The sequence below is a fragment of the Oryx dammah genome, unplaced genomic scaffold (assembly GCF_014754425.2).
Source record: "Oryx dammah isolate SB20612 unplaced genomic scaffold, SCBI_Odam_1.1 HiC_scaffold_23, whole genome shotgun sequence".
In the NCBI taxonomy this organism is placed as follows: Eukaryota; Metazoa; Chordata; class Mammalia; order Artiodactyla; family Bovidae; genus Oryx; species Oryx dammah.
In genome coordinates this window covers 88,538,240-88,599,187 of record NW_024070207.1, presented here as the reverse complement: position 1 = coordinate 88,599,187, position 60,948 = coordinate 88,538,240, and the positions used below count along the sequence as shown (strand labels likewise).

At 40.3% G+C, this 60,948-nt stretch overlaps 1 long non-coding RNA gene and 1 pseudogene across 1 annotated transcript; both read left to right on the top strand.

Annotated features, from left to right (window-relative positions):
* Positions 1-4,904: 4,904 nt before the first annotated feature.
* LOC120882230 lies at positions 4,905-19,432 on the top strand. The gene is made up of 3 exons (XR_005725452.1): positions 4,905-4,915; positions 11,528-11,534; positions 19,120-19,432. It is a non-coding gene; the product is annotated as an uncharacterized LOC120882230 (long non-coding RNA).
* A 5,341-nt stretch (positions 19,433-24,773) lies between these two features.
* LOC120882223 lies at positions 24,774-27,849 on the top strand (annotated as a pseudogene).
* Positions 27,850-60,948: the final 33,099 nt, after the last annotated feature.

The window sequence follows — 60,948 nt, the reverse complement described above, 5'->3', positions numbered from 1 at the left end:
GCTGCCGAGGATTTTGGGCCTCTGGATGCATGCAGGGATCTGGGCCTTTGGACCGCCACCTGGCGCTGGATTCGGTCCTTGCTACTGGAGCCATCCACCTGGGCCTACGCGCTGATGTTGAAGACTCTTGAGAGTCCCTTGGACTACAAGGAGATAAAGCCAGTCAATCCTAAAGGAAATCAGTCCAGAATGTTCATTGGAAGGACTGATGCTGAAGCTCCAATACTTTGGCTACCTGATGCAAAGAACTGACTCACTGGAAAAAACCCTGATGCTGGGAAAGACTGAGGGCAGGAGGAGAAGGGGACGACAGAGGATGAGATGGTTGGATGGCATCACTGACTCAATGCACATGAGTTTGAGCAAGCTCCAGGAGTTGGTGATAGACAGGGAAACCTGGCGTGCTGCAGTCCATGGGGTTGCAAAGTTGGACACGACTGAGTAACTGAACTGAAACGAAGAGCTCAATTATTGGCAGACAATGAGCTACAACTGATTTACTTCGTTGAGAGTCCAGCCTCTGAAATCAAAGTCCTCTGCAGGTTTCACTCATTCAATATAAGAAGTGAGTGCCTACTATGTACTTATTCTATGTGTTGGATATAAAAGAGTTCCCTGATTGTGTGGAGCTATACTCTAGCAGAGGAGAGAGAGAGTAAGCAACAAACTTGATAAGTAAATTAAGGGTATGTTAGTTAGAAAGGCATAAGTGCTATGTGGGGGGGAAAAAAGTGTTACCTTTAAGTCTTTTGCATCCTGCTCAGGCCCTAGTCTGGCTAAGGCTCTCTGCCCTGGTTGGGGAGGGTTCTTTTTCCATTCCAGTTTGAGCAGCTAATAATGAAATGGAAGCTGAGATGGACACAGCACAAGCTTTATTCAGTGGCTAAAGAATGGAGAAGCAGGAACTAAACTCACAGAGCAACTTCTCCTTGCCCACCTGCAGCAGGGAGTTAATTTTAAACAGTGAAGGCAAAAGGGGGAGGAGTGAGGCTAAAGATGGGGACGCATATGCATTAGTCTACTGGCGAAAAGGTGGTGCTTTTTCCAAGGGGTGTGGTATTACCCCCTTTTATCCTTTTATTATTTATTTTTTGGTCTTTAATCTCTGGTCATGGCCAGCGGTAAGTGTTATCTAATATGCTAATATAATAAAATCAGCATATACTGAGACCCAGGGTCTTTTGGAGGTCTCAAGAGTTAGCATCTCGGTCCCAGCTGGTTTGTAGTTTCCTTTCTAATCTCTGGGCCCTTTAACAGTAAGATTTCAGTTAATTCCTGCTAAAGGTGGGGGTTGGCATGTTTTGAGCAAAGTTGGAGCAGCCTTGGCAACAAAAGGATCCCTCGCGTTTACTGTGTGACTTTGGCTAGGTTTCTAAGCCCTTCTGTTGTTGTTTTCTCCCTATAAAATGAACAGAAGGGTAGTATCAAAGTACATACAGGGCAACTATGAAGACAAATGTGAAAAACAGTGCCAGGCATTTAGCAGACACTGAGTAAACAGTCGCTGAATTAATCAGTTAATGAAGCAACCACTCGCTGACGCCCGGAACCCGCCCTTCTCCCACCACCGAGGCCCGGTCACTCAACACCGCCCCCACCCCAGGGGCGGGAGCTCTTTATCCATGGCCCCTCCTCCGACCTTCCTAAGTGGCAGATCCCCAACTTCGCCTCCCCTTAATCCACCACCAAGAACGCGAGATCTCTGGGCGGGTAGCACCAAGCAACACCAACTTCCACCTCCCTGGGGTCAGCAGAGCACTTCCGTTCCCCATTGCCCGAGGAGCCTGAGTGCTGCGCACGCGCAGCAGAGGGTTGAAGGGGCGAAGGGCAACACAGACAATGGGTAACATTGTACCTTTGGGGACACTGCTTCTGACGTGGCTCCCTCTGAGGTTAAATGGAGAGACAAGAGTGCGACTATTTTCCGCGACAAGTAGTACAAAAGTCTGGGGAGACGTCTCGGGTGGCGGGAGGCGAGCGGGCTCCGTGCGGACTGTCATTGCGACCCCGTTCCACCACCTCCAAGTCCCGCTCCTCCAGTCCTCCTGCGCCGCTGGGCCTCCTTGTGGCTATGCTCTCTGGAGAGTTCCCGCCACTCCATTCCCCAAAGCCATGCTCTCTTTCTCAGAATAAGAAAACCCGCACTGGTCCCCAGCAGCACATGGTTGCGGCCATTTTGGGGGCGGGGCCGGCCCATTAAAGAGGAGTTATGGTCCCAGGTCAATGGCACCCCACTCCAGTACTCTGGCCTGGAAAATCTCACGGACAGAGGAGCCTGGAAGGCTGCAGTCCATGGGGTCGTGAAGATTCGGACACGACTGAGCGACTTCACTTCCACTTTTTACTTTAGTGCATTGGAGAAGGGAAATGGCAACCCATTCCAGTGTTCTTGCCTGGAGAATCCCAGGGACTGGGGAGCCTGATGGGCTGCCGTCTATGGGGTCGCACAGAGTCAGACACGACTGAAGCGACTTAGCAGCAGCAGCAGCAGCAGCAGCATGGTCCCAGGTCAGTGGTCAGTCCAGAATTGGCCTAGAGGAGGGGCTGGGCAAGGTTATACTTTAAAAGGTTACAGTCTGTTTAGTTATTATAAAATATTGACTGTATTCTCTGTGTTGTACAATATGTCCTTGCAGGTTATTTTATACATAATAATGTGTACCTCTTAATCTTCTACCCCTATATTGCACCTTTACCCCCTTCCCTCTCCCCACTGGTAACCACTAGTATATTCTCTATATCTGTGAGTCTGCTTCTTTTTTGTCATATGCACTAATTTGTTGTATTTTTTAGATTCCACGTGTAAGTGATATATGGTATTTATCTTTGTCTTACATTTTATTTAGCACAATAGCCTTTAAGTCCATCCATGTTGTCACAGAGGGCAAAATTTCATTTTTTATGGTTGAGTAGCTTTCCTGTGTGTTTGTGTGTGTTCGTGTGTGCATGTGTGCACGTATTTGTGTAGTCACATCTTTATAATTCATCTGTTGATGGGAATTTAGGTTGCTTCCATATCTTGACTATTGTTAAATAATGCTGCTATGAATATTGGGGTCCATGTATCTTTTTGAATTCCTGTTTGTTTTTTCACATATGTAGCCAGGAATGGAATTATTGGGTCACATGAGAGTTGTATTTTTAGTTTTTTGAGAAAACTCTGTACTGTTTTTCACAGTGATTGTAGCAGTTTACATTCCTACCAGTGGCGTACAAGGTTTCTCTTTTCTACACACCGTTCCCATCATTTGCTTGTGTTCTCACTCTCTTTCCTGATTTTTTGGCTACACCATGTGGCTTGTGGGATTTTAGTTCCCTGACAAGGGATTGAACCCACACCCTCAGCAGTGAAAGTGCATTACAGATGTATTATTTACCACTGAGCTACCAGGGAAGGGCAAAATGTATTAAATATGTAACCCTTAAAATTAATCTGGTTTTAAATACTCAAACAGTGCCTTAATAGTCTTCTCATTGCAGAAATTTCATTGCAGCCTTAGTAGAGAGGGGTTCAGTTCAGTTCAGTTCAGTCACTCAGTCGTGTCCGAGTCTTTGCGACCCCATGAATCACAGCACGCCAGGCCTCCCTGTCCATCACCAACTCCCGGAGTTCACTCAAACTCACATCCGTCGAGTCAGTGATGCCATCCAGCCATCTAATCCTCTGTCATCCCCTTTTCCTCCTGGCCCCAATCCCTCCCAGCATCAGAGTCTTTTCCAATGAGTCAACTCTTTGCATGAGGTGGACAAAGTACTGGAGTTTCAGCTTTAGCATCATTCCTTCCAAAGAACACTCAAGACTGATCTCATTTAGAATGGACTGGTTGGATCTCCTTGCAGTCCAAGGGACTCTCAAGAGTCTTCTCCAACACCACAGTTCAGAAGCATCAATTCATCAGCGCTCAGCTTTCTTCACAGTCCAGCTCTCACAGCCATACATGACTATTGGAAAAACCATAGCCTTGACAAGATAGACCTTTGTTGGCAAAGTATTGTCTCTGCTTTTGAATATGCTATCTAGGTTGCTCATAACCTTCCTTCCAAGGAGTAAGCGTCTTTTAATTTCATGGCTGCAATCACCATCTGCAATGAGTTTGGAGCCCAAAAAATAAAGTCTGCCACTGTTTCCACTGTTTCCCCATCTATTTGCCATGAAGTGATGGGACCAGATGCCATGATCTTCGTTTTCTGAATGTTGAGCTTTAAGCCAACTTTTTCACTCTCCTCTTTCACTTTCATCAAGAGGCTTTTTAGTTCCTCTTCACTTTCTGCCATAAGGGTGGTGTCATCTGCATATCTGAGGTTACTGATATTTCTCCCGGCAATCTTGATTCCAGCTTGTGCTTCTTCCAGCCCAGCATTTCTCATGATGTACTCTGCATATAAGTTAAATAAGCAGGGTGATAATATACAGCCTTGACGTACTCCTTTTCCTATTTGAAACCAGTCTGTTGTTCCATGTCCAATTCTAACTGTTGCTTCCTGACCTGCATATAGGTTTCTCAAGAGGCAGGTCAGGTGGTCTGGTATTTCCATCTTTCAGAATTTTCCACAGTTTATTGTGATCCACACAGTCAAACGCTTTGGCATAGTCAAGAAAGCAGAAATAGATGTTTTTCTGGAACTCTCTTGCTTTTTCCATGTTTCAGCAGATGTTGGCAATTTGATCTCTGGTTCCTCTGCCTTTTCTAAAATGAGCTTGAACATCAGGAAGTTGATGGTTCATGTATTGCTGAAGCCTGGCTTGGATAATTTTGAGCATTACTTTACTAGCATGTACTACTGCTAAGTCGCTTCAGTTGTGTCTGACTCTGTGTGACCCCATAGACAGCAGCCCACCAGGCTCCCCCGTCCCTGGGATTCTCCAGGCAAGAACACTGGAGTGGGTTGCCATGTCCTTCTCCAATGTATGAAAGTGAAAAGTGAAAGTGAAGTTGCTCAGTCGTGTCCGACCCTCAGCGACCCCATGGACTGCAGCCTACCAGGCTCCTCAGTCCATGGGATTTTCCAGGCCAGAGTACTGGAGTGGGGTGCCATTGAGATGAGTGCAATTGTGCGGTAGTTTGAGCATTCTTTGGCATTGCCTTTCTTTGGGATTGGAATGAAAACTGACCTTTTCCAGTCCTGTGGCCACTGCTGAGTTTTCCAAATATGCTGGCATATTGAGTGCAGCACTTTCACAGCATCATCTTCCAGGATTTGAAACAGCTCACCTGGAATTCCATCACCTCCACTAGCTTTGTTCATAGTGATGCTTTCTAAGGCCCACTTGACTTCACATTCCAGGATGTCTGGCTCTAGATCAGTGATCACACCATCGTGATTATCTGGTTCATGAAGATGTTTTTTGTACAGTTCTTCTGTGTATTCTTGCCACCTCTTCTTAATATCTTCTGCTTCAGTTAGTTCCCTACCATTTTTGTCCTTTCCTCAGCCCATCTTTGCATGAAATGTTCACTTGGTATCTCTAATTTTCTTGAAGAGATCTCTAGTCTTTCCCATTCTGTTGCTTTCCTCTATTTCTTTGCACTGATCGCTGAAGAAGGCTTTCTTATTTCTTCTTGCTATTCTTTGGAACTCTGCATTCAATGCTTATATCTTTCCTTTTCTCCTTTGCTTTTCACTTCTCTTCTTTTCACAGCTATTTGTAAGGCCTCCCCAGACAGCCATTTTGCTCTTTTGTATTTCTTTTCCATGGGGATGGTCTTGATCCCTGTCTCCTGTACAATGTCACAAACCTCAGTCCATAGTTCATCAGGCACTCTATCTATCAGATCTAGTCCCTTAAATCTATTTTTCACTTCCACTGTATAATTTGGCATGGTCTAATTCAGGGTCATAACTGTTCAGAGAGGTTTTTAGCTGAAAATAAAAGTAGCAAAACTCATCATCTTTAAAAAAATTTCTAAGTGGACTGTCCCCACGTTCCTGCTGTGTTAATACTTGCCATGGGTGTCCTATTTTCTTGGCTAGAATCAGAAGGCTAGACAGCCTGGTGGATGCAGAGAACAGCATCCTGGGACACACAGCAGGACAGAGAGGGGTGGTGAGTGAATTTGTAGAAGAAAAGGGGAATATTTGGCACAGACATGAGGGGATAAAATTTTGGTTAGTTGAGTTGTTAAGCTTTGGAACCGAATGTATTGGTGAGTTGTATTAAGTCTTTACGGAGTTGGAAAAGCCCTTCATTGTTATCCCTAGTTAAAGCAAAGGTGCCAGGCCTTGAACCACACATCTCCCAGTTGTTGGATGTGGAGGTAGGGCATGACTTTACATTAGATGACTTTTTTGAGCCAAGGGCAATTCCTGAGAGAGACTCAGCTGAGAGTTATTGGCTGCTAAATCTCTAAGCTGCTGAGAGAATGAGTAACTTAGTCCTGAAGAGGGAGACATCTGAGAGGCACACTACTCCATGCACTACAATTTATTACATTTCTTATCAAGGCCATGTGATGCTTCTGAGATGGAAGGAGCAGATGATGTTTGGAAGTAATGAAACTGGAGCTTGAATGAGGGAAAGGGATGATAGAAAAGGAAGGCAAGGATAATTAAAAGCTAAACAAGCGATTGGTTCTTCATTTTTAATTAATTAATTTTTAAATATTTTACTTTATTTTACTTTACAATACTGTATTGGTTTTGCCATACATCAACATGAATCCACCACGGGTATACATGAGTTCCCAATCCTGAACCCCCCTCCCACCTTCCTCCTGATACCATCTCTCTGGGTCATCCCAGTGCACCAGCCCCAAGCATCCTGTATCCTGCATCAAAACTAGACTGGCAATTCATTTCTTACATGATATTATACATGTTTCAATGCCATTCTCCCAAATCATCCCACCCTCGCCCTCTCCCACAGAGTCCAAAAGTCTGTTCTATACATCTGTGTCTCTTTTGCTGTCATGCATACAGGGTTATCGTTACCATCTTTCTAAATTCCATGTTTATGTGTTAGTATACTGTATTGGTGTTTTTCTTTCTGGCTTACTTCACTCTGTATAATTGGCTCCAGTTTCATCCACCTCATTAGAACTGATTCAAATGTATTCTTTTTAATGGCTGAGTAATACTCCATTGTGTATATGTACCACAGCTTTCTTATCCATTCATCTGCTGATGGATATCTCGGTTGCTTTCATGTCCTGGCTATTATCAACAGTGCTGCGATGAACATTGGGGTACACGTGTCTCTTTCAATTCTGGTTCTTTAAATTTCCAGTGATTGATGAGATCTTTTCCTTACAGTGGCCTCCTATGAATGAAAATGGTGTGACTTCATATCCTCCACTGGAGTACATGGGTTTTACTGGAGCCCAGATAGACAGACAAGAAGACAAGCCTGTCAAATGAATCTGAAGGAGAAACATTTTCCTAGGCAGATTTTGTTTTGTTCTCATCAGTCTGTATCATATCATTGTCAAATGTCTATTTCGACTAACAACAGTTAAGCCCTGGTCAAAAGGATGAATTCCTAGTTTGCTAAGGATTTTTATCACAAATGACTGTCAAATAATTTTCAAATTTTCTTTGTTATCAGTTGATCTTGTCAGGTCATTTTTTTCCCTTTAAGTTGTTAATATGATACATTACATTGATAGATTTTCAAATATCAAACCTTCCTTTTATCCTTGGAATAAACCCACACAGTCATGGTAAATTATTTTTCTTACATATATTGATGGATTTGTTAATACTATGTTAGGGATTTTTGCATCCCTTGCTCATGAGAGATATTGGTGTATACTTTTCTTTATTTCTAGTTAATTTAGTTGCCTGGGTTAGATCACTCAAGTCTTACATTTCCTTTCTAGGAGTTTCCAGTGTCCTTATGTCTAATCTCAAAGAGACTGCATGTCTCTGGCCCAGTTCCAAAGCTCTTATATCAACACAATTTACTTTAAATAAAGTTAACCTTGGAACTTCCCTGCTTTTCTGGTGGTTAAGAATCCACGTTCCAATGCAGGGGATATGGATTTGATCCCTGATTGGAGAAATAAGATCCCAAATGCTGTGATTGGCAAGTAGAGAGCCCATATACTCTAGAGCTTGTGCATCGTAGCAAGAAAAGCCCACATGCCACAACTAGAGAAGTCCTCATGCTCTGCTATTAGAGATACCCTACAGACCACAATTAAGTCCCAATGCAGCCAAAATCAATAAGTAAATAAAAGGTTAACCTGCTTAAACCAATAATAAACCAATTGAATAAATAAACCAACCTAACATAAACCAATTGAAATAGGATAGAGTCCAGAAATAAATTTTCACATTTATGGTCAATTGATTGTCAATAAGGATACCAAGTCAAGTCAATGGGGAAAGTAAAGTATTCCCAACAAATGGTGTTGAGAAAACTGGATATCCACATGCAAAAGAATGAAATTGGAATCATATAAACAGAAATTAACTCAAAGTGGATCAAAGACCTAAGTATAAGTGCTAAAACTATAAAATTCTCAGAGGAAAACATAAGGGGAAACCTTCCTGACATTGGATTTGGCACTTATTTTGGGATGTGATGTCAAAAGCACAGGCAACAAAAGAAAAAATAGATTAATTGGACTACATCATTTTCTTTTTTAAACTTTGTGCATCAAAGGACACTATTGGCAGAGAAAAAAGGCAATCCACAGAATGAAAGAAAATCTTTGCAAATCATATATCTGATTAGGGAATAATATCCATAATATATACAAACTCCTACAGCTCAACAACAACAAAAACCAAACAGCCCAATTAAAAAGTGGGCAAGGAACTTGAATAGACATTTCTCTAAAGAGAGCATAAAGATTATTGAGATTTTCATGTCAACAAACACATGAATAAAATGCTCAATATCACTAATCAGGTTAATGCAAATCAAAACCACAATGAGATAACCACTTCTACTCATTACAATGGCTGTCATTATAAAAATAGACAAAATAAGTGTTGGCCAAGGACATGGAGAAACAAGAACCCTTGTCCATTGCTAGTGGGAATATAAAGTGATGCAGATGTTGTGGAAAACATTACTGATATTTCTCAAAAAACAAGCATAGAATTACCAATATGATCCAGCAATCCCACTTCTGGGTATCTACATAAAAGAATTGAAAGCAGGGACTCACACAAACAGTTTTTTTATACACTATTGTTCATAACAGTGTTATTCACAATAGCCAAAAGGTAGAAACAACCCAAATGTCCATCTGTGGATGAATAGATAAACAAAATGGTATATATACAAAGTGGAACATTATTCAGCATTAAAAAGGAATGAACCTTGAGAATATTATAAGTGGAATAAACCAGACACAAAAGAATGAATACTGTATGATTCCACTTACATGAGGTACATAGAATAGTCAAATTCATAGAGACAGAAATTTGAAAGGTGGCCTCCAGGGCTGGGTAGGGGGTGAAGATGAGAAATTATTGTCTAAGGGGTACTTAGTTACAGTTTGAGAAGATGAAAAAATTCTTGAGATGGATGATAGTGATTGTTGTATAACAATGTGTGTGTACTTAATACCACTGAACAGCACACTTTAAAAGAGTTGAAATGGTAATTTTTATGTTCTGTATATTTTACCACATTAAAAAATGTTAAGCTGGAAATAGTGTGGAGAGAAAGTTGAGACAAAACGTTCTGCCAGGAGGAAATGGCCAGGCTCCATATTTGACACAATGAAATCTGGACCACAACCATCCTAATGCAGAGAGAAGCTCTCTGGGCCTAATGCATTAGGCTCAGAAGTTCTATGTTGGCAGATTTTCATTCACTTTCTCAATTTGCAAACATTTGCAGGTTGGCATTTAGACATGCAATATTTGTTCACTGCTGTCTAGTTAAGAAGTAGTCTAAAGTGAACCCACATGATTGTGTGTGCATCCTGGACTGTATCTACTTTTTATTAAAACACCTGACTTAAAATTCTCAGTGTCATTGTTACAGTAGCAAATTTTTTAAAAACAGCTCTATTGAGATATAATTTGCACAGTATAAAATTCACCTAATTTAAGTGTATTGTACTTCTTTTTCAATCAGTGCACCATTTGTTTATTTTTTTGTCTAACTGCCCTGGCTAAAACATCTAGTACAATGTGGCATGCAAGTGGCTAGAACAAACATCCTTGTCTTGCTCCTTCTTAAGACTTTCCAGTTTTTCACCATTAATATGATGTTAGCTATGGATTTTTAATTGATAGCTTTTATTAGTTTGAGTAAGATTCCTTTTATTCATAGTGTATTGAGTGGTTTTACCATGAAAGGATGTTGGCTAATGTCAATGTTCATCTACATCTGTGGAGATAACCATCTGGTTGAGGGCCTTTATTTGGTTGATGTGTTGTGTTACACTGATTGATTTATTGGCTTTTATTTGTTAAATCACAACCTTACATTTCTGCATTTCATAAATTCTACTTGGTCATGACATGTAATCCTTCTTACATATTGCTAGATTTGGTTTGTTAGCATTTTGTTTTAGAATTTTTTTTGTGTGTGTGTATTTATAAATGATAATTGATCTGGAGTTTTCTTGTCTGGTTTTGGCATCATAAAATAAGTTGGGACATGTACCTTCTATTTTTTGAAGTTTGTGAGATATTAATTCTGTAAATGTTTGGTAAAATTCACCAAAGAAGCCACCTGGTCCTGGGCTTTTCTTTGTGAGAAGCTTTTTGAAAATTACTAATTCAATATAATTATGTTTTATAGATCCGTTCACATTTTCTTTTAATATTTCTTCTTGAGAAAGTTTCAGAAATTTGTGTCTTTCTAAGAATATGTCCGTTTTATACTGGTTATCTAATTTTTGTTGCTGTTGGTATATAATTGTTAAAGTATTCCTCTAAAACCCTCTTTATTTCTGTAAGGTCAGTAGTAAAGTCCTCTCTTTCATTTCGATTCAATAATTTGAGTTTGCTCCCCTTTTTTCAGCCTAAAGATTTGTCAATTTTGTTGATCATCTCAACAAACTTTTAGTTCTTTTGATTTTCTACAGTGTTTTTCTAGTTTCTGTTTTATCTATTTCCTCATTAATATTTATTATTTCCTTTCTCCTGTTTGCTTTGCATTTTTATATGCTCTTTCTCTAGTTTCTTAGAGTAGAAGGTTGTTGGTTTGACATTTCTCTAGAGACTTCTGTGACCCATGTGTTATTTATAAGTGTGTAGTTTAATCTTCAAGCACTTGGGAATTTTCCAGCTATATCTGTTATTGGTTTCTAGTTTAAATCCATTATAATCAGAAAGCATACCTTGTATGATATATATTCTCCCAATCATGTTAAAGTGTGTCTGTACCCAGTATGTATTCTGTCTTGGTGAATGTTCCATGTGCGTTTGAGAACTCATGAAGTGTATTCTGCCGTTGTTGGATAAAGTATTCTCTACATGTCAGATTCAGATCCAAGATTAGATTGATGGTGCCTTTCATTTCAACCATATCCTTACTGGTCATCTTCTGGCTGGACCTGTCAGTTATTGATACAGGAATGTTGCAGTTGACGACATATTTCAGTTCAGTTCAGTTCAGTCACTCAGTCGTGTCCGACACTTTGCGACCCCATGAATCGCAGCACGCCAGGCCTCCCTGTCCATCACCAACTCCCGGAGTTCACTCAGACTCACGTCCATTGAGTCAGTGATGCCATCCGGCCATCTCATCCTCTGTCGTCCCCTTCTCCTCCTGCCCCAAATCCCTCCCAGCATCAGAGTCTTTTCCAATGAGTCAACTCTTCACATAAGGTGGCCAAAGTTCTGGAATTTCAGCTTCAGCATCAGTCCTTCCAGTGAACACCCAGGACTAATCTCTTTTAGAATGGACTGGTTGGATTTCCTTGCAGTCCAAGAGACTCTCAAGAGTCTTCTCCAACACCACAGTTCAAAAGCATCAATTCTTTGGCGTTCAGCCTTCTTCACAGTCCAACTCTCACATCCACACATGCCTACTGGAAAAACCATAGCCTTGACTAGATGGACCTTAGTCGGCAAAGTAATGTCTCTGCTTTTGAATATGCTGTCTAGGTTGCTCATAACTTTTCTTCCAAGCACTAAGCGTCTTTTAATTTCATGGCTGCAATCACCATCTGCAGTGATTTTGGAGCCCCCCAAAATAAAGTCTGATACTGTTTCCACTGTTTCCCCATCTATTTCCCATGGAGTGATGGGACCGGATGCCATGATCTTCGTTTTCTGAATGTTGAGCTTTAAGCCAAACTTTTCACTCTCCTCTTTTACTTTCATCAAGAGGCTTTTTAGTTCGTCTTCACTTTCTGCCATAAAGGTGGTGTCATCTGCATATCTGAGGTTATTGATATTTCTCCTAGCAATCTTGATTCCAGCTTGTGTCTCTTCCAGTCCAGCGTTTCTCATGATGTACTCTGCATATAAGTTAAATAAGCAGGGTTACAATATACAGCCTTGATGTACTCCTTTTCCTATTTGAAACCAGTCTGTTGTTCCATGTCCAGTTCTAATTGTTGCTTCCTGGCCTGCATACAGATTTCTCTAGAGGCAGGTTAGGTGGTCTGGTATTCCCGTCTCTTTCAGAATTTTCCACAGTTTATTGTGATCCACACAGTCAAAGGCTTTGGCATAGTCAATAAAGCAGAAATAGATGTTTTCTTGGAACTCTCTTGCTTTTTCCATGATCCAGCAGATGTCAGCAATTTGATCTCTGGTTCCTCTGCCTTTTCTAAAACCAGCTTGAACATCAGGGTGTTCATGGTGCATGTATTGCTGAGGCCTGCCTTGAAGAATTTTGAGGATTACTTTACTAGCGTGTGAAATGAGTGCAATTGTGTGGTAGTTTGAGCATTCTTTGGCATTGCCTTTCTTTGGGATTGGAATGAAAACTGACCTTTTCCAGTCCTGTGGCCACTGCTGAGTTTTCCAAATTTGCTGGCATATTGAGTGCAGCACTTTCACAGCATCATATTTCATGATTTGAAATAGCTCTACTGGAATTCCATCACCTCCCCTATCTTTGTTCATAGTGATGCTTTCCAAGGCCCACTTGACTTCACATTGCAGGATGTCTGGCTCTAGATGACTGATCACACCATGATTATCCGGGTTGTGAAGATCCTTTTTGTACAGTTCTTCTGTGTATTCTTGTCATCTCTTCTTAATATCTTCTGCTTCTGTGAGGTCCATACCATTTCTGTCCTTTATCGAGCCCATCTTTACATGAAATGTTCCCTTGGTATCTCTAATTTTCTTGAAGAGATCTCTAGTCTTTCTCATTCTGTTGTTTTCCTCTTTATTTGCATTGATCGCTGAGGAAGGCTTTCTTATCTCTTCTTGCTATTCTTTGGAACTCTGCATTCAGATGCTTATATCTTTCCTTTTCTCCTTTGCTTTTCACTTCTCTTCTTTTCACAACTATTTGTAAGGCTTCCCCAGACAGCCATTTTGCTTTTTTGCATTTCTTTTCCATGGGGATGGTCTTGATCCCTGTCTCCTCTACAATGTCACGAACCTCATTCCATACTTCATCAGGCACTCTATCTATCAGATCTAGGCCCTTAAATCTATTTCTCACTTAAGGGATTTGATTGAGGTCATACCTGAATGGTCTAGCGGTTTTCCCTGTTTTCTTCAATTTCAGTCTGAATTTGGTAATAAGGAGTTCATGATCTGAGCCACAGTCAGCTCCTGGTCTTGTTTTTGTTGACTGTATAACGCTTCCCCATCTTTGGCTGCAAAGAATATAATCAATCTGATTTCAGTGTTGACCATCTGGTGATGCCCATGTGTAGAGTCTTCTCTTGTGTTGTTGGAAGGGGGTGTTTGCTATGACCAGTACATTTTCTTGGCAAAACTCTATTAGTCTTTGCCCTGCTTCATTCCACATTCCAAGGCCAAATTTGCCTGTTATTCCAGGTGTTTCTTGACTTCCTACTTTTGCATTCCAGTCCCCTATAATGAAAAAGACATCTTTTTTGGGTGTTAGTTCTAAAAGGCCTTGTATGTCTTCATAGAACTGTTCAACTTCAGCTTCTTCAGCATTACTGGTTGGACATAGACTTGGATTACTGTGATATTGAATGGTTTGCCTAGGAAATGAACAGAGGTCATTCTGTCGTTTTTGAGATTGCATCCAAGTACTGCATTTCAGACTCTTCTATTGACCATAATGGCTACTCCATTCCTTCTAAGGGATTCTTGCCCGCAGTAGTAGATATAATGGTCATCTGAGTTAAATTCACCCATTCCCATCCATTTTAGTTCACTGATTCCTAGAATGTTGACGTTCACTCTTGCCATCTCCTGTTTGACCACTTCCAATTTACCTTGATTCATGGACCTGACATTCCAGGTTCCTATGCAATATTGCTCTTTACAGCATCGGACCTTGCTTCTATCACCAGTCACATCCACAACTGGGTATTGTTTTTGCTTTGGTTCCAACCCTTCATTCTTTCTGGAGTTATTTCTCCACTGACCTCTAGTAGCATATTGGGCACCTACTAACCTGGGGAATTCCTCTTTCAGTATCCTATCATTTTGCCTTTTCATACTGTTCATGGGGTTCTCAAGGCCAGAATACTAGTGGTTTGCCATTCCCTTCTCCAGTGGACCACAATCTGTCAGACCTCTCCACCAAGATCATTTAAAAAATCAATATGGAGTAGCTGTCATCCAGGCATCCAAAATGGAGACAGGTGGTCATTGTGGATGTGGTTTCAGACATTTTCCTGAATCACTGAGAACTTGAATTTTCTCAGTTGTATCAAATTCAAGGATATCACCAGCCATTCTCAAAATAATATCTGCTAGCAGCTGCTAGCTGCAACCTTATAGCTTCAGAATCACTCAGATCTTTGTAACTATGTAATCATTTCAAACCCCAACCAATCCTTGCTTAACAAATACCCTTACTTCTTTCCAACTCCAGACCCAGTTGTTGGCCAAAAATTTATGTAACCTTGCAGATTTTTGCCTTTATAAACGTCCCCCATTTTGTAGTCTGGCAGTTCAGTTCAGTTTAGTTCCTCAGTCGTGTCCAACTCTTTGCGACCCCATGAATCACAGCACGCCAGGCCTCCCTGTCTATCATCAACTCCCGGAGTTCACTCAGACTCACATCCATTAAATCAGTGATGCCATCCAGCCATCTCATCCTCTGTCATCCTCTTCTCCTCCTACCCCCAATCCCTCCCAGCATCAGAGTCTTTTCCAATGAGTCAACTCTTCGCATGACGTGACCAAAGTACTGGAGGCCAAAGTTCTGCCAGTAGTCTGGCAGAACACAACCCAAATGCTTCTTGGAGCTGTGTCTCGAAGGCTGCAGTCCTAACAAACCCGAAATGAAAGCTGTTTTTTTTCTTTTTTTCTTTTTTGGCTTTAACCACGTCTATGGTCTCATAATTCTTGGTTAACATTAACACAGTCTTCCAACTATAATAGCATATTTGTCTACTTCTCCTTGAAGTTCTATCACTTTGCCTTAGGTATTTTGATGCTGTGTTTTTAGGTGCATACCTATTAAGCATTGTTATGTCTTCTTTTCTGATATTCACTTTGTATAAAATTAATTTTAACTACTTCAGATTTCTTTTATGTTAACATGGTATATATTTCTCCATCTCTTTGTTTTTTAGAAATAGTTTTAGTATGGTAAAATATATATAACATGTACCATTTTAACCATTTAAAAGTGCACAAATAAGTAACCTTTAGTACATTCACAATGTTGTGCAAACATCACCGCTATCTACTTTCAGAACATTTTCATCATCCCAAAAGGAAACCCCTTACATATTAATCAGTCATGCCCTATTCTACCTTTTCCCCAGCCCCTGGCAACTATTAATCTGCTTTCTGTCTCTAGAGATTTGCCTATTCTGAATATTTCATATAAGTGGAATCATAATATATGTGGCACTTTGTGCCTGATTCCTTTCACTTAGCATGTTTTCAAGGTTCATCTATGTTGTACATTTAATCTGTACTCCATTCCTTATTATGATTGAATAATATTCAATTGCTTGAATATGCCACCTTTTGTTTATCCATTTATCAGGTAACAGACATTTGGCTTATTTCTTCCTTTTGACTATTGTGAATAGTGCTACTATGAATTTTCATGTAAAAGTTTTTATTTTAACATCTATTTTTAAATCGTTGGGGTATGTACCTGTCTTAGTCTCCTCAGGCTGCCACAATGGCTTAAACAATAGAAATTTATTTTCTCACAGTGCTGGAGGCTGAAAGTCTGAGATCAAGGTGCCAGCACAGTTGGTTTCTGGTAAAGCTTTCTTCTGAGCTTGGAGATAGCTGTCTTTTTGCTATATCTTCACATGGCCTTGCCTCAGTGCATGAAAGTGGAGAGAGAAAAAGTGAGCTCTTTCTATCTCTTCTTCAGTTCAGTTCAGTTCAGTCACTCAGTCGTGTCTGACTCTTTGCAACCCCATGAATCACAGCATGCCAGGCCTCCCTGTCCATCACCAACTCCCGGAGTTAACTCAGATTCACATCCATCGAGTCAGTGATGCCATCCAGCCATCTCATCCTCTGTCATCCCCTTCTCCTCCTGCCCCCAACCCCTCCTAGCATCAAAGTCTTTTCCAATGAGTCAACTCTTTGCATGAGGTGGCCAAAGTATTGGAGTTTCAGCTTTAGCATCATTCTTTCCAAAGAAATCCCAGGGTTGATCTCCTTTAGAATGGACTGGTTGGGTCTCCTAGCAGTCCAAGGGACTCTCAAGAGTCTTCTCCAACACTACATTTCAAAAGCATTAATTCTTCAGTGCTCAGCCTTCTTCTCAGTCCAACTCTCACATCCATGCATGACTACTGGAAAAACCATAGCCTTGACTAGATGGACCTTAGTCGGCAAAGTAATGTCTCTGCTTTTGAATATGCTATCTAGGTTGGTCATAACTTGTCTTCCAAATCCTTACAGACCAGGTACCCGCCTTTATGACCTCATTTAATCACTTCTTTAAAGGCCTCATTGCCAAATAAGGCTGCATTAGAGGTTAGAATTTCAACATATGAATGGGGGTATACATTATTCAGTCCATAACAATATTCAACAGAATTGCTGGGTTATGTGATAATTCTGTTTAACTTACCAAGGAACCATCACACTGTTTTCCACAGTAGTTGCACCATTTTACATTCCACAGTGTCTGAGGGTTCCAATTTCTCTACATCTACACCAACACTTGCTATTTTCTGTTGTTTCTGTTTTATATTAGCCATCCTAGTAGATGGTATTTATTTACATTTCCCTTCAGCAATACGTGAACCGTGAACTTCCTGATGTTCAAGCTGGTTTTAGAAAAGGCAGAGGAACCAGAGATCAAATTGCCAGCATCCGCTGGATCATGGAAAAAGCAAGCGAGTTCCAAGAAAACATCTATTTCTGCTTTATTGACTATTCCAAAGCCTTTGACTATGTGGATCACAATAAACTGTGGAAAATTCTGAAAGAGATGGGAATACCAGACCACCTGACCTGCCTCTTGAGAAACCTGTATGCAGGTCAGGAAGCAACAGTTAGAACTGGACATGGAACAACAGACTGGTATGTCAAGGCTGTATATTGTCACACTGTTTATTTAACTTCTATGCAGAGTACATCATGAGAAACACTTGACTGGAAGAAACACAAGCTGGAATCAAGATTGCCAGGAGAAATATCAATAACCTCAGATAGGCAGATGACACCACCCTTATGGCAGAAAGTGAAGAGGAGCTAAAAAGCCTCTTGATGAAAGTGAAAGAGGAGAGTGAAAAAGTTGGCTTAAAGCTCAACATTCAGAAAACGAAGATCATGGCATCCGATCCCATCACTTCATGGGAAATAGATGGGGAAACAGTGGAAACAGTGTCAGACTTTATTTTGGGGGGCTCCAAAATCACTGCAGATGGTGACTGAAATGAAATTAAAAGACGCTTACTGCTTGAAAGAAAACTTATGAGAAACCTAGATAGCATATTCAAAAGCAGAGACATTAGTTTGCCAACTAAGGTCCGTCTAGTCAAGGCTATGGTTTTTCCAGTAGTCATGTATGGATGTGAGAGTTGGACCATGAAGAAAGCTGAGCGCTGAAGAACTGATGCTTTTGAACTGTGGTGTTAGAGAAGACTCTTGAGAGTCTCTTGGACTGCAAGGAGATCTAACCAGTCCATTGTAGGGAACAAGGTATAAGGAAGGTTGAGAAGTGCTTGCAAACAAGACTCTCAACCAGGGCTGAACATTATTGCAAACGGGATGTTCAGTCAAGAATCCTTTGTTTGTTCCCATGGGAAAAGAACATTTCTTGCACACAAGGATGTTTCTCTGATTCCTCAAAAGGAACAGACCCAGGGACAAAACGGATTCTAAGTTGATAAGGAAGTTCCCCAAAACAAAGTCTTAGCTGCAGTAAATAAGTCAAGGTAAAGGTTATCTCGCCCTGCGCCTGTGCACTGTATAGTCTCTGAATCATAGTGCTTGGCAACTTGCCCTGTAGGTTGTTGTGCAAGGGATATAAAATAAAGCAGCTGTAAAAAAACAAGTGTTAAAATATAAAGATTCAAACCACTCTGCAGTGTTGGTGTTTCATTCCATCGGCAGCATCTGGCGCCCAACGTGGGGCACGATGGAACCGAAAGGGTAAGCACCCCGGGGCAAAACGCTGGAAGGGGGACTTTTGGGAAATAGAAAAAGAGAAAAAAAGAAAATAAATATCCGAAAGGGTGAGCATCCCGGAAACGCTGAAAGGGGGACTTTCGAGAAAAAGAGAAAAGAAAATAAATATCCGAAAGGGTGAGCACCCCGGAGCGAAATGCTGAAAGGGGGACTTTCGAGAAAAAGAAAAAATTATGGGGAATTCCCCGTCTTTAAAGTCACAATATATGGAGCTGGTTAAGGGGCTCCTGTATTCTATAGGAATTAAAACGTCTACTCGCCACTTGAGTGAGTTGTTCTGTCTTATAGAGCAGCATTGCTATTGGTTTCAATATCAAACAGAAGTACAGCTGAATTTGAAGGATTGCTTTTTTACTGTTCCTTTGCAATTGGAGGATAGAAATAAATTTGCTTTTACTATTCCAGTGTATAATCATGGGCAGTGTCAGGTAACCTTACTATATGGACAGGAAACTTTACTTTAAATATTAATGATCCTAGAGGGCCATTTCAAGTTCATTTGCATATTAACAAACCTTACTCTGCTATAGCATGTGTAAAATTTCCTTATTCTTTACTGTATGTGCAATGGATTTGGAATGAAATTTTGGGAGTTATATCATGTTCTGATTGTAACTTGACTCAATTTATAAATCGTTCCTGGTGAGAAAATGTTGAAAACAAGATGGTCCATTCCATTAATTACTCTTTGGTCATTGTGAAAGCACGGACTGAACTTTGGTTGCCTGTTAATCTTACTCGATCTTGGTCGGACTCTTTTGCTGTCACTCATCTTGTGAATGCTGTACAAACTCTTTTCATCGATCTCGAAGAATGCTCGGCGTTGTCATCGCGTCAATTCTCGCCGTGGCTTCAGGAACAGCAACAGCAACTGTAGCAGGTCTTGCTTTGCATCAGGACAAACAGACTGCTGATTTTGTCAGGGAGTGGCATAAAGATGCTCATTTATTGTGGCAACAACAGCATGATTTGGACGCTCAATTGGTTACTGATGTATTGAATTTACAACACGCTGTTTCCTGGTTAGGAGATCAAGTGACTGTGTTAGCTGCAAAGAGTGTGTTAAAATGTGATTGGAACTCATCTCACCTATGTGTAACCCCTGTTCCCTTTAATATGAGTGAGGGTTGGGAAAAAGTGAAAAGGTCTTTAGTGGGACACTAAAGAATTTAACTGCTGAAATTATGGAATTGGAACAAACTATATTGTCAACTTTTAGTAAGACGCTGCCTGATATTCTTGGTTCTGATATACTGAAGAGTCTTCAAGAAGGATTAGATAACCTTAATCCTTTAGGGCATATATCTACATTGTTAACAACATCCTTTGTAAATACTTTGTTAATTGTTGCTTTAGGTTTTATTGCTTTTATAGTCTACCGGCGCTGGCAAAAAGAGAAACAATTGAAAGAAGAAGCTTTGCGTATTCAAGTGCTTATTCAGCATCTACAAGAAAAGAAAGGGGGAGATGTAGGGAACAAGGTATAAGGAAGGTTGAGAAGTGCTTGCAAACTAGACTCTCAACCAGGGCTGAACATTCTTGCAAACGAGATGTTCTGCCCAGTGTAGGAAACAAGGTATAAGGAAGGTTGAGAAGTGCTTGCAAACGAGACTCTCAACCAGGGCTGAACATTCTTGCAAACGAGATGTTCAGTCAAGAATCCTCTGTTTGTTCCCGTGGGAAAAGAACATTTCTTGCACACAAGGATGTTTCTCTGATTCCTCAAAAGGAACAGACCCAGGGACAAAACGGATTCTAAGTTGATAAGGAAGTTCTCCAAAACAAACTCTTAGCTGCAGTAAATAAGTCAAGGTAAAGGTTATCTCACCCTGCGCCTACGCACTGTATAGTCTCTGAATCATAGTGCTTGGCAACCTGCCCTGTAGGTTGTTGTGCAAGGGATATAAAATAAAGCAGCTGTAAGAAGCAAGTGTTAAAATATAAAGATTCAAACCACTCTGCAGTGTTGGTGTTTCATTCCGTCGCCAGCATTTAACTATGCTGAATTCTAACACTGGTGAGAAAAATCTGGCTGAGAGAGTGTGATTGAATTTACAGGAGGGAGAAATGGTGACTGATAGGGGGACCAGGGCCTACTCTATTATAGCAAAATGAAGAAAAAGCAGGTGGCAGTTTCACTAACTTTTTTGTTCAGTCGCTCAGTGGTGTCTAACTCTTTGCGACCCCATGGACTGCAGCATGCCAGGCTTCCCTGTTCTTCACCAACTCCCGGAGCTTGCTCAAACTCTTGTCTATTGAGTTGGTGATGCCATCCAGCCATCTCATCCTTTGTTGTCCCCTTCTCCTCCTGCCTTCAATCTTTCCCAGCATCAGGGTCTTTTCTAATGAGTCAGCTCTTCACATCAGGTGGCCAAAGTATTGGAGGTTCGGCTTCAGCATCAGTCCTTAGGTGGGATAAAAATCACCTTGTAGAAAAAAACTTTATGGTTAATTGCCTGCTGGGGTGACAGACAAGTGATCTTGATGATTCCTAGGGGGTCTTAGGATCACTGGGTTTTGGTCCTCATGGTTGCCCTTGAGATGTTGCCATCACTGTCTCTGTGACCCTTCTGCTTCCTCCCACCTGTGCCTGGGGCCCAGGAAGGTTTGGGACAGTGCGTCTGATCATCTCTGTAAAAATGAACATGTAGCTACCCCTCCTTGAGTCTTGCTCTTCTTTCATGCCTAGCCAGGAAGAACTCACGTGCTCTCTGCTGTGGGGCCATAGACTTTTCTCTCTCCTTTCCCCCATGCCCAGCCTAGGGGAGGAGCCCATGGAGCACTGCTCTTTCCTCTGCTTTTCCAAGATGTTTTATCTAAGTTCTCATACTTCTGTATCAGCTAGCTTTTGCTGTGTAATAGCTCCCTAAAACTTAGCATCTTAAAATCCACATTATTATTGCTCATAGCTCTTCCCTGGTGGCTCAGATGGTAAAGAATCTGCCTACAATGCAGGACACCCGGGTTCAATCCCTGGGTCGGGAAGATCCCCTGGAGAAGGGAATGGCTACCCACTCCAGTATTCTTGCCTGGAGAGTTCCATGGATAGAGGAGCCTGGTGGGCTACAGTCCATGGGGTCACAACGAGTCGGACACAACTGAGCAACTAACACTACTACGACGACATAGTATGGGTCAGCTTGGTGATTATCCTGATTTAGAAATGGGCCTGGAGCATGTTCAGCCATCCTGCGTGGCATATGGGATCTCAGTTCCCCAACCAGGAGTTGAACCTGGGCCCCCTGCAGTGGAAGCACAGAGTACTAACCACTGGATTGCCAGGGAAGTCCCTGTCACATCTTTGCAAAGCACGCTTCTCAGACCAGCAGCACCCAGGAACCTATTGGAAATGTAGGTGCTCTAGTCCCACTCTAGCCCTAATGAATGAGTTTCTGATTTTTGGCAAGATCACCTGGTGGTTTATGTGTACACTACAGTTTGAGAAGCGCTGATCTAAGATATCCTCCCTCACCTGTGTGGCATTAGCACGCTGGTTGGTCTGGGAGCCTCAGCTGGGATGGCTTACTCTCTGAGCCATGTGGCTAGCCCAGGCTTCTTCACACAGTGATCCCAGAGTTCCCAAGGGCAGCAAGAGGGAAATCCCCACGGTGGAAGCATTTTTTCAAGCCTCTGCTTATGTCGTATTTGTTAATGTCACCTTGGCCAATGCAAGTCACAAGGCCATCCTAGAGTCAGTGTGGGAAGGCACTACCAAAGGACATGGAAAGAGGAGGGGGAGATTTTGTGGTTGTTTTAAAATACCTACCACACTCTCCAGTACCAGAGTTTAGGCTTTTGGAAGGAGACACCAGCGAACTTTTACATTCTGTCTAGCCACATCCCTCCCTACCAGTGAGTGCAGAGCTAACTACTTGATTAAAAAAGGGGAGAAAGGAAAAGTGAAAACATAAAGAAAAAGTTATAGATTAATATTGGAAAATAATATCCTTGCAAATGAGAAGATGGGTACAGAAGTAAGTGGATACATGGGTCTGATAGTTGAAAAGTGAGGTTGTCCAACCATTTCACTTTCTCTATGAAGTAGGAGGTAAGATCATCTGTTTAGAATGGAGAGGCGGGTGGAGGGCAAAGAGGAATAACAGAGTAGACCTCTATCCAGAGAAGGTTTGAAATAGACACAATTAACTTGAGGCTGGAACTGGATGGACATGAAAAACATAGGCTACTGGGGACCATTTAAGGTGATGATTGACTTTATCTTGATGCTAACCTGTCCTTTGGGAGAACTTCTTGCAATACTGTTTGTGGGCACACAGTTCAGTTCAGTTGCTCAGTTGTGTCAGACTCTGCAACCCCATGAACTGCAACACGCCAGGCCTACCTGTCCATCACCAACTCCCGGAGTCCACCCAAACCCATGTCCACTGTGTCGGTGATGCCATCCAACCGTCTCATCCTGTGTTGTCCCCTTCTCCTCCTGCCCCCAATCTTTCCCAGCATCAGGGTCTTTTCAAATGAGTCAGCTCTCCACATCAGATGGCCAAAGTATTGGAGTTTCAGCTTCAACATCAGTCCTTCCAATGAACACCCAGGACTGATCTCCTCTAGGATAGACTGGTTGGATCTCTTTGCAGCCTAAGGGACTCTCAAAAGTCTTCTCCAACACCACAGTTCAAAAGCATCAATTCTTCATCGTTCAGCTTTCTTTCTAGTCCAACTCTCACGTCCATACATGACTACTGGAAAAACCATAGCCTTGACTAGATGGACCTTTGTTGGCAAAGTAATCTCTTTGCTTTTTAATATGCTGTCCAAGTTGGTCATAACTTTCCTTCCTAGGAGCAAGCGTCTTTTAATTTCATGGCTGCAATCACCATCCACAGTGATTTTGGAGCCCAGAAAAATAAAGTCAGCCACTGTTTCCACTGTTTCCCCATCTATTTGCCATGAAGTGATGGGACCAGATGCCATGATCTTCGTTTTCTGAATGTTGCACTTTAAGCCAACTTTTCCACTCTCCTCTTTCACTTTCATCAAGAGGCTCTTTAGTTCTTCACTTTCTGCCATAAGGGGGGTGTCATCTGCATATCTGAGGTTATTGATATTTCTCCCGGCAATCTTGATTCCAGCTTGTGCTTCTTCCAGCCCAGCGTTTCTCATGACGTACTCTGCATATAAGTTAAATAAGCAGTGTGACAATATACAGCCTTGACGTATTCCTTTTCCTATTTGGAACCAGTCTATTGTTCCATGTCACGGAAAGGACAAAAGCTGGGTTTGTCACTAAGTGAATAATGAAAAGATAGAGGGCCAGAAACTTTAGATTATTGGTATAAATGTTATAAAAAATAATGATCTGGGAGTGTCTTAGCTGAATATGAAAAATTAAGAAAGTTGGGGTAGTGGTCAATGAAATTGGAAAATAGGATTTAAACCAGTGTCTGAAAGGAAACGGAATTGTGGGCAAGAACAGGATGCTTGAGCTAGTGATTTCAGAGGTGGAGTCATTTCTGTGATGAAAAAGACCACAGCAGAAGATCTTTGGAGATGTTCTCACTTTTCCAGTCTGCACACCTTCCCCTGGTGGAGATGAGTAGTTCTGCTTTCCTTCCTCGTTAATCTTAAAACACTTGGAGAAGAGGGAGTGTTCATTATCCTCCTGAAACAGGGTAAAAATTAGCCTTCTTAGTTCCTTTTTGGATTTCAGGCCCTCAACGCTTAATCTGCCTCTTGGACTTCCTGCCACTTTTTCATTCATCCTTGAGTACATGTTCCTCCTTATGGGTTCTGTTAAACACTGAGCTCCTGATAAATTCCACCATCCTACCACTCAGGTTCTATAAATGTATTTTGTTTACATGTGTCAAAATAGGCTAGGTTATGCTGTGTGCTAACAAAGGACCCCAAAATCTCAGGCACTAAAACTTATCTTCATTTTACAAATGAGTAAACTGAGGAACACAAGGGTAATGATAGCAATATAAAACATGTGATTGGGCACTGGGATGACCCAGAGGGATGGTACCGGGAGTAAGGAGGGAGGGGGGTTCAGGATGGGGAACACGTGAATACCTGTGGTGGATTCATGTTGATGTATGGCAAAACCAATACAATATTGTAAGGTAATTGACCTCCAATTAAAATAAATAAATTTATGTTAGGAAAAAAAAGAAAAAGAAAAAAAATGTGATTGGCATGCTCCATATTTTTCAAAAATAGTTCCGGGTCACTGATGTATATACTCTGTCAAAACAAAAGCATCATTAGAGCCACAGTTCTCCTGTGAGAGGGCCTTCGTGTTGAACCCAACACATTAGCTCAGCAGCAGAAGACTCCGAGTTCTCCATACTCTTCAGGGATGAGTCGTGTGGCAGGGGAAAATGCACTTGGGCTAGACCAGCACTAGACCCAAACTCATCAGATAATCAGAATGGAGGAAGTATAGCCAGCAAAGGGTGCTATATTTCTCCTCACCTAAAGACCAGAGAAGCTACTAAAGGATTCTATGATAAAGATAGTTCAGGGTGGAGTTCTAGTAAAGATAAGGAAGCATACAGCAGTTTTGGTTCCCACAGTGATTCAAGAAGGAAGTCTAATTTCTTCAGTGATCGTGGAAGTGGATCAAGGGGAAGGTTCGATGATTGTGGATGAAGTGACTATGACAGTTTTGGCAGTCGTGGTGGCAGAGGTGGCTTTGGCAAATATGAGCATGGAAATAGTCGCTGGTGTGACAAATCCAATGAAGATGATTGGTCAAAGCCACTCCCACCAAATGAATGCTTGGAACAAGAACTTTTCTTGTCGGGAGCCACGTTAGGCATTACTGACAAAATGGAGGCACGGTCCCCAGCCCCCTCTCCTCATTCCGCAGGCATGCATCCCAGGATGAAGGAGTTAGGCCTTGTAATTCTGACTTGCCTTTTCCTCTCCTCGGCTGAGTTGACTGAAAAGGAATATTAAGGTGCTTATTGTTCTTGAGAGGAGCATGAGAAGGCACAAAGCCTTCTGCAGCATTGCTCAGAAAATAATTCATAAAGTTAACCACTGACATTTGTTCAAGGACTTCTACAAAAGAGTGTTCCAGGATGAGCACATAGGCTTCAGCTTGAGGCCATGGGAGGGATTGATATCTGAAGCCTATTTGTGAGGAGAATGTTTATGACAAAGGAGTTTATTGAATTTAGGGCTTAGAAATAATTAAAATAGTTAGAAGTTAAAGATTTGAGGAATGTTGTAAAGTTAGCATATTTTACTATAGCTTATAGAAGTTAGGAATATTTAGAGACACTATAGCTAGAAGCCTTTCTGAGAGATAGTGAGCTCAGGATGTTAGGGGCAAACAGGATTTAGGAAGATAAGTGGTAAACTGAGGAATGTATAATGAGTTACAATGTAATCACAAGTTAACTATAGGACACATTAGAGGAGGTAGATAATAGATGGTAAAGCTGATTCTGAGAGAATCGCTGAAGCAGGAACTCTGAAGAGCAACAATGATTTATGGAGATAATAAATCTGGGTGAGGGGGAACTGAAAATGTCAAACCTCTGACCTAATGTTTTTGTAAAAGTATAAAAGAGAATCTTAAACTTGGAATAAACAGACAGTCCAAAAGAAAAACAAGAGGCTGTCTCATCGCCGACACCATTTGCCTCTTCAAGTTGAATCCTTGGCTGCTGGAGTTGGACTCTGGCATTTTCTGGAGGCAACACTGGGGTTAACTTTGTAAAGTATGAGGACATTCCAGTTGAAGCAACAGGCAACAAAGGTCCTCCACACAGTGAAAGTTTCAGTGATGTTAGATGGGAGTAATTATTATGGGAAACATTGAGCTTACTTGTTATACTCACCCAACTCCAGTGCAAAAGCATGCTATTTCTATTATCAAAGAGAAGAGTGACTTGATGGTCTGTGCCCAAACAGGGTCTGGGAAAAATGCGGCATTTCTCTTGCCCGTCTTGAGTCAGATTTATTTTGTGGGTCCAGGCCAGGCTCTGAGGGCCATGAAGGAAAATGGAAGATATGGGTGCTGCAAACAATGCCCAATCTTTTTGGTGTTAGCACCAACTAGAGGATTGGCTGTACAGATCTATGAGGAAGCCAGGAAATTTTCATACCAATCTAGAGTTTGTCCTTGCGTGGTTTATGGTGGTGCTGATATTGGCTAGCAAATTTTAGACTTAGAACGTGGATGCCATTTGTTAGTTACCACTCTAGGACGTCTAGTGGATATGATGGAAAGAGGGAAAATTTGATTAGACTTCTGCAAATACTTGGTGTTAGGTGAAGTTGATCAGATGTTGGATATGGGGTTTGAACCTCGAATACATAGAATCATTGAACAAGATATTATGCCACCAAAGGGAGTTCACCACACTATGATGTTTAGTGCTACCTTCCCTAAGGAAATACAGATGCGTGGTAATGATTTCTTGAATAAATATATCTTTTTGGCCATAGGAAGAGTTGGCTCTTCCTCTGCAAACATCACACAGAAAGTAGTTTGGGTGGAAGAGTCAGACAAACAGTCATTTCTGCTTGACCTTCTAAATGCAACAGGCAAAGGTTCACTGACCTTAGTGTGTGTGGAGACCAAAAAGGGTGCAGATTCTCTAGAGGATTTCTTGTACCATGAAGGATATGTTTGTACCTGTATCCATGCAGACCAATCTCAGAGAGATAGAGACGAGGCCCTTTACCAGTTCTGCTTAGGAAAAAGCCTGATTCTCATGGCTACAACAGTAGCAGCAAGAGGACTGGACATATTGCCAAGTGACATTGAAGAATATGTACATTGCATTGGCTGTATAGGATGTGTAGGATACCTTGGCCTTGCCACCTCAGTCTTTAATGAGAGGAACATAAATATTACCAAGGATTTGTTGGATCTTCTTGTTGAAGCTAAACAGGAAGTGCCATTTTGGTTACAAAACATGGCTTATGAATACCACTACAAGGGTAGCAGTCGTGGATGATCCAAAAGTAGTAGATTCAGTGGAAGATTTGGTGCCAGAGACTATCGACAGAGTAGTGGTGACAGCAGTTCCAGGTTCAGCAGCAGCCACACCAGCAGCAGCTGCAGTGATGGAGGCGGCCATGGGAGCAGCAGAGGGTTTGGTGGAGGTGGCTATGGAGGCCTTTACAACAGTGATGGATATGGAGGAAATTATAACTCCCAGGGGGTTGACTGGTTGGGTAACTGAACCTGCTTTGCAGTAGGTCACCCGGCCAAACAAACTAATATGGAAACCACATGTAACTTAGCCAGACTATACCTTGTATAGCTTCAAGAACTTGCAGTACATTACCAGCTGAGATTCTCCAATGAATTTTTTTAAGGGAACTCAAGGTCACATGGAGAGTCAAAAGGAACAATCAGCAGCCCTATTCATAAGGTGGTTTGAAGACTTCATTGCTGTAGTTTGGATTAACTCCCCTCCCAACCCCCATCCCAAACTGCATTCATAATTTGTGACTGAGGATCATTTGTTTGTTAATGTACTGTGCCTTTAACTTTATACAAATTTTTATTTTGATGTCCTGTTGGCTCAGTAATGCTCAAGATATCAATTGTTTTTGACAAAATAAATTTAATGAACTTGGGCTAAAATCAAACCTTGGCACACAGGTGTGATACAACAGGAATCATCGATTCATCCATAAATATTATAAGGAAAGAACCTATGCAGTAGCCTGCATTAGGGCTTTTGGATATTTGCAGATTGAGGGGAAACAAACAACAAATGTCTTTGAAGCATATTAATGGAATTCGTTTCTAATGTGGCGAACTATATTAAGTTAAGGTTTTGATTTCTTCACTCTATCCTGGATAGGTATTTAGAACCCGATGGTCTTTAAACAAGCCATTCCAGTCATGATGAAGTGATGTCTGAATACATGCATACATTCAAAGCACTGTTTTCAAATTTAATGCAAGTAAATACAGCAATTCCTCTTTCCGTGTTTAGGCAGATCATTAATTATGAGCTAGCCAAATGTGGGTGTAATATTACAGGGAAAGTTTAAAAGTCTGATAACTTGAGATAGGGTTTTAGGAGAATTCATCTACTTAAGACTTTTAAAATGCCTGCCATAAGTGAAATTGAAATGGTAGAATGGCTGACTGCAGCAATGACCAGCCCTTGTCAGGGCCCTGGATGATTTTTGGTCTAATAACTCATGCTAGTGTTGATGTTTTCTGGTCAAGAGGGTATGAACAGGAAGAATTAAATTCAGCAGGCTTTCTTTTAAATGCTGGTTCATATTACTCTGTTCAAGCTGTGTTGAGATGTTAAACTGGCTTACTATAGAAGTTGTAAACACAGCTCCAGAAGAGTAACAAACTGAAATATTTGAGATCACACAGGTTAGAAAAATGTACATAACTGCACAAGGTGTCAATTCTGCTACACAGTTCAGTTTTAGTCAGTTTTAGTTGCATGGGTTTCTATTGTATTTATAGTCTGTTTATGCTAAATCTGGCCAAAGATGAGCATTGTCCACCACTAAAATGCCTCTGCCACTTTTGAATTCTGTGCTAATTTGGTGGCCAGAATGCGGTGATCAAAATGCTCAGTCTTTTTACACTGGCATAGGAAGATGGCAAAAATTTCCTAAAGTGCAATAGATTTTCAAGTGTATTGTGCCTTGTTCTAAAACTTTTATTAAGTAGGTGCACTTGACAGTATTGAGGTCATTTGTTATGGTGCTGTTTCATTTAGTCTAGGTTTAGACCCTTGTATATTTTGCCCATAACTTTTTACAAAGTATTTCTTTTATTGCACATTCAGATAATTACATGTATGTATATATATATATATATATATATATATATATATATATATATATATATGTCTTGTGTGCATGTCCTTATACTTCCAATCTTATTTTGTCTCTTGGAGATTGTTGAAAACAGCTTGTCTAGGAAGGGGATGGGACTAGATTCTAAAATCTATTTGGGACCATGGGAATGATAGTTGGGAAGAAAATTATTTGCACATGACAGATTTCTACATACTTTTTGCTGCAACCCACTCCAGTACTCTTGCCTGGAGAATCCCAGTGACAGAGGAGCCTGTGGGCTGCCATCTATGGGGTCGCACAGAGTCGGACACGGCTGAAGCGACTTAGCAGTAATAGCAGTAGCAGCATGTTATATTTATTGAACATTTTGACAAATACTTATTTTTGTAAGCCTAAAAGTGAGTCTTTGAAAGTTTAAAAAGAAACTTCACCAAAAGACAGTACAAAAACACTGGCACTTGAATGTTGAATGTCACTGTAGGCGTGGAGTTATATATTTCAGGGTAGTGTGAGCTTTTAATGTTCAGTTCAGTTCAGTTCAGTTGCTCAGTTGTGTCCGACTTTTGCGACCCCCTGAATCACAGCATGCCAGGCCTCCCTGTCCATCACCATCTCCCGGAGTTCACTCAGACTCACGTCCATTGAGTCAGTGATGCCATCCAGCCATCTCATCCTCTGTCGTCCCCTTCTCCTCCTGCCCCCAATCCCTCCCAGCATCAAAGTCTTTTCCACTGAGTCAACACTTCACATGAGGTGGCCAAAGTACTGGAGTTTCAGCTTTAGCATCATTCCTTCCAAAGAACACCCAGGGCTGATCTCCTTTAGAATGGACTGGTTGGATCTCCTTGCAGTCCAAGGGACTCTCAAGAGTCTTCTCCAACACCACGGTTCAAAAGCATCAATTCTTTGGCACTCAGCCTTCATCACAGTCCAACTCTCACATCCATACATGACCACACAAAAAACCATAGCCTTGACTAGACAGACCTTAGTCGGCAAAGTAAAGTCTCTGCTTTTGAATATGCTGTCTAGGTTGGTTATAACTTTCCTTCCAAGGAGAAAGCGTCTTTTATTTTCATGGCTGCAGTCCCCATCTGCAGTGGTTTTGGAGCCCCCCAAAATAAAGTCTGACACTATTTCCACTGTTTCCCCATCTATTTCCCATGAAATGATGGGACCGGATGCCATGATCTTCGTTTTCTGAATGTTGAGCTTTAAGCCAACTTTTTCACTGTCCTCTTTCACTTTCATCAAGAGGCTTTTTAGTTCCTCTTCACTTTCTGCCATAAGGATGGTGTAACCTCCCTTATGGCAGATGCATAACCTCATCTGCATATCTGAGGTTATTGATATTTCTCCCGGTAATCTTGACTCCAGCTTGAGTTTCTTCCAGTCCAGCGTTTCTCATGATGTACACTGCATAGAAGTTAAATAAGCAGGGTGACAATATATAGCCTTGACATACTCCTTTTCCTATTTGAAACCAGTCTGTTGTTCCATGTCCAGTTCTAACTGTTGCTTCCTGACCTACATACAGATTTCTCAAGAGGCAGGTCAGGTGGTCTGGTATTCCCATCACTTTCAGAATTTTCCACAGTTTCTTGTGATCCACACAGTCAAAGGCTTTGGCATAGTCAATAAAGCAGAATTTGATATTTTTTCTGGAACTCTCTTGCTGTTTCCATGATCCAGCGGATGTTGGCAATTTGATCTCTGGTTCCTCTGCCTTTTCTAAAGCCAGCTTGAACATCAGGAAGTTCACAGTTCACGTATTGCTGAAGCCTGGCTTGGAGAATTTTGAGCATTACTTTACTAGCATGTGAGATGAGTACAATTGTGCAGTACTTTGAGCATTCTTTGGCATTGCCTTTCTTTGGGATTGGTATGAAAACTGACCTTTTCCAGTCCTGTGGCCGCTGCTGAGTTTTCCAAATTTGCTGGCATATTTAGCACAGCACTTTCACAGCATCATCTTTCAGGATTTGAAATAGCTCCACTGGAATTCCATCACCTCCACTATCTTTGTTCGTAGTGATGCTTTCTAAGGCCCACTTGACTTCACATTTCAGGATGTCTGGCTCTAGGTGAGTGATCACACCATCATGATTATCTGGGTCGTGAAGATCTTTTCTGTACAGTTCTTCTGTGTATTCTTGCCGCCTCAATAAGTCATATTAACCTCTTAAGTCAAATTAAGCAGACCTGGCATTGGCAGTGTAGCCATAACTTTCTGATGTTAGTAAAAACAAAATTGATGACTTTAAATTAAATCATTCCAAGGTTTTGATGCACTTTTCTTAAAATATTAATGAAACACTTCAAAACACTGATATGAAGTGTCCATATTCAAATACTGTGTGTTTTGTTTCATTGTATTTTTTTTTTTTTGGTGGATTTCTTGCTCATTGCAATCCAGAAACTACCAGGGTCCAGCCCCGGTTGCATCCAGGGTATGCGAAGCATGGACGGCAAGGCAAGGGAGATATATAGATTTCGAGAGAGATTAGGAAAGAATTTGAAGTTAAGAGAATAGAGGAGAGAAAGAGGCTTATATTCCTTGCTTTACACAGAAAGTCAATAAAGTCTCAAGACAAGAGACTTGCACCATTTACGTAGGCCGCAGGTGCCCTCTCGGTCTCCCGAAGGAGTGAAGACACAGAACGCCTTCCTGGTCAGGTCTTACAAGCCCAGGCAAAAAAGTGAACGCAGAGAGCCTCTGTGCTCCAAGGGATCAGCCTGAAAAGGAGAGTGAGAGAGAGAGAGAGAAAGAATTGAAAGAAAGAATGACACAGGGGAACCAGGCTTTTGTGGAACTGGTCCTGGTCCTGGTCTGTCTCTTTATTTTTCAGGGAAGCTTTTATACTTTAAGTTGTACATAGAGATAAATGTAAGAAACAGAGTCACTCAGGATCAGCTGCTCTGACCCTTATCTAAAGACAGAGTGTTCTTTGCATACCTTTGTTCTTACAAGGGTGTTACGTTTGTTTACAATATCTTCTGGTCTGGAGACCGATTAACATTTTATGGCCCCATCTTTCTTTCTATTGATAAAGGTTAGTCAATCAGAAAACTTGTTTTCCCTTAAGATCTACTTAGTCTTAAGATAGTGATAAAGTTACATTCTTACATAGCAAGGATACAACTATTTATAACAAAGGAAGAGGAGTACAGTGATTTATAACAAAGAGAAAATTCATTAACTCAAAAGTCTAGTATTGCTAACATCAAAACTACTATATTTCTTTTTCTACATTCCAATTACATTGATTAACATACTCCCAGGTGCCTAAGGATATGGAGGCCTGGCGGCAATCATTAGCTCAGCAATGAAACCCTTCACCAACATGATTTTTATCTTTAGAAAAACCCTATGCTAAGACTTTCAAAATACTCCAAACTCTCTGTGCTGTTTATGGTTGAGAGGTTGTAAACAATCATGTGCATAGTAGCAGGAGTGTGGATAAACCTGTCACACAAGCTAGACTGCCAGCAGAGAGGTTTGAGCTGAGACACTCCTTTTATATGCAGGAGACTATTAACTGGAGCTCTAAGTTAATTTTCCAGAGAAAGGTGGTTGGGGATAGCCCCTGTTAATGTCATAAGAGTGTAGTATAACAGACAGATTTTGGTTTTGGGGGTAGATGGTTGAGCAGATCTAGGGGACCCCTTGAGTCTTGATCCACCTTGCCCATCAGGCCTCTTCCACATGACCTTGTCATGGATGGGGTCAGGGAGTCCCTTGAGTCCTGACCTGCTTTTGCCCATCAGGCCTTTTCCTCATGACCTTTGCCATGGGTGGATCTCCTCTGCTGGCTCCCGGCAGGAAACACGTGGTTATCTTTGTTGTATTGGCATAATCAGTGACTTGTACATTCAGTGATAGCATTTGAGCAAGCTTTATCAGCAAGCAGTATTTTTAGTTAATAAACAAGGTTTCAAAAATCATGTAAGAATGAATTTAAACTTGCTGAATATAAAGATTGAACTTCAGGTCACTGTAGCTTTAGTAATTGCTTATTGTATTAGTTTAGATGCTAGCACTGCATATGCTGTGCATATTCTGATTTTATTAAAATAAAAGTTGAACTGCACAGTAAAAAACCAAAAACAAACAAAAAAAGCATCATAAACTTGTAATTAATTTAGGCCATATTTTACCTCTCTTGCTTTTTACCTGAGCCTTCAACTGGCATTCATTCAGGTGGCTATGGTTAACTCAGAATTAGTGTTCTAGTTCTCATTATATGTTTTTTGGATGAATTGAGCTCTATTTATGTCAAAAGTTAATTATCACCATCAGTATATATCAATTTTCCTGGAAAGTTTATAATAGAAATTTTGAAAAGTTCCAGATTCTATACTGGATTCTATACTTGCACCTATGAAATAAATACATGAAAGGACAATGAATGTTCTCACAAAAGAAAATGATCTAGCTCTGGTCGCTGTGGAAAATGGGAGCAAGTACACATGAACTTAGGGCCAGATTATAGTCTGAGCTGTCCCTACAGGGCCCACAGCAGGTCCAAAGATCATGCTAGAGGTGTTGAAGAGCCTCCTGGGGAGGGGGAGGTGGACTGTGGCTCACAGCAGAGGCAAGGACAGAGAGACTTGAGACCCTAAGAAAAGTTATTATTTTTATGGCTTGATTTGTTCTGTTATTTGTGGTTTTCTTCCAACTTTGTTGTACTTATTGCTTTTATTATTTTTTATTTAGTCTTTTGAGATTTATTTTTATCATACTTTTTATTTTTATACTTGGGTTTTCTGTTGTTCTGTGTTTCTTCTCCTTTTATAAATATACATATAGCTTTATTATGTATATAACATAATTTTATTATAGTTTATTTTATATATATATAGTTTTGGGCTTCCCAGGTGGCACTAGTGGTAAAGAACCCACCTGCCGATGCAAGAGATGGAAGAGACTCAGATTCGATCCCTGAGTCAGCAAGATCCCCTGGAGGACATAGCAACTGACTCCAGTATTTTTGCCTGGAGAATCCCATGGCCAGAAGAGCCTGGCAGGCTACAGTCCATGGGGTCACAAAGAGTAGGAGATGACTGAAGTGACTGAGCATACACACACGCATATATAGTATTATTATAGTTCTATTTTAAATTTGCTTTTATGTTCTGATTTTTTTCTTTCTTTTCAATTGTTTTTGTCTGATTTGTTTTCTTGGCTTTATTCTTTATTTGGCACTCTGGTTTTGTTTTCTGTTTTGAGTTTTTATTAGTTTTGTTTATAATTGATTTAAATTTTTGTTTCTTTTGTTTGTCTTGTTTTCTTGCTTTTGTTTTTTAGTTCTATATTTGTTTCCTGTGTGTGTGTGTACTTTTTTTAATCTTGTTTTTGTTTGATTTTACTTTTACCATTTACCTGTCATTTTTTCTTTAATCTCCCTAGTGCTGTGATGAGTGACATTTGGGGTCCTGGTTCTCTAACCTGAAATCAGGCCTGAGTGTCTAAGGTTATAGCACTGAATCCTAGATACTGGACAGCAAGATGATTCCTGGCCCCAGGGAATATTTATCAGTGATAGCTCCCACAAATACCATCATCTGAATCCAAGACCTGACTCCACCCAACTGCCTAAAACAAACAGTGATGGATAGCTCATGCGAAGAAAAAGCAGGGCAGGAACACAAACGCAACCACCAGCAGATAGGCTGCCTAAAGTCAAAGTAAGCTAACAGATACTCCAAGTATACAACCTGACATGGACCTGCCTATCAGAGGAAAAAGACTCAACTCCACCCACCAGAAAGTAGGAACCAGTCCCTTCCATAACAAAGTCTACACAAGTCACAAGACCAACCTCACCCACCTGGATTAGAGACCAGAAGCCAGAAGAACTATGACCATGAAGCCTGGGAAAAGGAGACCTGAAGGATAAGAAGGTAGACAAAGTGAAAATATAGAAAGATATCATGTGGACAAAGAATCAAGGTAAAAAATGATAAGACCAAGTAAAGAAAGAGGAATTAGGCAATCTGCCTGAAAAATAATTCAGAGTAATCATAGTATAGAGGATCCAAAATCTCAGATATAGAATGGAGAAAATGCAAAAAAAAAAAAAAATCAAAAAAAAAAGAGAAAAAAACATAAAATTACCTAGGATAAGTGAAGAACAAAGAGTGATGAACAACACAATAACTGAAATTAAAAATATACTTGAAGGAACCAATAGCAGAATAAATGAGGCAGAAGAACACATAAGTAAGTTGAAAAAGAGAATGGTGGAAATAACTGCCAAGAAGTAGAATAAAGAAAAAATAACGGAAAGAAATGAGGATATTCTCAGACTTTTGAGACAACATTTAAGTCACCAAGTTTTGAACTATAGGAATACTAGGAAAAGAAGAGAAATAGAAGGGTCTGAGAAAATATTTGAAGAGACTATAGCTGAAAACTTGCCTAACATGGGAAAGGAAATTGTCAAGTTCATAAAATGCAAAGTGACCATATAGGATAAACAGTAAGAGAAACACACCAACACAAATATTACTGAACCTAACAAAAACTAAATAGAGAAAAAATATTAAAAACAGCAAGGGAAAAGCATCAAGTAAGATAGAAGGGAAACCCAATAAAGTTAAGACCTGATCTTTCAGCATAACATTGGCAGGCCAGAAGGGAGTGGAAGTGACAAAAGGGAAAAACCTACAACCAAGATTAGTCTACTCAGAAAGGATCTCATTTAGATTCAACAGAGAAATCAAAAGCATTACAGATAAGCAAAACCTAAGACAACTCAGCTCCACAGAATGTGCTTTACAATAAATGCTAAAGAAATTTGTCTAGGCAGAAAACACAAGAGAAGGAGAGGACCTATAAAAAGAAACTGAAAACAATAAAGAAAATGGTTACATGAACACATGTATCATAATTACCTTAAATGTAAATGGATTAAATGTTCTAACCAAAATAAACAGACTGGTTGAATGAATAGAAAAACAATACCCATATGCATAATTTCTGTGGGATACACAGTTTAGACATAGGCACACATACAAACTGAAAGTGAGGAGATGGGAAAAAGGATTCTATTACAATGGAAATCAAAAGAAAGCAGGAGTAGCGATACTCGCATCAGACAAAATAGTCATTAAAGTAAAAATAAAAACTATTACAAGAGAAAAGGAAGAACACTATATAATGATCAAGGGATCAATCCAAGAAGATATAACAATTGTAAATACTTATGCACCCAACATGTGAGCACCTCAGTACATAAGGTGAATGCTAACAGACATAAAATGGGAAATTGACTGTAACATAATAATAGTAAAGGACTTTAACACCCCACTTCCACCAATGCAGACGGATATTTAATAAGGAAACTCAAATCTTAAATGACACATTAGACCAACCTGGTCTAATGTATCATTTATGTCTATAGCACATTCCATCCAAAAGCAGCAGAATACAATTTTTAAAAAAATTATACATGGAATATTCTCTATGATAGATCATATCTTAGGTCATAAATCAAGCCTTGGTTAACTGAAAAGGATTGAAGTCATATCAAGCATCTTTTCTGACAACAATGCTATGAGATCAGGTATCAGTTACAGGAAAAAACCGTAAAAACCACAAACGCATGCAGTTTAAACAATACGCTTCTACATAACCAAGAGGTCACTGAAGAAATCAAAGTAGAAAGTGAAAAATACCTAGAAACAAATGACAAGGAAAACACGACACCCCAAAACCTATGGGATGCAGCAAAAGTAGTTATAAGAGGGAAGTTTATAGACATACAAAGCTACCTCAAAAAATGAGAAAAATATCAAATAAGCAATTTAACCCTACACCTAAAACAACTAGAAAAAGAAAAGAAACAAAACCCCAAATTTAATAGAAGGAAATAAATTATAAAGATCAGAGTAGAAATAAATGAAAAAGAAATGAAGATAACAATAGTAAAGATTTAACAAAGAAAAAAAAAAAGCTAGTTCTTTGAGAAGATAAAATTGACAAAACGTTAGCTGGACTCATCAAGGAAAAAAGGGAGAAGACTCAAATTAATAAAATTTGAAATGAAAAAGAAGTTACAACAGACAATGCAGAAATACAAAGGCTCATAAGAGACAATTATGAGCACCTATATACCAATACTTTGGCCACCTCATGCGAAGAGTTGACTCATTGGAAAAGACTCTGATGCTGGGAGGGATTGGGGGCAGGAGGAGAAAGGGATGACAGAGTATGAGATGGCTGGATGGCACCACCGACTCAACGGACGTGAGTCTGAGTGAACTCTGGGAGTTGGTGATGGATAGGAAGGCCTGGCGTGCTGCAATTCATGGAGTCGCAAAGATCGGACATGACTGAATGACTGAACTGAACTGATATACCAATAAAATGGACAATCTGGGAGAAATGGGAAAATTCTAAGAAAAGTGAAACTTTTGAAGACTGGACCAGAATGAAATAAAAATATGAACAGATCAACTACAGACACTAAAATCCAAACTATGACAAAAAATCAGGGCCAGATGGATTCACAGGTAAGTTCTATAAAATGTTTAGAGAAGCCCTAAGACCTATACTGCTCAAAAACTTTCAAACATGCAGAAGTAGGAACACTCCCAAACACATTCTATGAGGCCACCATCACCCTGATACCAAAACCAGACAAGCACATCACAAAGAAAGAAAATTGGAGGCTAATAGCACAGATGAACATAGATGCAATGGTCCTGAACCAAATACTAGCAAACAGAATACAAGAACACATTAAAAGAAAATTATACATCATGATTAAGTGAAGTTTAACCAGGGATGCAAGGATTCTTTACTATATGCAAATCAAACAATGTTATACACCATATTAACAAATTGAATGTTAAGGCCCATATGATAATATTAATAAAAGCAGAAGAATTTTAGGTAAGATTGAGTACCAATTTTATGAAAAACTCTCCAGAAAATTGGCATAGAAGGAACGTACCTCAATATAATAAAAGTTATATTCAACAATCCCACAGAAAACATTATTTTCAATAGTGACAAACTGAAAACATTTCCTCTAAGATTAGAAACAAGAGAAGGGTGTCCACTCTTGTCATTATTATTCAACATAGTTTTGTATGTCCTAGACATAACAATCAGAGAAGAAAAATCAGAGAAACCCATATTGGAAAAGAAGTAAAACTCTCACTGTTTGCAGATGACATGATACTATATGTAGAAAATCCTAAACATGGCACCAGAAAACTACTAGAACCAATTAATGACTTTAGTAATGTTGCAGGATATAAAATTAATACACAGAAATCCCTTGCATTCTAATACATTAACAATGAAAAATCAGAAAGAGAAATGAGGACACAATACCATTGCAACAAAAGAATAAAATATCTAGTATTAAACCTTGCTATGTATATTTGTCACCTTGCTTATTAAACTTATATCCAGAGTACATCAGGTGAGATGCTGGGCAGGGTGAATCACAAGCTGGAATTAAGACTGTTGGGAGAAGTATCAGTGACCTCAGATATGCAGATGACACCACCTTAATGGCAGAATGTGAAGAGGAACTAAAGAGCCTCTTGAAGAAGGTGAAAGAGGAGAGTGAAAAAGCTGACTTAAAATTCAACATTCAAAAAAACTATGATCATGTCATCCGGTCCCATCACTTCATGGGAAATAGATGGGGAAACAATGGAAACAGTGACAGACTTTATTTTCTTGGGCTCTCAAATCACTTTGGAGGGTGACTGCATCCATGAAATTTAGACATTTGTTCCATGGAAGAATAACCATGACAAATCTAGACAGTGTATTAAAAAGCAGAGACATCACTTTACCAAACAAAGGCCCATATAGTCAAAGCTATGGTTTTTCTAGGGATTTCTGTTGTCATATACGGATGTGAGAGTTGAACCATAAAGAAGCCTGAGTGTCAAAGAATTGATGCTTTCAAACTGTGGTGCTGGAGAAGACTCTTGAGTCACTTGGGCAGCAAGGAGATCAAACCAGTCAATCCTAAAGGAAATAAACCTTGAACATTTATTGGAAGGATTGATACTGAAGCTCCAATTCTTTGGCTAACTGATGCAAAGGGCCAAATCATTGGAGAAGACCCTGATACTTGGAAAGACTGAGGGCAGCAGGAGAGGGTGGCAGAGGATGAGATGATTGGCTGATATCGTTCACTCAATGGAAATGAATTTGGGCAAACTCTGGGAGTTAGTGAAGGACAGGGCAGCCTGATGTGATTCAGCCCATGGGGTCACAAAGAGTCAGACATGACTGAGCAGCAACAAAGGATACAAAAGACCTATATGCAGAAACTAGGAGACACTAATGAAAGAAATCAAAGATGACAGATACAGAGAGATGATGGAGATGGAGAAATAATACCATGCTACTGGATTGAGTGAATCAATGTTATTTAAATAGGTATACTACCCTAAACAGTCTTGAGATTTAATGCCATCCCTATTAAATAACCAACGACATTTTTCACAGAACTACAACAAAAAATTCCACAGTTTGTATGGTAATACAAAAGACTCCAAATAGCCAAAGCATTCTTGAGAGTGAAAAACGGAGCCGGAAGAATCAAGCGTCCTGACTTCAGACTATACTACAAAGCAGCAATCAGAAAGACAGACTGGGCCAGGCATAAAAAAAGAAAAATAGGTGAGTGGAATAGGATAGGAAGCCCAAAGAAAAACCCATACTCTTAGGGGCACCTAATCTTTGAAAAAAGAGGCAAGAATAAACAATGGGGAAAAGACAGCCTCTTCAATAAGTGGTGCTGGGAAAACTGTTCAGTTCAGTCACTCAGTTGTGTCCAATTCTTTGTGACTCCATGAACTGCAGCACACCAGGCCTCCCTGTCCATCACCACCTCCTGGAGTTTAATCAAACTCATGTCCACCGAGTCAGAGATGCCATCCAACCATCTCATCCTCTGTCGTCCCCTTCTCTTCCCGCCTTCAATCTTTCCCAGCATCAGGGTCTTTTCAAAAGGGTCAGTTCTTTGCATCAGGCGGCCCAAGTATTGGAGCTTCAGCTTCAGCATCAGTCCCCAGTGAACATTCAGGACTATCTCCTTTAGGATGGACTGGTTGGATCTCCTTGCAGTCCAAGGGACTCTCAAGGGTCTTCTCAGTGTCAATTCTTCAGCGGTCAGCTTTCTTTGTAGTCCAACACTCACATCCATACATGACTATTGGAAAAACCATAACCTTGACTAGACGGACCTTTGTTGGCAAAGTAATGTCTCTGCTTTTTAATATGCTGTCTAGGTTGGTCATAACTTTCCTTACAAGGAGTAAGGGTCTTAATTTCATGGCTGCAGTCACCATCTGCAGTGATTTTGGAGCCCCCCAAAATAGTCTCTCACAGTTTCTAGTGTTTCCCTATCTATTTGCCATGAAGTGATGGGTCTGGATGCCATGATCTTAGTTTTCTGAATGTTGAGCTTTAAGACAATTTTTTTTTTCACTCTCCTCTTTCACTTTCATCAAGGGGCTCTTAGTTCTTCACTTTCTGCCATAAGGGTGGTGTCATCTGCATATCTGAGGTTATTGATATTTCTTCCAGCAATCTTGATGCCAGCTTGTGCTTTATCCAGCCCAGCGTTTCTCATGATTTACTCTGCATATAAGTTAAACAAGCAGGGTGACAATATACAGCTTTGTCGTACTCCTTTTCCTATTTGGAACCAATCTGTTGTTCCATGTCCAGTTCTAATTATTACATCCTGACCTGCATACAGGTTACTCAAGAGGCAAGTCAGGTGGTCTGGTATTCCCATCTCTTTCAGTATTTTCCACAGTTTATTGTGATCCACACAATCAAAGGCTTTGGCATAGTCAAGAAAGCAGAAATAGATGTTTTTCTGGAACTCTCTTGCTTTTTCCATGGTCCAGCGGATGTTGGCAATTTGATCTCTGATTCCTCTGCCTTTTCTAAATCCAGCTTGAACATCTGGAAGTTCACGGTTCACGTATTGCTGAAGACTGGCTTGGAGAATTTTGAGCATTACTTTACTAGTCTGTGGTAAAGATGAGTGCAATTGTGTGGTAGTTTGAGCTTTCTTTGGCATTGCCTTTCTTTGGAATTGGAATGAAAACTGACCTTTTCCAGTCCTGTGGCCACTGCTGAGTTTTCCAGATTGGCTGGCATCTTGAGTGCAGCACTTTCACAGCATCATCTTTCAGGCTTTGAAATAGCTCACCTGGAATTTTGTCACCTCCAATTCCTTCATACTGATGCTTCCTAAGGCCCACTTGACTTCACATTCCAAGATGTCTGGCTCTAGGTGGGTGATCACACCATTGTGATTATTGGGGTCGTGAAGATCTTTTTTATATAGTTCTTCTGTGTATTGTTGCCACCTCTTCCTAATATCTTCTGCTTCTGTTAGGTCCATACCATTTCTGTCCTTTATTGAGCCCATCTTTGCATGAAATGTTCCCTTAGTATCTCTAATTTTCTTGAAGAGATCTCTAGTCTTTCCCGTTCTATTGTTTTCCTCTATTTCTTTGCACTGATCACTGAGGAAGGCTTTCTTATCTCTCCTTGCTATTCTTTGGAACTCAGTATTCAAGTGGGTATATCTTTCCTTTTTTCATTTGCTTTTGGCTTCTTTTCTTTTCACAGCTATTTGTAACGCCTCCTCAGACAGCCATTTTGATTTTTTGCATTTCTTTTTCTTGAGGATGGTCTTGACCCCTGTCTCCTGTACAGTGTCATGAACCTCTGTCCAGAGTTCATCTGGCACTCTATCAGATCTAGTCCCTGAAATCTATTTCTCACTTCCACTGTATAATTGTAAGGTATTTGACTTAGGACATACCTGAATGGTCTAGTGTTTTTCCCTACTTTCTTCAATTTAAGCCAATTTCTTCGATTTAAGTCTAAATTTGGCAATAAGGAGTTCATGATCTGAGCCACAGTCAGCTCCTGGTCTTGTTTTTGCTGCCTGTATAGAGCTTCTCCATCTTTGGCTGCAAAGAATATAATCAATCTGATTTTGGTGTTGGCCATCTGGTGATATCCATGTGTAGAGTGTTCCCTTGTATTGTTGGAAGAGGGTGTTTGCTATGACCAGTGCGTTCTCTTGGCAAAACTCTATTAGCCTTTGCCCTGATTCATTCTGTACTCCAAGGCCAAATTTGCCAGTTACTCCAGGTGTTTCTTGACTTCCTACTTTTGTATTCCAGTCCCCTATGTTGAGAAGGACATTTTTTGGGGGTGGGGTGGGTGTGTTAGTCCTAAAAGGTCTTGTAGGTCTTCATAGAACCGTTCAACTTCAGCTTCTTCAGCATTACTGGTCAAGGCATAGACTTGGATTACCGTGCTATTGAATGGTTTGCCTTGGAAACGGACAGAGATCATTCTGTCGTTTTTAAGACTGCATCCATTTACTGCATTTTGGACTCTTTTGTTGAGTATGGTGGCTACTCCATTTCTTCCAAGGGATTCTTGCCCACAGTAGTAGATATAATGGTGATGTGGATGGGTACTCCATTTCTTCTAAGGGATTCTTGCCCACAGTAGTAGACATAATGGTGACGTGAGTTAAATTCACCGATTCCTGTCCATTTTATTTTGCTAATTCCTAAAATGTTGATGTTCACTCTTGCCATCTCCTGTTTGACTACTTCCAATTTGCCTTGATTCAGGGAGCTAACATTCCAGGTTCCTATGTGTACAGGTGCATGTCAAAGAATTAAATTAGAACACTTCCTAACACCATACACAAAAATAAGTCAAAATGGATTAAAGACTGAAATGTAAGGCCAAATATTATAAAACTTTTAGAAGAAAACCTAAGTAGTACACTCTTTGACATAAATGGCAGCAAGATCCTGTGTGACCCTCCTCTAACAGTAATTAAAATAAAAAATAAATTTGAAGCTAATAAAATATAAAAGCCTTTTAGAGCAAAGGAAAGTATAAACAAGGTGAAAAAACAGCCCTCAGAATGGGAGAAAAATAATTGCACATGAAGAAACTGACAAAGGATTAATCTAAAAATATATACAAGCAGCTCATGCAGCTCAATATAAAAAACACTAAAAATCAAATGAAAACTGATCAGAAGACATCAACAGACACTTCTCCAAAGAAGACATACAGATTGCCAACACATGAAAAGATGCTCAACATTTATCATTATTAGAGAAATGTAAGTTAAAACTCCAATGAGGTATCATTTCACATAGGTCAGAATGGCCATCATCAAAATATCTACAAACAATAAGTGCTAGAGAGGATATGGAGAAAAGGGAAGCCTCTTTCATTGTTGGTGTAAATTGATACAAACACTATGGAGAACAGTATGGAGGTTTCTTATAAAACTAGTAATAAAACTACCATATGACCCAGCAATTCCATTAGCCTGAGAAAGCTGTAATTCAAAAATACACATGTACCCCAGTGTTAATTGCAGCACTATTTATAATAGTCAGGACATGAAGCAACTTAGATGTCCACTGACAGATGACTGGATAAAGAAGGTATGGTACATATATACAATGGAATGTTACTCAGCCATAAAACGAACAAAATTGAGTCATTCACAGTGATGTGGATGAATCTAGAGTCTGTCACAAAGAGTAAATTAAGTCAGAGAAAGAAAAACAAATATAATATTTTAATGCTTTTAGCTAGAAAATGTTATTTTTTATCTATTTTCTATATTAGAAAATGTAATTTTTCTAGAATCTAGAAAAATGCTACAGATGAAACTATTTGCAGGGCAGGAATAGAGATGCAGACCTAGAGAATGACATGTGGACAAAGGCAGGAACGGGGAAGGTGAGACAAATTGGGAGATTAAGATTTACATATATACACTACCATGTGTAAAATAGATAGCTATTGGGAAGCTACTGTGTAGCACAGGGAGCTCAGCTCAGTGCTCTTTGATGACCAAGAGGCATAGGATGGAGTGGGTGGGAGTGAGGTTCAAGGAGGGAAGGCACATATTTGCACACATAGCTGATTCACATTGGTGTACAGAAGAAACTAACACAAAATTGTAAAGCTCTTATATTTCAATTTAAAAAATATTAAAAATTGAAAAAAAGAAATGTGAAGAGAAGACAAATTATATAAAATGTTTGCTAGAAGGAACTTTTAGGGATATGAAGAACTTCACTTTGCTCTCAGTGGCATGAGAACAATACCCAAGAAAATGGTAACCTGAAATAATACAAAATTATTATGCAAATACTGATTAATCGGATTACTGTCAATTCACGTTCTCATTTTAAATAAACTTCAAATATTTGTCATTAATAATCATGATATAATTAACTTCAAGGTTCGTATGCCTTGTGAGAATATGAGGGCCTTGTAAATAAAAGTTTAAAAAGAGCTGTAGAAAGCACATTAAAGAAAATTACTCTCAATTGCATGCTTGGTACTCAAGAAGAGATATAATCAATATGTGTGTTCATAGAAAAAGGCAGTTATATTAAAAGCAATATAAAAACATTTGCATAAATATTCAAATATTAAATAAATATTCTATATTCAAATATTAATATTTGACATTCAAGTATTAAATACATATTTGAATTTTTCACTAGTCAGCTGGACAGACTGGGCCTTCTCTTCCTAGCTCAGGAACTGTTTAGAAGACATATTTATAATGAAATGATGTTTTATGCTATTGGCTTCTATTTTGAAATAAATGTTACATTAAATATCCTGGCCTGAAATGGGTAACCTTGCCTTTCTCCAGGGCATCTTCCCGACCCAGGGATCGAACCCAGGTGTCCTGCATTGCAGACAGATTCTTTACCAACTGAGCTATCAGGGAAGCCCAAATATCCTGCAAAGAATGAATTCTGGCAAAAATGAGAAGTATGTCAAATATAAAAACAAACAGAAAGAATGAAGAAGATACTTTGAGATTACTGATATCTACATATTCATAGGAATAAATGATGTTTGTGGAAATCCATTTTAGTCTATAGTGCCTAGTTAGCCATTTCAAAAATTATTTCTCTTTGGTCTTTACAAACTCATAAATATATATGTGCATATGTGTATATATACATATATAATGTTATTTGTATGTATTTAATATATAAAATTATATGGAATAGTACTACATATTTATATATTATGCAATTAATATACAATGATATATAGTATGTATTATTATATATATTTTTTTATGAATACTTAATATTTTAATACTGTAAATTGCATTTCATAACAATTTTTTACCCATTTCATTAATATGACAGGCAAAAAAATCCCTCAGTTTTAGTTGAATTTATTGAATTACAAAGGCTGGGTATCACTTTATATGTTTATTTTTCAATCGTATCTCTTATGAATAGCTTTTTTATACGTTGTTGTCCTTTACAGCTTTTATTGTTATAGTTATTCAGCCACCCTTTATCTCTTATACATGTTAAAAATATTTCCTCCCAGGCTATTATCTTTTCAGTTATAGTGTCTTTTGGTCTATGTAACTCTTTTGATATGGACATTTAAAAATTTTATGTGTCAGCCTAGCTTGCTTTTGTATATGTGTGTGTGTGTATGTAACCTAGCTTGTTTTTTAAAAAATTATCCATATATATTACTTTTCATGACATTAAACACTCTCTTATATTACCATTTCTATTGGCTATATATTATTTTTATAGTGTACTTTATCTTCTTAGATACTGTTTCCATTTTTTCCTTTATAAACAACAGTGTGATCGACATCCTTAAAGTAGTAACTTAGATTATATCTGTGTATCCTTTGGATCCATTCTTAGAAATGGAATTGCTGTGATTAAAAAGTATAAAAAAGTTAAGACTTTTCAGCACCTATTGTGAAAATGCCCCCTCCAGAAAAGCTGTATTAGGTCATTAGTTAGAAAACTTAAGACTTTTAAGAGTACTCAGTAGATTCTTTTCCCTCTGTCTTCAAATTATAAAGGTAATAACCCCCAAATTTAAACAGATGGATACATGTGTTCCATCCTCACACATACACTTGCATTCCACTTCCTAGAGGTATAACACTGTTCATAGTCTGTAGATTCTTCCAAAACATGAACACAGTGAAAAGGATCCTAACAGTCAAGATGTTGCATGTGTTTCTTTGACACTTTTTCCCCTTTTCGAGTCCTCTGCCCGGGTAGAACTCATTAATCCTTCGATGTCTGTCTCCTCCATCTTTCTCCCTCCATTTCTACTTTTGACCCTTGGAATGAAGAGTTCTTGGATCAATAAATGAATTGTCCCGTTTTCTGGAGCGTCTTCTCTTCCTTGTCAGGCTCCTGGAGGGCAGGGACTGGTCAACACTCTACCACCTGTACTGTTCCTAGCATAGTGGAACACTCACTCAAGTTTTAGTGAAAACAACCTGAGTAGGGATAATCAGGCCTGCATCATTTCTGACTCAAATGCCCCCTACAGGTTCTCAAGTCTCCCTAAGATTTTACCTGAAAAAAAAAAAAATAGGAAGTTCTGCCTGCACCTGCACCTAGCAAGAGTTGGGGTGAGAAGTGAGGGGCACAGCACGGCTTCATGCCGACTGGTAGCTCTGCAAGAGGCAACCTTTAGAGAAAGGTAGGCTCAGGGTTCCACTGTGGCTCAGCTCTTCACTAGCTGTGTGACCTTGCAACTTTCCTGATCTGAACAGTTTCTGCCTCTGATTGTGAAGATTAGTTAGAGAAGGCATATAACATCCAGAGTACTATCTTAGGTGCATGGTAAACACTCCACACACATGAACTATACTGCTGCTACTATACTGATCTGGGCTTCTCCAAGAAGAAGGCAGTTTGATAGACGCCCCCCACCACATCTACGTACCAAAGGCAACTTAGAGTGCCAGCCTCCCTGCCCACAACAGACCTCCCAGCACTGATCCAGCTTCTTGCAGCACAGACCTCCACTCCAACAATCAGCATGTTTAATGGGCGTCCCCTGTGGCACTGTCCCCTGCCCCCTCTGAGGTTCGAACACCACGGGCTCGGACTCGATACAAGCACGTGAAACGGGAGTGGCCCCAGTTGCTTAGAATCTGGATCTTCACCTTGGGAAAGGCAGCTGGGGGGTCATTCTGTAGGTGGAAAGTCTGAATCTCAGATTTCTCCACGTCAAAGGTAAATTTCCCCAAGAAAACCTCAGTCTCGTCATCAACTTGGAGGCCCTCCAGGATAACCGTGGGCGGTCGCGTGTAGTTCCAGAAGCTGAAGCGATTCCAGAAGTAGGCAGTGTTTGCATCCTCATACTCCTGGGATGTCTTCTCTAGGTCGATGGAGGCTCCGACAGAACTCAGAGCATAGTCGGGTTTCCGCACAAAGTCCTCACTCAGCCTCTGGAATACTAGTTGGGCCACCCTCTCGCTGTTGGCGGCGCGAACGCTGGACATCTCCTTGTGGAGTTTAACCAGTTCAGCCTGGAGCTGCTGCAGCTGCTGCCCCTGGGAGCGCACGCGCTCGTGGTATTCGCTTAGAGTCAGCATCTCCTTAGGTTCATGTTCCAAAGGAGGGGCGAGGTACAGGAGTCCCCACCAGAGTGCTGCCAGAAAGAGGCTCAGCAGTGATACAGCCGTGAGCAGGAAGCGGATGGAACAGACCTCCCTGAGGAACCGAAGGGAGGCTGAGGCCGGGAGACCCCAGAGAATCCCCAGCCCCCACCCCAGGGTCCTAGACCCAGCTCCTCCGAACACAGGTATGAATCGGCTCAAGCCTCAGCCGGGTCTGGCCCAGCTCCCCACCCCCTCCAAAGAGCAGCCCCTGGGGCTCCCCCTTCCCTCCCTCTGACCTGTACACACTGACCAGCACGTCTCCAACCAGGGATAACAACACGCTCAGCACCTGGAAGAGTAGGCTCAGGAAGCTCTTGGACACTTGCGGAGAAGGCATCTCCTGCCTCAGATCCAGAATGGGGAGAAGGTCGAGCTGCTCCTCAGAGACTGCGGAAGAGCCAGCTGGTTCTGCGGGAGCCCAAGGGCTCCATTGGGGCCTTGTGCACCGCAGGCCCACTGTTTCCCCAGGACCTGGCTGCAGGTTCCCTTAGCTCAGAAGCAGGGCAGCCTCACAGGTTTTGGTCGCACAGAATCCACAACCCTCGGCTCCTGCAGCACTCTGAGGCCACCTCCCCACCCCCACCCCCACTCCGGGAAGCTCAGTCTAGTCGTTGTCTATTATTATATTAACATATGATACATATATAGTATGTCACATTGTAAAACCTGACATTGTCTGATAATTTGTAACTCTATATTTACAGAAACCAAAAAAGAATCTCTAATCTCAGGTTTTACTTCATGATTTATTTTCTCCTATAATACAGTGCTTCAAATAAAGTCACGTTTGCACAATCATTTCAGCAAGGAAGAGAATTCTTTATTCTGTCTCAATATTGGTTAGGGTAAAATTTATCCAGCAAGTTAATTTCTTTTTGGATGCTTGGAAATATAATCTATTATTTCCATTTGGAGCATGCCTGTTGATAGTAAATGAAAAGCAAAAGATGTCTTTTTGGTTTCGTCAGTGACTATTTGGTTTCACAGATATTTTCTTGGAATCGAACTTTTTCTTCACAGATACATAGAAATAAAATGAAGACAGTAATTTATGATAGTTTCTACATTCAAAAGATTATTTTCTTTTGCTATTGTTCACCTTTATTGTGTTTAACAGTAGGGCCATTAAATGAAAGGAGACACCAGAAATTTTCAAAACAGTAAACTAGCGTAATTGACAATATCATCAATTTCCTGGATTTTCTAATGATATAAACAGGAAATTGCAGAATATGTATAAAGGGAAGCTCAAAGCTATGCTATCCAGTGTCATTACCACTTGTTCCTCATCCTTTTCAAAGGTAAGGATTTTATAACCAGTTGTTTTCCTGAAGCTTAGTCTTCCACTAGAATCAAAATATACCAAGGTTAATCTGAATGCAATATTTCTTTGACGTTGTAAACAGATGGAGCCATCAGATGGCCGACCGAAAGCATTTTGTTTGAAAATTATACAATGGTTGGTAAAGACGACATAAAAGTGAACACCGAAGTTGTAACCGGACCACTTCCAGGAGTATTTTCCATTTCTGACAATCTTTTTGCCACATCTCATGCTATATTCTTCAAGTTCAGTTTCATTGATGTCTCTAGGACCAATTTCCCTGTATTGTTGTGCTCTAAGCAAAGTAAACCATTGTCGTTTATAAACACAAGATAACCATTCTGAAGGTATTAGAGCATCTTGTTCAATAACTTTTGTGGAGGCCAGGTCACAAATGATATGCTGAAACCTCAAATTTTTAAATACTGGTTGAAATACTATGCCTTGTTTAGTTTCAAGAAAGGAAATGCTACCACCATGTTCCCTGTGCCTGGAAAACCAGTTGTTTGCACTAACTAAAAGCTGTTTTATTCTGCCTTTCCAACCTGGGTTAAGGCGGAGGAACATCCATTGTTTAAGTGTAGTGTATATATCGATTTCCTTTTGCATTACTAATAGATTAGAAGAAGAAATGACCAGATTCATAAGATCTGTACTGAGTTCTTTGTAAAGTTCAACACTTGGATGAGTCATCAGATTGTGGAGAAGCCATTCAAAGCACCCTGTCTTTACAGAATGTAACCCATAGGTCTTTGCTGCCACATAAAAGCTACATACAGTTTTCACATTAATTGTTTCCCTCATGGTCTTATCACACTGCTGAATTAAGTCCTCTACTTGAAGCAGGCACGCGGTTGCCAAAACTCCTGGAACTTGAAAGGGCTCAATTAAGACATATTCATTCCTATACAACGAGCCTAAAACAAAATGCAATGAGTCTACATTTATATTCTGGTCATTAATCTCCAAGTCAATAATATCTTGGTGACATTCTTTCCGAGAATCTCTAAGCATCGTAGCAAAGTAGTCCGACTGATGTAAAAACATTCTGTGTAAACACCATACTTTCCCCAGAGCACGGATTTTAATGTCACTGGTTTCTCCATTTAAAAATAAAGTTTGGTAAGCATACTCAGATTTAATCTTAAGTTTTTTACCCTGGCTTGTACAGGCGACTTGCTGTAGATACTCCTCCTGGTTGTGGCTCTTCTCAGACTCTGGGCCCAAGCTGGGACCGGTGCTCTGTTTGCGTTTCCGGCTGCCGGACACATAACTGGGGCCTGCCTGGGTTTCTGGCTGCTGCAGTTCCCCTGTGCCAGATTCCCTGCATCGCAGAATCCGACTGTTCAAGGGCCCCATAGATAAAGGCTTTTAGAGCCCCTAAAGAGACTGCTGCAGAGACTTCTCTGCCACAGCATTGCTGTGGCGTGCCGCTTCCGCTTAGGTCCTAGTCTCACTTGGACATTTTAGCACAGTCCGAAACGTCACAGTGGAGGCTCTGTATTCTTCATTCTCTGCTCCAGCCCCTCCCTCCCTGTGGCCCCGCCCACTGCCTCCAGTCTTCCATTCAGTCTAGCCTATTGTTCAGGGCCCCTGCCTTCAGGTTTTTCCTTGAAAATACTTTCCTAGAAGGGAAATGACTGAATCAAGAGCTTTTGGATCAGTGTTAAAGAGTGTACATATTCACATTTCTACTGCAAGTGGGAGAATTCTTTTCTCAGCTGTCAGCAGTATTGAATAGAATCATCTACCTTCAACTTTTAGTAATTTTAAAAAGATGAACAGTGGTATACCTTTATCTTATTATTCCTCTTTCATTATAGAGAAGGCAAACTTTTATTTGATGTATGTGTGTATATGCATATATATGCCCAAAATTATACATATATACAAAATTACATATGTATAACTTTGAAATATCTGTAGAGAGAAAGAGATATTTCAAAATTTTCTGATAAGGTACATCTTCATATTCTTTGCTTATTTCTGTATGAAAAGTGTTAGTCACTAAACCGTGTCTAACTTTTTGAAAGCCTATGGACTGTAGCCTGCCAGGCTCTTCTGTCCATGGGATTCTCAGAGAAGAATACTGGAGTGGGTAGCCATTTCCTTCCCCAGGGGATCTTCCTGAACCAGGAATCGAACCCTGGTCTCCCACATTGCGGACAGTTTCTTTACTGTCTGAGCCACCAAGGAAGCCCCAGAAGAAAGTGTTAGTTGCTTGGTCATGTCCAACTCTTTGTGACCTCATGGACTGCAACCTGCCAGAGTCCTCTGTCCATGAAAGTCTCCAGGCAAGAAAACTGGAGTGGGTTGCCATTTCCTTCTCCAGAGAAATTCCTGACACAGGGATCAAACCTGGTCTCCTGCATTGCAGGCAGATTCTTTATCATTTGAGCTACCAGGGAAATGTTTATTTCTGTATAGATTTATATATATTTTCTCCTTAGTGATTGTCAAAAGCTTATTAGCTTCTTATAATGTAAGACTACACATATGTATGGTGTGCATGCATGCTAAGTCACCTTCAGTCGTGTCCCACTCTTTATGACCCTTTGGGCTGTAGCACACCAGGCTCCTCTGTCTATGGGGATTCTCCAGGTAAGAATACTGGAGTGGGTTGCCATGACTTCCTCCAGGGCATCTGTCTGATCCAGGTATCAAACCTGCATCTCTTACCTCTTCTGAATTGGCAGGTGGGTTCTTTACTACTAGTGCCACCTGGGAAGCCCATATATATGCATATATACATATAAAAATGAAAATTGTTAAAAGGTTATATTTTGTTGTTTTTCAGTCACTCAGTCATGTCCAACTTTTTGTGACCCTGTAACCTACAGCACACCAGGCTTTCCTGTCTTTCACCATCTCCTGGAACTTGCTCAAACTCATGCCCATTGAATCAGATATGTCATTCAACCATCACTTCCTCTGCCGTCCCCTTCTCCTCCTGCCTTCAATCTTTCCCAGCATCAGGGTCTTTTCTAATTAGCTGGCTGTTCACATCAGGTGGCCAAAGTATTAGAGCTTCAGTTTCGGCATTAGTCCTTCCAAGGAATATTCAGGATTGATTTCCTTTAGGATTGACTGATTTGATCTCCTTGCTGTCTGAAGGACTCTCAAGAGTCTTCTCCAACACCACAGTTCAAAAACATCAACTCTTCAGCATTCAGCCTTCGTTATGGTCCAATTGTCACATCCATACATAACTACTGGAAAAATCATAGCTTTTACTATATAGAACTTTGTCAGCAAAGTAATATCTCTGCTTTTTAATATGCTGTCTAAGTTTGTCATAACTTTCCTTCCAAGGAGCAAGTGTCTTTTAATTTCATGGCTACAGTCACCATCTGCAGTGATTTTGGAGCCCAAGAAAATAAAGTCTGTCACTGTTTCCATTGTTTCCCTATCTATTTGCCATGAAGTGATGGACTGGATGCCATGATTTTAGTTTTTTTTAATGTTGAGTTTTAAGCCAGCTTTTTCACTCTCCTTTTTCACCTCCACCAAGAGGCTCTATAGTTCCTCTTCACTTTCTGCCATAAGGATGGTGTCATCTGCATGTCTGAGACTATTGATATTTCTCTCAGCAATCTTGATTTCAGCTTATGCTTCATGCAGCCCAGAATTTTGCATGATGTACTCTAGATATAAGTTAAATAATCAGGGTGACAATATACAGCCTTGACATACTCCTTTCCCAATTTGGAACCAGTCCATTGTTCAATATCTGGTTCTAACTCTTGCTTCTTGATCTGCATACAATTTTCTCAGGAGGTAGGTACTGTAATGTGGTCAGGTATTCCCATCTCTTGAAGAATTTTCCACAGTTTGTTGTGATCCACACAGTCAAAGCCTTAGGAAGCATCAATGAAGTCAATGAAGCAGAGTAGATTTTTTTTTAAATTCTTTCTTTTACTGTGATCCAGTGGATGTTGCCAATTTGACCCCTGGTTCCTCTGCCTTTTCTAAATTCAACTTGAACATCTGGAAGTTCTCAGTTCATGTGCTGTTGAAGCCTGGCTTGGAGAATTTTGAGCATTACTTTGCTAGCATGTGAGATGAGTGCAATTGTGCAGTAGTTTGAACATTCTTTGGCATTCCCCTTCCTTAGGATTGGAATGAAAGCTGATTTTTTCCAGTCCTGTGGTCACTGCTTAATTTTCCATATTTGCTGGCATATTGAAGGCAGAATGTTAACAGCATTATCTTTCAGGATTTGAAATAGCTCAGGTGTAACTCCATCACCTCCACTAGCTTTGTTAGCAGTGATGCTTCCTATGGCCCACTTGACTTCACACTCCAAGATGTCTGGCTGTAGGTGAGTGATCACAGCATCATGGTTATCTTGGTTATTAAGGTCTTTGTGTATAGTTCTGTGTATTTCTTGCCACCTCTTCTTTACATCTTCTGCTTCTTTTAGGTTCATGCTGTTTCTGTCCTTTATTGTGCCCATCTTTGCATGAAATGTAAAGCTCCTCCCACTGCCCCCTTTTCTGGGCTTTATGTTCAGTTTATAAGAAACTGTCAAACTGTTTTCCAAAGTGCCTTTACCATTTGATGTTACCACTAGCAATGTAAGATGGTGGAGTAGAAGGACATGTGTTCTTCTTCTCCTATAAGAACACCACAATGGCAACTAGCTGCTGAATAACCATCAACAAGAGAATGTTGAATCCCACCAAAAAAAGATACCTGGCTCCAACGGCAGAGGAGAATCCCCAACAAAACAGTAGGAGGGGCACAGTTGCCTTTAAAACTAAACCTCAGACCCAGTAGAGATGCTCGGAGGGCACAAACAAAACCTTGTGCACACCAGGACTGAGGGAAAGGAGCAATGACACCCACAAGAGACTGAGCCAGACCTGCATTTGACTGTTTGGGTGTCTCTTGTGGAGGCATGGGTTAGCAGTGACCTGCCCTGGGGGCAGGGATTCTGGTTGCAGCAGACTTGGGAGTTGCAGTGTGTGGCATAATCTTCTTTGAGGAGGTTGTCATTAACCCCACTATAGAGCCACCAAGCTGATGACCCACAAACTGGAGAACAATTATGCAAATAACGTTCTTTCACCGTTTCAAAAGTTCTAGGGCCCACAGCAGATTTCCCAACCTGGGAATTCAGCAAAAGGACTGGGAACCATCAGGGAAACAGACTTTTGAAGGGCACAACAAAACCTTGTGCACACCAGGAGAAAGGAGCAGTGACTCTGCAAGTGACGGAGCCAGACTTGCCTGTGAGTGTCCAGGAGTCTCCAGTGGAGGTGTGGGTCGACAGTGGCCTGCTGTGGGGTCAGGGCCAATGACCACAACAGTCCTGAGAGCCGTGGCATCCTGGCATGAGTCCTTTTGTAGGAGGTCACCATTAGTGCCATTAACTCTATTATAGTTTGGACTCAGGCCAAACTACAGAGAGGGAACACAGCCCCACCCATCAGCAGAAAATTGGATTAAAGATTTAATGAGCATGGCCCTGCCCACAAGAGCAAGACCCAGTTTTACCCTCCCTTCACCAGGAAGCTTCCTTAAGTCTCTTATCCTCATCCATCAGAGGGCAGACAGAATGAAAACCACAACCACAGAAAACTAAACAAACTTATTCCATGGATCACAATGTTGTCTAACTCAGTGATACTATGAGCCATGCCATGTAGGGCCACCCAAGGTGGACAGGTCATGATGGAGAGTTCTGATAAAATGTGGTCCACTGGAGAAGGGCATGGCAAACAACTACAGCATTCTTGCCTTGAGAACCCCATGAATATAATGAAAAGGTAAAAAATATATATATTTATATATAATACAATTTTATGGGATTTTTTGTTGTAAAGATATTTTAATTCATAAGAAGCCAAATTAGATTTTCCAAATATTGATTTTGGCCTCGCTGCTTAGAAAGTCTTACCTTATCTGAAATTGGATAAATATTCTTCTATATTTTCTAGCTAAATATTCATTGTGTTAACTCTTATTTAACATCTAAATGTTGAAATTTTAATGCATTTCTAAATTCTCATAATTTGAAGTGACAGAAGCATTATGCAAAAGAGTACATATATTATAAGCCAGGTTTTTACAAGCAAAAAATACACATGTATTTTGAATGCATAATACTAAAAGTAGTAGACACTATTCTACCGTATGTTGTCTTTGGATATTGATATTATGGATGGTATCTTAACTAAGCCCAGGCAGCAGGTACAGTGGGGCCTATAAAGAGTGAGTGGTTGGTTACATGGTGTTCTCCATCCTTCTTAGCTGTAGTTTGTGTGGGTTTTGCTTTTTCTTAATCCAACACAAGCTCCTTTTCCTCTTCACAAAGCAGGACAATGCCTCTCAGTTTCTAAGAGTAGGAGTAATATGCAGGGACAAAAACAATGAAATGGCATCTAAGATTGTTTTTACAGAACAATATTTGTTTGCTTCATTCACTGTCAAAACTACAGCAACTAGAAGAGGGTATGCTAGATGTTTATTAAATATCTGTTGAAACAATGAACATATACTTTGCAACAGTTATTGAGTGAATGATTTATTTTGATATCTTTTTTATTACAAATCTAGCTATGCCAGCTTATATGAAATAATCCTTGATTTTCAAAGTTAGTAAAGACATTTTAGTCTCTGAACATCTTCAAAACTGTCTTTAAGAGATTCCTTTCATCTGAGATACATTGCTTCTCCACAGTTGCATGTCAGTTGCCTATGTAACTCATGAGTTCTTTATAGATGTGCTCAGAGGCTAGTTATTTCTTAACTTTGTCTACAAGTTTGCATTATTCACTTTCTTGGTTCCTCTCAGCCATCTCTCCTATCCCTCTGATTTTGGCTGCACCTAAGTAGTATATGCAGGTCAGGAAGCAACAGTTAGAGCTGGACATGGAACAACAGATTGGTTCCAAATAGAAAAAGGAGTACATCAAGGCTGTATATTGTCACCCTGCTTATTTAACTTGTATGCAGAGTACATCATGAAAAACGCTGGGCTGGAAGAAGCACAAACTGGAATCAAGATTGCTGGGAGAAATATCAATAACCTCAGATATGCAAATGACACCACCCTTATGGCAGAAAGTGAATAGGAACTAAAGAGCCTCTTGATGAAAGTGAAAGTGGAGAGTGAAAAAGTTGGCTTAACGCTCAACATTCAGAAAACGAAGATCATGGCATCCGGTCCCATCACTTCATGGGAAATAGATGGGGAAACAGTGGAAACACCGTCAGACTTTATTTTGGGGGGCTCCAAAATCACTGCAGATGGTGACTGCAACCATGAAATTAAAAGACGCTTACTCCTTGGAAGGAAAACTATGACCAACCCAGATAGCATATTAAAAAACAGAGACAATACTTTGCCAACAAAGGTCCGTCTAGTCAAGGCTATGGTTTTTCCTGTGGTCATGTATGGATGTGAGAGTTGGAACTTGAAGAAAGCTGAGTGCCGAAGAATTGATGCTTTTGAACTGTGGTGCTGGAGAAGACTCTTGAGAGTCCCTTGGACTGCAAGGAGATCCAACCAGTCCATCCTAAAGGAGATCAGTCTTGGGTGTTCATTGGAAGGACTGAGGCTGAAGCTGAAACTCTAATACTTTGGCTACCTCATGTGAAGAGTTGACTCATTGGAAAAGACCCTGATGCTCGGAGGGATTGGGGGCAGGAGGAGAAGGGGATGACAGAGAATGAGATGGCTGGATGACATCACCGATTCGATGGACATGAGTTTGGCTAAACTCCGGGAGTTGGTGATGGACAGGGAGGCCTGGTGTGCTGCAGTTCATGGGGTCGCAAAGAGTCAGACACGACTGAGTGACTGAACTGAACTGAACTGAACTGAACTGAACTTAAGTAGCCTTGCTTTGATGTAGGCTTGCCTTTCTAATTTCTTATGATAGATGAACAGAATATTCTGTGAGTAGAGTGAAAAATTCACTACATTTAATCTTACATGTTGCTGTACAGTTGCTCAGTCATGTCAGACTCTTTGCAACTCCATGGACTGCAGCATGCCAGGATTCCCTGTTCTTCACCATCTTCCAGAGCTTTCTTTAACTCATGTCCAGTGAGTTGGTGATGCCATCCAACCATCTCATCCTCTGTCATCCCCTTCTCCTCCTGCCCTCAATCTTTCCTAGCATCAAGGTCTTTTCTAATGAGTCAGCTTTTTGCATCAGGTGGCCAGTTTTACATGGGCCATGTTAACATTTCCCACAGTGTTAATATTAACCTTAGTTCAGAGCAGCATTGTAGGCTACTACCAAGTTTTCCTCATGGAGAGTCATCTGTGTCTGTAATGATTCTTGTTTCAGGTCTTTTTCCTCCAATCTGTACCCATGATGGCTTAAATTTTGATAGTGCTTGAAGAAGTGAAATGAAAGTCGCTCAGTCACATCCGACTCTTTGTGACCCCATGGGCTATACAGTCCATGGAATTCTCCAGGCCGGAATACTGGAGCGGGTAGCCTTTCCCTTCTCCAGGGGAATCTTCCCAACCCAGGGATAGAACGCAGGTCTCCCACATTGCAGGCAGATTCTTTACCAGCTGAGCCACAAGGGAAGCCCCAGAATACTGGAGTGGGTAGCCCATCCCTTCTCCAGCAGGTCTTCCTGACTCAGGAATCGAACTGGAGTCTCTGGCATTGCAGGTGGATTCTATAGCAACTGAGCTATCAGGGAAGCCCTGGTAAAGGAGTGTTAAGAGAAAGGGATAATTTGTGAAAACTGGGGTACTGAGAGAAACCTTGAAAAGGAGGTAGAACTTAAGAGTTTGAAAAGTGAGTTTGATATTGATAGGAGTTGGAGAGAGGGAGGCAGGAGATAATCTTATGAGAGTAAGGAATGAGAGCATACAGAAAGGGCAAAAAGTGTTCAATAATAAGTCACTGAAAATGCTAACAGTATATGTTTACATAATCAGGGCTGATAACATAGTTTTATAGCTATATATAGGCTTCTCAGGTGGTTCTAGTGGTAAAGAACTCACCTGCCACTGCAGGAGTTGTAAGAGATGTGGATTTGATTCCTGGATTGGGAAGATCCCCTGTAGCAGGGCATGGCAATACACTCCAGTATTCTTGCCTGGAGAATTCCATGGACAGAGGAGCCTGGAAGGCTACAGTCCATAGCATCACAAAGGGTCTGACACAACTGAAGCAACTAAGCATGCACACACACAAGTATATATTTATAACAGTAAAACATAATATTACATATATAACTTTATATAGTATATACTAATTATGTAAAATATATAATTTTATATAATATATAGGAATACAAAATAAAAAGTAGATGGATCAGATATAGCAATTGCAGTCCACAAAGCACTGTGAGCTTTCTGGGAATTAAAGTATAAAGTGTAACAACATCTACCATACTTGCTAAACCTTAGCTTCTCCCAAGTTTCATTGGTCATATGGACTAGAACCTTTTCTTATAGCATTTTTTAAGCAACGATAATCTCTGCCTGTTTTATTATCAACCCACTGAAATCAGATTTCTTTCTTATAGCATATTTTAGGCAATGATAATCTCTGTTTTATTATCAACCCACTGAAATCAGATTTCTCTCTTTGAAATAATTCTGGAAATCTCTTATCAATTGGCAAACCCTTCCAAGTTCTTTTATAATATTAAGAGATTGTTGGTTTTCATACTAACAAATGTTTCTTAAAAAATATTCTAGAGAGAGACTGAAGGACGAAGCAAGCATATGGTTGATCAAAAATCTAGACCTGAAAACTGCTTGATAATTTTATGATCATGAAATCCCTTTTTACTTTTTATTTTTTGTAAATATAAATTTAGCCACAAAGGGTCACTAGAAGAGCGGTAGGTTTTGGACAGATGGCAGAAGACAAGAACAGGGAGAAAGTACAGATCAGAGACTGTGTTGGGATTTCTGTTGGAAAGGCAAGGCACTGTGGAGGAAACAGTTTATGATTAGGTAGTTTCAACAATTCCTGTGGGCTTTGGGCTAGAGAAGTGATCTCTAGTAATCTCGTACTTAGCCCTGGGATGATTTAAGGCAGAGGAAATATTGGTTTGATATGCAAAACTTAGAGAAGGAGGTGGTTGATGCTATAGACAGTATTGGTTGCTTTGTATGTAAAAGACATCCTCTCTGCTAAGCCCTTAACAAGTCATAACAATTATAAATATATAGGCACCCAACATAGGAGCATCTCAATACATAAGGCAAATAATAATTATTAAAGGAGTAATAGACAGTAACACAATAATAGTGTGAGACTTTAAATACCCCACTGCCATCAATGGACAGATCATTCAGAAAAAAATATTAGTAAGGAAACAGAAGCTTTGAATGATACATTGGCCTAGTTAGACCTCATTGATATCAACAGGGTGTTTCATCCCCAAAAGAATAGATTTCACTTTTTTTTCAAGTGCACATGAAAGATTCTCCAGGATAAATAATATCTTGGGCCACAAATCATGCCTTGGTAAATTTGAAAACATTGGGATCATTTCAAGCATCTTTTCTGATCACAACACTGTAAAACTAGATATCAACTATAGGAAAAAAAAAAACTATGAAAAACAAAAACATATGGAGGCTAAATAATATGCTTCTGAGTAACCAACAGATCACTGAAGAAATCTAAAAGGAAGTCAAAATATGCCTAGAAAAAAATAAAAATGAAAACATGACAACTCAAAACCTATTGGATGCAGTGAAAAGCAGTGTTAAGAGAGAAGTTTATAGCAACAAAAGCCTACCTCAGGAAACAAGAGAGACATCAAATAACCTCACCTTATACCTAAAGCAGGGCTTCCCTGGTGGCTAAGATGGTAAAGAATCCATGTGCAATACAGGAGACTCACGTTCAGTCGCTGGGTTGGGAAGATAGCCCGAAGGAGGAAATGGCAACACAGTCCAGTATTCTTGCCTGGAGAATCCCATGGAGAGAAGAGCCTGGCGGGCTAGAGTCCATGGGGTTGCAAAGAGTTGGACACGATTGAGTGACTAACACAACACTATACCTAAAGCAACTAGAAAAAGAAGAAACAACAAAAATTCAAAGTTAGTAGATGGAAAGAAATAATAAAGATCAGAACAGAAATAAGTGAAATAAATGAGGGAGATATAGCAAAGATCAATAAAACTAAAAGATGGTTCTTGGAGAAGATAAGCAAAACTGACAAACCCTTAGCCAGACTTGGATTTTCCTGGTGGCTCAGATGGTAAAAATTCTGCCTGAAATGCAGGAGACCCAGGTTCAATCCCTGTGTTGGGAAGATACCCTGGAGAGAGGAACAGCAACTCACTTCATTATTCTTGCTTGGAGAATTCTATGGACAGAAGAGAGCCTGGCGGGCTGCAGTCCGTGGGGTCGCAAAAAGTTGAAAACTTTTGAGTGACTAAACAAACTAACACAACTAACTAGCCAGACTCATCAAGGAGAAAAAGGAAGGAGGCTCAGGTGAATAAAATTAGAAATGGAAAAGGAGATGTTACAACAGAAAACACAGAAATACATAGGATCCTGAGACTATTATGAACAACTATATGCAAATAAAATAGACAACCAGGAAGAAATGGACAACGTCTTAGAAAAGTAGAACCTTCCAAAACTGAACCAGGAAGAAATAGAAAATATGAACAGACCAATCATGACCATGGAAATTGAAATTGCAATCGAAAATTTTCTAACCAACAAAAGCCCAGGACCAGATAACTTT